The sequence below is a fragment of the Lampris incognitus genome, chromosome 7 (genome assembly GCF_029633865.1).
Source record: "Lampris incognitus isolate fLamInc1 chromosome 7, fLamInc1.hap2, whole genome shotgun sequence".
Taxonomy (NCBI): domain Eukaryota; kingdom Metazoa; phylum Chordata; class Actinopteri; order Lampriformes; family Lampridae; genus Lampris; species Lampris incognitus.
This window is the reverse complement of record NC_079217.1, coordinates 67,857,026-67,929,114: the sequence shown is the minus strand read 5'-3', so window position 1 is coordinate 67,929,114 and position 72,089 is coordinate 67,857,026. Positions and strand designations below refer to the sequence as shown.

The following is a 72,089-nucleotide window of genomic DNA, read 5'->3' as shown; positions in this document are numbered from 1 at the left end:
CTGTAGAGGGTCTGTGGAGGGTCTGTAGAGGGTCTGTAGAGGGTCTGTGGAGGATCAGTGAAGGATTAGATGTAGTTTTTCTTTTGCATGCAAATAAACAACATTCATATCCTCCACCGCAACAGCATCACTTTCTTCATGACAATCACAGCAACGCATAAGTAAGGATAACAGAACAGGGCAGCTGTGTGGATCTAGTCCTGATGTAGACTACAGGATCTAGTCTTCATGTAGACTACAGGATCTACTCCTTATGTAGACTACAGGATCTAGTCTTCATGTAGACTACAGGATCTACTCCTTATGTAGACTACAGGATCTAGTCTTGATGTAGAGTAAAGGATCTAGTCCTGACGTAGACTACAGGATCTGGTTTGAAGAGTTCAAGATGAATGTTACCAACATCTCACACACGTCACGGCTCTTCAGAAGGTCACAGCAGCTACCTGAGCGTAACACAGGCCCAGCGTGTGTGTGTGTGTGTGTGTGTGTGTGTGTGTGTGTGTGTGTGTGTGTGTGTGTGTGTGTGTGTGTGTGTGTGTGTGTGTGTGTGTGTTGAGTATTGGTGAAGATATTCACCACTTCACATCCTGTGTTAGGGGACAATAATGTTCAAATTAATTTTCAGTGATTTGATTCTTTATTCCAGCTTTGCAGTTAAATCACAGCTCTTGTCCACCTGCAGAGTTGTGTGGGTTGTCCACCTGCAGAGTTGTGTGGGTTGTCCACCTGCAGAGTTCTGTGGGTTGTGTAACTGTAGAGTTCTGTGGGTTGTCTACCTGCAGAGTTGTGTGGGTTGTGTAACTGCAGAGTTGTGTGGTTTGTCTAACTGCAGAGTTGTGTGGGTTGTGTAACTGCAGAGTTGTGTGGGTTGTCTAACTGCAGAGTTCTGCGGGTTGTCTACCTGGAGAGTTGTGTGGGTTGTCTACCTGTAGAGTTGTGTGGGTTGTCTACCTGGAGAGTTGTGTGGGTTGTCTAACTGTAGAGTTGTGTGGGTTGTCTAACTGTAGAGTTCTGCAGGTTGTCTAACTGTAGAGTTGTGTGGGTTGTCTAACTGTAGAGTTCTGCAGGTTGTCTAACTGTAGAGTTGTGTGGGTTGTCTACCTGCAGAGTTCTGTGGGTTGTGTAACTGCAGAGTTGTGTGGGTTGTCTACCTGCAGAGTTGTGTGGGTTGTCTACCTGCAGAGTTGTGTGGGTTGTGTAACTGCAGAGTTGTGTGGGTTGTGTAACTGTAGAGTTCTGTGGGTTGTCTACCTGGAGAGTTGTGTGGGTTGTGTAACTGCAGAGTTGTGTGGGTTGTGTAACTGCAGAGTTGTGTGGGTTGTGTAACTGCAGAGTTGTGTGGGTTGTGTAACTGCAGAGTTGTGTGGGTTTTAACTATTTTGTTGTACTATTTTGTTCTCTGTGCAGGAGCAGCAGGATGTGTTGGAGACTCAGGAGAGGAGGGAGCAGAGGGCCTCAGCTATGACGGAACACCAGGTGATGCAGCACCACTCCGTGTGTGTGTGTGTGTGTGTGTGTGTGTGTGTGTGTGTGTGTGTGTGTGTGTGTGTGTGTGTGTGTGTGTGTGTGTGTGTGTATCCCACTTCCATTCTTAAAGCCATGTGCACTCTGGGTAATTTTGAAACAAAAACAGTCACTATAAAACATCTTAGTGACTGTTGTGTCAGACAACAAAAAGATGAGATGTGCTGTTTTAACTGAATTTGATGTAATTAGTAAACACAACATGACACGACGTGGGTCTGTTCACAGTTACCACACACCTTTCCACCTCGTCTGTTCTGTTAGACCTATCCCTCTACTACTCTGACGTGATCTATCATATAGTCTCTCTTAATTACCTAGCTTTAACTTTGATCTAGTGGTATCTATCGTGTTTTCTTTTAGATGATCTATCATATCATATGTCATATCATGTAACTTAAATCATATCATATGTCATATAACTTAAATCATATCATATGTCATATCATATATCATATCATATAACTTAAATCATATCATATGTCATATAACTTAAATCATATCATATATCTTAAATCATATATGTCATATCATATATCTTAAATCATATCATATGCCACATCGTATTTCTTATATCATATATGTCATATCATATGTCTTAAATCATGTCATATGTCATATCATATATCTTATATCATATATGTCATATCATATGTCTTAAATCATGTCATATGTCATATCATATATCTTAAATCATATCATATATAATATCTCTTTAATCATATCATATCTTAAATCATATCATGTCATATCGTCATTTCAGCTTCCTTTAGCTCAGTTTTCTTTTAGTTTTGTTTCTCTTTAAAATCTGATGTCTACTGAATGTGATGGAGCTGTCAGATGTTTACTGACTGGATTTCCATTTCAGTCAATATGAACGTCAACTGAAGCTGACTACTCCAGACAGACAGACACACACACACACACACACAGACCTTCATTTGTCTGTCTGTCTGTCTCCACCAGGCTCTCCGGGTGGTCCTGGGGCTCCAGGACTGAAGGGGCCTGCAGGGGACTCTGACGTTGGGCCATCGGGGACCATTGGTTTTACAGGACCAGCGGGTCCTAGAGGACCTAAAGGAGTCCCTGGCCCCCCTGGCCCTACAGGATTCCCAGGTAGCTGTTGCTTGTGACTGGAGGTTGTGGTTGTGAGGAACAGGGTGGAGCAGGACTGGAACAACTTTATTTTCTCACCATCTCATCTTTCTTCCTGCTTCACACGTTTATATTCTCACCATCTCATCTTTATTCTCACCATCTCATCTCTCTTCCTGCTTCACACGTTTATATTCTCACCATCTCATCTCTCTTCCTGCTTCACACGTTTATATTCTCACCATCTCATCTTTCTTCCTGCTTCACACGTTTATATTCTCACCATCTCATCTTCCTTCCTGCTTCACACGTTTATATTCTCACCATCTCATCTTTATTCTCACCATCTCATCTCTCTTCCTGCTTCACACGTTTATATTCTCACCATCTCATCTTTATTCTCACCATCTCATCTGTCTTCCTGCTTCACACGTTTATATTCTCACCATCTCATCTCTCTTCCTGCTTCACACGTTTATATTCTCACCATCTCATCTTCCTTCCTGCTTCACACGTTTATATTCTCACCATCTCATCTTTATTCTCATCATCTCAACTCTCTTCCTGCTTCACACGTTTATATTCTCACCATCTCATCTCTCTTCCTGCTTCACACGTTTATATTCTCACCATCTCATCTCTCTTCCTGCTTCACACGTTTATATTTTCACCATCTCATCTTTATTATTACCATCTCATCTCTCTTCCTGCTTCACACGTTTATATTCTCACCATCTCATCTTCCTTCCTGCTTCACACGTTTATATTCTCACCATCTCATCTTTATTCTCATCATCTCATCTTCCTTCCTGCTTCACACGTTTATATTCTCACCATCTCATCTTCCTTCCTGCTTCACACGTTTTTATTCTCACCATCTCATCTTTATTCTCATCATCTCAACTCTCTTCCTGCTTCACACGTTTATATTCTCACCATCTCATCTTCCTTCCTGCTTCACACGTTTATATTCTCACCATCTCATCTCTCTTCCTGCTTCACACGTTTATATTCTCACCATCTCATCTTTATTCTCATCATCTCATCTCTCTTCCTGCTTCACACGTTTATATTCTCACCATCTCATCTCTCTTCCTGCTTCACACGTTTATATTCTCACCATCTCATCTCTCTTCCTGCTTCACACGTTTATATTCTCACCATCTCATCTTTATTATTACCATCTCATCTCTCTTCCTGCTTCACACGTTTATATTCTCACCATCTCATCTTTATTCTCATCATCTCATCTTCCTTCCTGCTTCACACGTTTATATTCTCACCATCTCATCTTCCTTCCTGCTTCACACGTTTATATTCTCACCATCTCATCTTCCTTCCTGCTTCACACGTTTTTATTCTCACCATCTCATCTTTATTCTCATCATCTCAACTCTCTTCCTGCTTCACACGTTTATATTCTCACCATCTCATCTTCCTTCCTGCTTCACACGTTTATATTCTCACCATCTCATCTCTCTTCCTGCTTCACACGTTTATATTCTCACCATCTCATCTTTATTCTCACCATCTCATCTCTCTTCCTGCTTCACACGTTTATATTCTCACCATCTCATCTCTCTTCCTGCTTCACACGTTTATATTCTCACCATCTCATCTTTCTTCCTGCTTCACACGTTTATATTCTCACCATCTCATCTCTCTTCCTGCTTCACACGTTTATATTCTCACCATCTCATCTTTATTCTCACCATCTCATCTCTCTTCCTGCTTCACACGTTTATATTCTCACCATCTCATCTTTATTCTCACCATCTCATCTGTCTTCCTGCTTCACACGTTTATATTCTCACCATCTCATCTCTCTTCCTGCTTCACACGTTTATATTCTCACCATCTCATCTTCCTTCCTGCTTCACACGTTTATATTCTCACCATCTCATCTTTATTCTCATCATCTCAACTCTCTTCCTGCTTCACACGTTTATATTCTCACCATCTCATCTCTCTTCCTGCTTCACACGTTTATATTCTCACCATCTCATCTTTATTATTACCATCTCATCTCTCTTCCTGCTTCACACGTTTATATTCTCACCATCTCATCTTCCTTCCTGCTTCACACGTTTATATTCTCACCATCTCATCTTCCTTCCTGCTTCACACGTTTATATTCTCACCATCTCATCTTTCTTCCTGCTTCACACGTTTATATTCTCACCATCTCATCTTTATTCTCATCATCTCAACTCTCTTCCTGCTTCACACGTTTATATTCTCACCATCTCATCTTCCTTCCTGCTTCACACGTTTATATTCTCACCATCTCATCTCTCTTCCTGCTTCACACGTTTATATTCTCACCATCTCATCTTTATTCTCACCATCTCATCTCTCTTCCTGCTTCACACGTTTATATTCTCACCATCTCATCTTCCTTCCTGCTTCACACGTTTTTATTCTCACCATCTCATCTCTCTTCTTGCTCCACACTTTTATATTCTCACCATCTCATCTTTCTTCCTGCTTCACACGTTTATATTCTCACCATCTCATCTTTATTATTACCATCTCATCTGTCTTCCTGCTTCACAAGTTTATATTCTCACCATCTCATCTTTATTCTCACCATCTCATCTCTCTTCCTGCTTCACACGTTTATATTCTCACCATCTCATCTTTATTCTCACCATCTCATCTTCCTTCCTGCTTCACACGTTTATATTCTCACCATCTCATCTTTCTTCCTGCTTCACACGTTTATATTCTCACCATCTCATCTTCCTTCCTGCTTCACACGTTTATATTCTCACCATCTCATCTTTCTTCCTGCTTCACACGTTTATATTCTCACCATCTCATCTTTATTCTTACCATCTCATCTGTCTTCCTGCTTCACAAGTTTTTATTCTCACCATCTCATCTCTCTTCCTGCTTCACACGTTTATATTCTCACCATCTCATCTGTCTTCCTGCTTCACACGTTTATATTCTCACCATCTCATCTGTCTTCCTGCTTCACAAGTTTTTATTCTCACCATCTCATCTCTCTTCCTGCTTCACACGTTTATATTCTCACCATCTCATCTGTCTTCCTGCTTCACACGTTTATATTCTCACCATCTCATCTTCCTTCCTGCTTCACACGTTTTTATTCTCACCATCTCATCTTTATTCTCATCATCTCAACTCTCTTCCTGCTTCACACGTTTATATTCTCACCATCTCATCTTCCTTCCTGCTTCACACGTTTATATTCTCACCATCTCATCTCTCTTCCTGCTTCACACGTTTATATTCTCACCATCTCATCTTTATTCTCATCATCTCATCTCTCTTCCTGCTTCACACGTTTATATTCTCACCATCTCATCTCTCTTCCTGCTTCACACGTTTATATTCTCACCATCTCATCTCTCTTCCTGCTTCACACGTTTATATTCTCACCATCTCATCTTTATTATTACCATCTCATCTCTCTTCCTGCTTCACACGTTTATATTCTCACCATCTCATCTTTATTCTCATCATCTCATCTTCCTTCCTGCTTCACACGTTTATATTCTCACCATCTCATCTTCCTTCCTGCTTCACACGTTTATATTCTCACCATCTCATCTTCCTTCCTGCTTCACACGTTTTTATTCTCACCATCTCATCTTTATTCTCATCATCTCAACTCTCTTCCTGCTTCACACGTTTATATTCTCACCATCTCATCTTCCTTCCTGCTTCACACGTTTATATTCTCACCATCTCATCTCTCTTCCTGCTTCACACGTTTATATTCTCACCATCTCATCTTTATTCTCACCATCTCATCTCTCTTCCTGCTTCACACGTTTATATTCTCACCATCTCATCTCTCTTCCTGCTTCACACGTTTATATTCTCACCATCTCATCTTTCTTCCTGCTTCACACGTTTATATTCTCACCATCTCATCTCTCTTCCTGCTTCACACGTTTATATTCTCACCATCTCATCTTTATTCTCACCATCTCATCTCTCTTCCTGCTTCACACGTTTATATTCTCACCATCTCATCTTTATTCTCACCATCTCATCTGTCTTCCTGCTTCACACGTTTATATTCTCACCATCTCATCTCTCTTCCTGCTTCACACGTTTATATTCTCACCATCTCATCTTCCTTCCTGCTTCACACGTTTATATTCTCACCATCTCATCTTTATTCTCATCATCTCAACTCTCTTCCTGCTTCACACGTTTATATTCTCACCATCTCATCTCTCTTCCTGCTTCACACGTTTATATTCTCACCATCTCATCTTTATTATTACCATCTCATCTCTCTTCCTGCTTCACACGTTTATATTCTCACCATCTCATCTTCCTTCCTGCTTCACACGTTTATATTCTCACCATCTCATCTTCCTTCCTGCTTCACACGTTTATATTCTCACCATCTCATCTTTCTTCCTGCTTCACACGTTTATATTCTCACCATCTCATCTTTATTCTCATCATCTCAACTCTCTTCCTGCTTCACACGTTTATATTCTCACCATCTCATCTTCCTTCCTGCTTCACACGTTTATATTCTCACCATCTCATCTCTCTTCCTGCTTCACACGTTTATATTCTCACCATCTCATCTTTATTCTCACCATCTCATCTCTCTTCCTGCTTCACACGTTTATATTCTCACCATCTCATCTTCCTTCCTGCTTCACACGTTTTTATTCTCACCATCTCATCTCTCTTCTTGCTCCACACTTTTATATTCTCACCATCTCATCTTTCTTCCTGCTTCACACGTTTATATTCTCACCATCTCATCTTTATTATTACCATCTCATCTGTCTTCCTGCTTCACAAGTTTATATTCTCACCATCTCATCTTTATTCTCACCATCTCATCTCTCTTCCTGCTTCACACGTTTATATTCTCACCATCTCATCTTTATTCTCACCATCTCATCTTCCTTCCTGCTTCACACGTTTATATTCTCACCATCTCATCTTTCTTCCTGCTTCACACGTTTATATTCTCACCATCTCATCTTCCTTCCTGCTTCACACGTTTATATTCTCACCATCTCATCTTTCTTCCTGCTTCACACGTTTATATTCTCACCATCTCATCTTTATTCTTACCATCTCATCTGTCTTCCTGCTTCACAAGTTTTTATTCTCACCATCTCATCTCTCTTCCTGCTTCACACGTTTATATTCTCACCATCTCATCTGTCTTCCTGCTTCACACGTTTATATTCTCACCATCTCATCTGTCTTCCTGCTTCACACGTTTATATTCTCACCATCTCATCTGTCTTCTTGCTCCACACTTTTATATTCTCACCATCTCATCTTTCTTCCTGCTTCACACGTTTATATTCTCACCATCTCATCTTTCATCCTGCTTCACACGTTTTTATTCTCACCATCTCATCTTCCTTCCTGCGTCACACGTTTTTATTCTCACCATCTCATCTCTCTTCTTGCTCCACACTTTTATATTCTCACCATCTCATCTTTCTTCCTGCTTCACACATTTATATTCTCACCATCTCATCCTGCTTCACACTTTTATATTCTCACCATCTCATCTTCCTTCCTGCTTCACAAGTTTATATTCTCACCATCTCATCTTTATTCTCACCATCTCATCTCTCTTCCTGCTTCACACGTTTATATTCTCACCATCTCATCTTCCTTCCTGCTTCACACGTTTATATTCTCACCATCTCATCTTCCTTCCTGCTTCACACGTTTATATTCTCACCATCTCATCTCTCTTCCTTCTTCACACGTTTATATTCTCACCATCTCATCTCTCTTCTTGCTCCACACTTTTATATTTTCACCATCTCATCTCTCTTCCTGCTTCACACGTTTATATTCTCACCATCTCATCTCTCTTCTTGCTCCACACTTTTATATTTTCACCATCTCATCTTTCTTCCTGCTTCACACGTTTATATTCTCACCATCTCATCTTTATTCTCACCATCTCATCTGTCTTCCTGCTTCACACGTTTATATTCTCACCATCTCATCTCTCTTCCTGCTTCACACGTTTATATTCTCACCATCTCATCTCTCTTCCTGCTTCACACGTTTATATTCTCACCATCTCATCTTTCTTCCTGCTTCACACGTTTATATTCTCACCATCTCATCTTTATTCTCACCATCTCATCTCTCTTCCTGCTTCACGTGTTTATGTTCTCACCTTCTCATCTCTCTTCCTGCTTCACGTGTTTATGTTCTCTCCATCTCATCTTTCTTCTTGCTCCACACTTTTATATTTTCACCATCTCATCTTTCTTCCTGCTTCACACGTTTATATTCTCACCTTCTCATCTTTCTTCCTGCTTCACACGTTTATGTTCTCACCATCTCATCTGTCTTCCTGCTTCACGTGTTTATGTTCTCTCCATCTCATCTTTCTTCCTGCTTCACACGTTTATATTCTCACCTTCTCATCTCTCTTCCTGCTTCACGTGTTTATGTTCTCTCCATCTCATCTTTCTTCCTGCTTCACTCGTTTATACTCTCACCATCTCATCTTTATTCTCACCATCTCATCTCTCTTCCTGCTTCACGTGTTTATGTTCTCTCCATCTCATCTTTATTCCTGCTTCACACATTTATATTCTCACCTTCTCATCTTTCTTCCTGCTTCACACGTTTACATGTACATGTTTAAAACATTTGTTTTATACACGTGTTTATTTTAATCAATGCAATCACTTGTTTTTGCACTTCAGATCATTTTACATACATGTATACATGCAATGTAAAAGCTTTCCAGCCACTGATATATCAGTACAACACAGTATTTTCTTTCATTGTCTCAGTAAAAATACAAGCTAGAGGAGCATTAACTGCAATCGTGATGGACAGGTTGACGGACGAGATCAGGCAGGAGTCTCTGTGGACTTTGATGTTTGTGGATGACACTGTGATCTGTAGTGGGAGTAGGGTGCAGGTTGAGGAGAGCCTGGAGAGGTGGAGGTATGCACTGGAGAGAAGAGGAATGAAAGTCAGTAAGAGTAAGACAGAAGACATATGCGTGAATGAGAGGGAGGACAGTGGGGGAAAAAAACCAACATCCACATGTCTGAATGACTACCGACCCATAGCACTCACCCCCACTGCCATGAAGTGCTTTGAGAGACTGGTTCTGGCTCACATCAGAAACATTATCCCCCCCACATTCGACCCACATCAGTTCACCTACCATCCCAAAAGGTCTACTGAGGATGCCATAGCCACTGCCCTGCACGTTGCTCTGACCCACCTTGAACTTAACAACACATACATCCGGATGCTGTTTATAGATTACAGCTCTGCCTTCAACACCATCATCCCCGTCAAACTAACCACCAAACTCCTCTCCCTTGGCCTCAACCCCTCCCTCTGTAACTGGACCCTGGACTTCCTGACCAACAGACCTCAGTCTGTTAGGTTAGGTGACCACACCTCCTCCACCCTGACCCTCAGCACAGGTGCCCCTCAAGGCTGTGTTCTGAGCCCCCTCCTTTTCTCCCTCTTTACCCACGCCTGCCTGCCAACTCACCCTTCAAATGTTATAGTTAAGTTTGCAGATGACACCACAGTCATTGGCCGTATCACCAGCAATGATGAGATGGCCTACAGAGACGAGATTCAGCACCTCACATCATGGTGTACTACCAACAGTCTTGTCCTTAATGTGCAGAAGACAAAGGAGCTGATTGTGGACTTCAGGAGGTCTAGAAGCTGCAGCCACTCCCCCATACACATCAATGGGGTGGAAGTGGAGCATGATTCCAACTTTAAATTCCTTGGAGTCCACATCAGCGAGGACCTTTCCTGGACATTAAACACCCAGGCCCTTGTGAAAAAGGCCCAACAACGCCAGCATTTCCTGAGGAGGCTGAGGAGCGCCTGTCTACCCCCCAAAATTCTCCCCAACTTCTACCACTGCACCATAGAGAGCATCCTGACCATCTGCATCTCAGTGTGGTATGGCAACTGCACCTCAGTAGACCAGAAAGCTCTGCAGCGGGTCGTCAAGGCGGCCCAGCATATCACCAGTACCCAGCTCCCAGCCATAAAAGACATTTATCACAAACGCTGCCTTCGAAGGGGTCTGAGCATCAGCAGAGATCCCACCCACCCCAACCATGGACTGATCTCCCCCCTGCGCTCTGGGAGGCGCTACAGGAGCCTCAGAGCCCACACTACCAGGCTCAAAAACAGCTTCTTTCCACAAGCTGTTGCCCACCTGATCCTGGCTACCCACTGAATGTCTGTAGATATTGTTAAATATTTTGTACTCCAGCTCTCTTTTAACTCATTGTTAGCTTTTGGTCTTCATGTGTGTATATCTTATATTGTGTTTGCTGTGTTTGTCTGTGTCTGTCTTGCACTGTTTGGTGAAGCCACAGCCCTCATTTCATTTTTTTTAACTTCGTTTTATTTCAATTTCACAACTTATACAACCAAATTCACAATTTTTCCTGCTGTTTTTTCCATTTTTTCATCTGTACCCACATGGTTTACAGATAATTCAACAAAAGGGAACCAAAAAAAAAAGGGAAAGTAAAAAATAAATTAATTAAAAAAACAAAAAAACAAAACCCCGCTTTATTTCAGCTTGAAGTGTTAGTTGTAATAGCGGTATAAATTAAAGACATGAATAAATATCTGAAAAAAGGGAAAGGAGGGGTCAGGGAGGGGAGCTGTGTACGCATGTGTGTAGTGGTATGGCTGTGTGTATATGCATAGACAGATAAGGTGACCTCATTTCATACGTGCCTGCACATTGTTTTTAATGACATTAAATTGAATTGAATTGAATGGTGAGGATGCAAGGAGTAATGGTGATGAAGGCATATGAGTTTATATACTTGGGGTCAACTGTCCAAAGTAACGGGGAGTGCAGAAGAGAGGTGAAGAAGAGAGTGCAGGCAGGGTGGAGTGGGTGGAGAAGAGTGTCAGGAGTGATTTGTGACAGAAGGGTACCAGCAAGAGTTAAAGGGAAGGTTTACAAGATGGTGGTGAGACCAGCTATGTTGTATGGTTTGGAGACAGTGGCACTGATGAAAAGACAGGAGGTGGAGCTGGAGGTGGCAGAGGTGAAGATGATAAGACTTTCATTGGGAGTGATGAAGAAGGACAGGATTAGGAACGAGTATATTAGAGGGACCACTCAGGTTGGACGGTTTGGAGACAAAGCAAGAGAGACAAGATGGAGATGGTGTGGACATGTGTGGAGGAGAGATGCTGGGTATACTGGGAGAAGGATGCTGAATATGGAGCTGCCAGGGAAGAGGAGAAGAGGAAGGCCAAAGAGGAGGTTTATGGAGGTGGTGAGGGAAGACATGCAGGTGGCTCGTGTGACAGAGGAAGATGCAGAGGACAGGAAGAGATGGAAACGGATGATCCGCTATGGCGCCCCCTAAGGGCACCAGCTGAGAGTAGTAGGAGGAGGAGCACGAAACTAAATAATTCTCCTGTTAGATCTGGATGCTTCCTAGAGAACGTTTTGGGTTCTCTGAACTAAAGTCTACAGAGCTGGACAATAGAATCACATCGTTGTTTCTACTTCCCAGCAGTCATGCAGTTGTCATGTGTTGTTATGGACTGGAGCTGTGACAGCTCGTGTAGACGCCGTTGGCGTTCCCTCCGTTTAATGAGCAGACTTACCCTTTAGATGCTTCATATTCCCCGACTGAGCAGATTATTTGAAATTTAACACCAACCAGTGGATATGAGATAATGTAATGAGTCACTCATTAGATTATCTCATTTGACCATTTAAACAATGCTCATAACTTTCCTCCACAACTCATTAATAATGCTAATTAATTAATTCTTTTGGTCAGTCACGTGATAATGAAATGATTATAAAACTGTAAAGTGTGTCATGTATCAACATTCAGTTACATAAAAATCTAATGAAAAAAGATTTACATGAGTAACAAATTTGATTAATTGCAAAATTAATGAAACTTGATTCATTAAAATTGATTGATTAAAATTTTGTTGAATTAGCCATTTTTATATGTCTATAAAAGTGCTAAATTCAGTTACAAAATAAGGAAGTTCGTTGAATGAAATGTTGAACTAAAAATACTCATTAAGAAAATTGTAAGCTAAACGGACAATATGATGCTTCTTCTTCAGGAATCCAGGGGCTCTCTGGGACCCCCGGAACCAAGGGACTGAAAGGAGTGGCGGGGGCTTCAGGTGGAGCCGGCCCCCCCGGACCCAAAGCAGAGCAGTGTGGTGCGGGAGATATCGGCCCCCAAGGGCCCAGAGGTCCTGCAGGACTCAGAGGACCCCCAGGTAAACACTGGCTCCTGAATGGGTTCGGTTGAGTTTTATTCTATTCTGTTCTGTCAGTACCTCAGTGTGCTGTAGTCCAGTGGAAGTGGCTTGTTTCCTCCTCAGTTGTCCTTCTCTTCTTTCCTGGTTTGTTCTCAGGCTTTGCCGGAGAGAAAGGTGCCATTGGAGAGGCGGGCCAGCCAGGCAACGGCCCTGTCGGCCCCCAGGGCAAACCAGGCAACCCGGGTTTCCCTGGGTACCCCGGACTCTCGGGCGTCATTGGCCCTTCTGGAGATCCTGGGCAGGCGGGGTACCCCGGCTTAAAAGGTGGAGGATGTCTTGGTCTGATGAGTTATTCATTTAGTTTGTTAATTAGCTGTATTGGAAACTGTCTTCCACATCAGAGACACAGCTGTGTGCTGTACCTGAACCCAGAGGCCAGTCCGTTAACCCTTTATACTTTATGGATTTATTCATCAACCTTTTATCTCTACCACTACTGAGCTACCATGCAGTACCAAAACCATTATCACCAACATTGTTGTGGCAATCATCTAGTATCTGTCTATTTATGATGAACCATACATCATCTAATTTCTCAGACTGGCCCCCCTGTCTGTTTGAAGGTGTGTTAATCAATACAATTTTCTGGTGTGTTTAAACTGTTTTACATGTCTGAACAAATTTTAAATGCAGGTCTGCCAGGGTCTAGAGGTAGAGACGGGGCCCCTGGGAACCCAGGCCATAGCGGATCACTTGGACCCCCTGGAAGGAAAGGGGAACGAGGGTTGGATGGGCAGCCAGGAGCTCCTGGGTGTGAAGGACAGAAAGGAGAGAAAGGTAAAACTGTGTAACAATACTACAGTGCTACTACAACCAGTGAGGAGCGGTCAGGAGAGGTCGTGGTAGACTGAAAAACATATAGACAGTACAGTGTTTAAGGATGTTTAGCCTGACTGTTGCCTCTTCCTGCAGGTAGCATTGGGGCGCTGGGCCCTCAGGGAGACTCCATAGGTATCCCCATCAAGGGCGAGGGAGGCCCCAAGGGACCTCCTGGTGTTGACGGCTGCACAGGACCTCGAGGTGATACAGCCACAGCCAGTCCAGGCTGAACCCTTACACACTGCTGTTCTGATCTGTTATTCCCACCTATATGCTTATTTAGGTGTCATTAATTACAGATGATTAGGCACACCGTTATTACACAATGCCTAACGTGGCTTGCTTTATTCCCCCGTATTGCAAGACCGCCCGAACAATATTCCTCGCGCTTCTCCCCACGTCAACAGGTGACGTCACATCCATACGGGTGCCCTTACATGCCAAACCGGTACATGACATCCCTCCTTTTCTGGGAAATAAACTTCAGGTTATTTTCAATTCAAAAATATGAACCCTTATAATGACAGTATCAAAACATTCCTAACCAAAACACATACCACATATTCTGTATGCTTCAGCTTAATTAGAACCATGTATTAATTCTCCATTAACACATATTCACTCATGAACAGTCCGTAAACATATAAGACCTTTTAACATGTTAATTTCACATTTGCAGCATCAAACAACAATCGTCACTGAACTTGACCCAACAGTTTTTCTTTTTTACATTTCTCCAGTCTATGTCATGTCATATGTCATAATCTGCCAGCCTCGATGGCAAGCGTCTCTCTCTTGGAGGCCTGTCTGCCCCCGGCCGGGGTGTCATTGCTGGTGTTGCTCCGCTCTGCGTTTGGAGCACCCAGTGTCTCTCTGTTTGATGTGCAGTCCTGGGCATCCTGTGATGCTTCTGCTCCCTACGGCAGGTGTCTCCTGAGTACTGGTGTATCGCTTCACGAATGTTGTGTTCCGTGTGTATCTGGCTCCGGTTGGAGATTCGACGACAGCTCGGTTTCCTGACTTGCTCACCACCTTGTGTGGCGTTGTGTTGAATAGTGTTGTCAGTTTATCAGTCTTTTCTTGTCTCACCAGGACCGTGTCACCGACATTGACATCCGAGTACCTGGCGTGACGCCGTTCGTCTGCACAGATCTTTGATTGTCCTTTCTGTTCTGCGTCTCTGTCTCTTACCTCCAGATCAGCGTGGGCTGCTGTGATGCTTGGCAGCTTCCCCCTCATCTTTCTTTGAAGAGCAGCTCCGCGGGACTCTTCCCTGTGGTCGCGTGATCGATGCTCCGGTATACTGTCACATACTTTCTGAGTTCTCGCTTCCAATTGAGTCCATCTGAAACAGCGATGCGAATCCTCTTCATCAGCGAGGCGTCTGGACGTTCTACCTCGCCGTTCGCCTGCGCCCATCGTGGCGTTGTTTTCACATGCTTGATTCCGTTGGTGTCACAGTACTCACTGAACTCCTCTGATTTGAACTGAGGACCCTGGTCCGACCTCAGTGTGACGGGAAGTCCATGTCGACTGAAGATTGTCTCTAGACTGTCTATCACTGTTGACGTGGTTGTGGACTTTAACACGTCATACTCATAGTAGCGGCTGTAGTAATCAACTACAACTAGAATCGAGTCACCTGTCGGCAGGGGTCCGAGTAAGTCAATGGCAATATCTTGCCAGGGCCCCTCTGGTAACTCTGTTGGTCTTAACGGTTCCGGTGCGTCTGGCCGAGCAACAACTTGACATGACCTACGATGTCTCTCGGCTGCTCTGTCCATTGTTGGCCACCAGACTTTGCTCCTGAGGTGCTGTTTAGTTCCGACAATTCCTAAGTGTCCTTCGTGTGCTAGTGAGAGAGCGCGTGCCCGCAGTACTTGTGACAGCACAATACGCGTTCCACGTAGAACCAACTGTCCTATTACACATAATTCACTAGCCACCGCGGCATATGCTGCGCACTTCTCAAAGTGTCCACTCTCAATAGCTTTAGGCACCTCGATCAGCTCCTCGTCGTGGGCTGATGCCTCCTCCACCTCGTGGGTTGTCAGTGCTCTGGGTGTGGCACTCACTGCAACGAATCTCACGTACTCGTCGGATCCGTGTGCATGTTTCTGTTTCAGTGCGCTGTTCCCCAGCAGACGTGATAGTGGGTCTGCTATGTTCTTTTTGCCCGAGATATGTACTACTTTAAAATCATAAGGCTGTAACCTTAGGACCCATCGCTCTATACGAGCGCATGGTTTCGAGCGTGGGCTGTAGATAGATTCAAGAGGTTTGTGGTCTGTAACCAAGTCAAATCGTCTACCATAGATGTATGGGTGTAACCTTTCACACGCCCATACCAGACCTAAGGCCTCTTTCTCTGTCTGAGAATACCTGCGTTCACAGTCGGTTAGACCACGACTGACATAACAAATGGGAACATTTTCTCCATTCTGGGTCTGTACTAACACTGCTCCTAATCCCACTGGAGTAGCATCTGCAATGATTTTGGTCGGTGCATCTTTGTTAAAGTAGGCTAGTGTCCCCGCTTTGGCTAAGCCCTCTTTCAGCGCCTCAAATGCTTGTTTCTGTTCTGGACCGAATTCAAACGGAGTGTCCTTTCTTGTCAGGCGTCGCAGCGGCTCTGACACTGTTGCAAACTGTGGAATGAATCTGCTGCTGTAACTTACGAGCCCGAGGAAGCTTCTCACCTCCGATGCGTTTTCCGGCTCTCTCGCCTCGCTCACGGCTCTCACTCTCTCCTCTGTAGGACCGATTCCTTTTTCAGACAGCAGGATTCCAATGAAAATCAGTCGATCCATGTTGAACTGACACTTGGCAGGGTTTAGCGTCAGTCCGCACTCCTCCAGTCTCCTCATGACTGTGTGTAGTCACTCGTTGTGTGTCTCCTCATCTTTAGCGTGGACTATGACATCATCTGAGATGTTCTCCACACCTTCTATACCAGCCAGTGCAGCGGCGATTTCATGCTGGTACTGTTCGCTGGCGGAAGACACGCCGAAGATGAGTCTCTTGTATCTGTAGACTCCGTTGTGGATGGCGAATGTGGTGATTCCGCGTGATTCTGGGGTCATTTCAAGTTGGTGGTAGCCCCACTTTAAGTCCAGTTTACTAAACACCACCGATCCATTCATCCCTTGTAGTAGCTCATCCACAGTGGGTATTGGATACCTCTCTCTGATGATGGCAAGGTTTGCCTGTCGCATGTCTAAACACAGTCTTATTTCTGAGTTTGCCTTGGGCACGATGACCACTGGATTTACCCATAGTGTTGGTCCATCGACCGGTTCTATTATGTCTAGCTCTAGGAGCTCTTTTATCTTGGCCTCCACAGGCGCCTGTAGGTTGAAGGGTATACGCCTGAGTGGCTGTGCTACTGGTGTAACCTCTGGGTCTATGTGTAGCTTTATCTGTTTTGTTTTCAGCTCCCCTACCCTCTGAAATACAGTCGGGTACTGCTGCTGAAGTGATTGGATCATGTCTCTGACGGCTGATATGTTGGCACCTATTTTCAGTACACCTAGTTTCATGGCCAACTCTTTTCCTAGTAGTGGTTCTCCATCACCTCTGATTACTATGAATTCTGCTTGTTCACAGCGGTCTCCTATTTTTACTTTGCATGTGAACGCCCCTTTAATGGGTAGAGGTTGGTTAGATGAATAGGAAAATAGTTTCCTTCCCGGCTTTGGGACATATGAGTGGCACCTAATTTTCTCTGACTTGAAACCCTCCCAGGTCTTTTCGTCTATCACATTGCAAGTAGCCCCGGAGTCGACAAGCATCTTCAAGCTAACTCCTCCCACATTTATGTTGAGCCTATCTAACTTGTTTGTATCACTCAATACAAAGGCATAATCATGTTCTTCTATCTCTATTTTTTGCACTTTTTCCTTTCCTGTTGCACCTTTTGTTTTGCATTGCTTTGCGAAATGGTCTCTACCATTGCATTTGCGACACGTTTGGCCGCGCGCGGGACAATTGGGGTCTTTCCCAAAGTGGTCTGAATGTCCACATCTAAAACACGTTTTGTCCATTTTGTCCATTGTTCCTCTATCCGCACCCGGTCTCCCTTGTCCTCTCTCCTGATATTTCCCTCCTTTCTGTGAGACACGACTCACAGTCGCCTCTGCTTTCCCCTCCCTCACAGACATCTCCACCATTTGTTCTTCAATTTGTTCACACTGTGCCGCCAGCTCAAGAGCGCGAGCAAGCACCAAACCATGCGCCTCCTCGAGGACTCTACAGCGAATATAGCTTGACGTGCATTTGCTTACAATTGCATCTCTAATCTGATCGTCTGTGTCGCCACCAAAACCGCAGTCTTTTGCCGCGCGTCTCAAGCGTGTAGCGAATTGTTGTACTGTCTCCCCCTGATTCTGGGAGATTTTCTGAAATGTCTGGCGGGTGAATGTAGCATTTACCTGAGGCACGAAATAGCTGTTCAAAGCTGCAACAGCGGCATCATAATCAGTCACCTCTCCGGTGCCGTCCAAAGTTGAAACGATGTCCTGTGTGTCTGGACCTGCGTGATGCAGAAGACGTGCTGCTCTCCGGCGCTGCTTCACTGCATCCTCGGTGTTATCATCGATGATCAGACCTTTCCCATCAGCAAACAGTTCAAATGACATTAGCCATCTTGTCCACCGCGGCCCCAAAGTTGCCGGGTGGGAGTAGCAATCAAACGCCGGTACGCATGCTGTCTTTCCCATGCTGCCGCGCTAGCTAGCTACAGCTGTTAGCTACACTTCAGATCTAACTAAACGTTACGAACCTTAGCTCATCACTTAGCTTAGGCTCGGTACATTACTCGTCACCATTGTTCTGATCTGTTATTCCCACCTATATGCTTATTTAGGTGTCATTAATTATAAATGATTAGGCACACCGTTATTACACAATGCCTAACGTGGCTTGCTTTATTCCACCGTATTGCAAGACTGCCCGAACAATATTCCTCGTGCTTCTCCCCACATCAACAGGTGACGTCACATACATACGGGTGCCCTTACATGCCAAACCAGTACATGACAACTGCTGATTAGAGACGCTGGAGAAGCTAGCATACTGATAGCTCCTGACCCTGAGACTTAAACATTGCTGGTTAGAGATGTTGGAGAAGCTAGCATACTGAAAGGTCCTGACCCCGACACTTGAACACTGCTGATTAGAGACGCTGGAGAAGCTAGCATACTGAAAGGTCCTGACCCCGACACTTGAACACTGCTGGTTAGAGACGCTGGAGAAGCTAGCATACTGAAAGGTCCTGACCCCGAGACTTACACACTGCTGGTTAGAGACGCTGGAGAAGCTAGCATACGAAAGATCCTGACCCTGAGACTTAAACACTGCTGGTTAGAGACGCTGGAGAAGCTAGCATACTGAAAGGTCCTGACCCCGAGACTTACACACTGCTGGTTAGAGATGCTGGAAAATCTAGCATACTGAAAGGTCCTGACCCCGACACTTAAACACTGCTGGTTAGAGACGCTGGAGAAGCTAGCATACTGAAAGGTCCTGACCCTGAGACTTAAACACTGCTGGTTAGAGACGCTGGAGAAGCTAGCATACTGAAAGGTCCTGACCCCGAGACTTACACACTGCTGGTTAGAGATGCTGGAGAAGCTAGCATGCTGAAAGGTCCTGAACCCGAGACTTACACACTGCTGGTTAGAGATGCTGGAGAAGCTAGCATACTGAAAGGTCTTGACCCCGAGACTTACACACTGCTGGTTAGAGACGCTGGTAAAGCTAGTATACTGAAAGGTCCTGACCCTGAGACTACTGGGCCAGAGATCAAATGCTTCTGAAGACAGGATACATAGCTGTTTCCACTTAGTTAATATGTGATGAGACTTTAATAAAACATTTCATTATTTAGCAGTATTGGTTTTAGGATTATCAGTGTGGATAATAAAATCACCAGTTATGACAAAATAGTCAGAACCAGTGGAGATGATAGACAACAGTTCAGTAAAATCAATAGAATCTGCAGAGAATTTTGGAGGTTTGTAAATACAAACACCAATTCCAATGAAGTTGGGACGTTGTGTAAAAAATAAATAAAAACAGAATACAATGATTTGCAAATCCTTTTCGACCTATATTCAATTGAATACACTACAAAGACAAGATATTTAATGTTCAAACTGATAAACTTTATTGTTTTTTTGCAAATATTCACCCATTTTGAATTTGATGCCTGCAACATGTTCCAAAGCAGCTGGGACAGGGGCATGTTCACCACTGTGTTACACCACCTTTCCTTTTAACAACACTCAATAAGCGTTTGGGAACTGACGACACTACTTGTTGAAGCTTGGTAGGTGGAATTCTTTCCCATTCTTGCTTGATGTACGACTTCAGTTGCTCAACAGTCCGGGGTCTCCGTTGTCGTATTTTGCGCTTCATAGTGCACCACATAGTATTTTCAATGGGAGACAGGTCTGGACTGCAGGCAGGCCAGTCTAGTACCCGCACTCTTTTACTACGAAGCCCCGCTGGTGTAACACGTGCAGAATGTGGCTTGGCATTCTCTTGCTGAAATAAGCAGGGACGTCCCTGAAAAAGACGTCGCTTGGATGGCAGCACATATTGCTCCAAAACCTGTATGTACCTTTCAGCATTAATGGTGCCTTCACAGATGTGCAAGTTACCCATGATGCCATGGGCACTAACACACCCCCATACCATCACAGATGCTGGCTTTTGGACTTTGTGCTGATAACAATCTGGATGGTCCTTTTCCTCTTTAGCCTGGAGGACACGACGTCCATGATTTCCAGAAACAATGTGAAATGTGGACTCGTCAGACCACAGCACACTTGTCCACTTTGCGTCAGTCCATCTCAGAGGAGCTCGGGCCCAGAGAAGCCGGCGGCGTTTCTGGGTGGTGTTGATATATGGCTTTGGCTTTGCATGGTGGAGTTTTAACTTGCACTTGTAGATGTAGCGACCAACTGTGTTAACTGACGATGGTTTTCCCAAGTGTTCCTGAGCCCACGTGGTAATATCCTATACACAATGATGTCGGTTTTTAATGCAGTGCCGCCTGAGGGATCGAGGTCACGAGCATTCAGTGTTGGTTTTCGGCCTTGCCGCTTACGTGCAGAGATTTCTCTGGATTCTCTGAATCTTGTGATGATATTATGGACTGTAGATGAGGAAATCTCTAAATTCCTTACAATTGTATGTTGAGAAACTTTGTTCTTAAACTGTTGGACTATTTGCTCACGCAGTTGTTCACGAAGTGGTGACCCTCGCCCCATCCTTGCTTGTGAACGACTGAGCCTTTCGGAGATGCTCCTTTTATACCCAATCATGACACTCGCCTGTTTCCAATTAACCTGTTCACCTGTGGAATGTTCCAAACAGGTGTTTTTGAGCATTCCTCAACTTTCCCAGTCTTTTGTTGCCCCTGTCCCAGCTTCTTTGGAACATGTTGTAGGCATCAAATTCAAAATGAGTGAATATTTGCAAAAAACAATAAAGTTTATCAGTTTGAACATTAAATATCTTGTCTTTGTAGTGTATTCAATTGAATATAGGTCGAAAAGGATTTGCAAGTCATTGTATTCTGTTTTTATTCACCTTTTATACAACATCCCAACTTCATTGAAATTGGGGTTTGTAGTTAATAGCAACATTTGGGGTTTACCTTTCAGAACAGAATCGAGGGATTCAGAAGAAATAGTCACGGTGCTATGTCCTTGCATTGAAACAAGCCTTTAAATGAAGCAGTTAAACCAACACATTTCTGTCAGGGTGAGAAACATTCATAAGATACAAGTTAGGAGGGGCAGATTCACTGTTGCTTCATTTGCAACGGTTGGGTGTGACTCCATTGTGCCAGCTTCAGTCTTAGAACTGTGCTTTTTATAAGGATGGAGACACCTGCAGTCAGCTGAGACTGATGAAGTAAATTAGATCACGTCAAGTCCATTTTATTTGCATAGACAAATATCAAAAGTTACACATGTGCCTCAGGGGGATTTACAGCAACACAACATCCTATCCTTAGACCCTCACATCAGATAAGGAATCCAAAGGAGTTGAATCAAGTGCAACTGGACTTGGTATATATCCGTGAAGACGTTTCGCCTCTCATCCAAGAGGCTTCCTCAGCTCGTGCCTTTCTGACTAGACCAAGCTAGTCTGACTGGCTGGTGATGAGACTCAGATATTTATCCTCTTTGGAGTTGTTATCAGAGCTAATGATGTCCATGGCTCTTTGTGTTCCGATGTTTAGCAACGCCCGTCGTTATCAGAGGTATTGATATGCGTGGCTCTTTGTGATCCGATGTTTAGCAGCGACGGTCTTTGGGGGTGTTAGTTTCGACTTCATTAGTGCTTCATTCAGTGGTCATGAGTCGTTGGAGCCGTTAGTGACTGACTTGTTCTTGGAGGCTAGGCTTCTTGAGTCTCCAGGAAACCGACACACACAGACCAATATCTACTTTGCGACTCACGCCACCCCCTGGACCACAAACTGAGCATCATCAGAACTCTGCAACACAGAGCTGACAATGTGCTCAGCAGCACTCAGGCCCAACGAGAAGAATACAAACACCTGAAGGGAGCCTTAAAAACCTGCGGCTACCCCAGTTGGACCTTTGTGAAAAGTGCATCACGTTCCAAAAAGACCAACCGGGTGAGCGACGAGGAGAAAAGGAACAGAAGGAATAACACAGTCATCCCATATGTTTCTGGGGTCTCTGAGAAACTCAGGAGAATTTTCAACAAATACCGCATCCGAATTGAATTGAATTGAATGAAGATTATCATATTTACTTGCAATATTACATTTACTCATCATGTTTTATTTGGTAGTCATAATACTGACTCGTCATATAGTTTACTATTCATACTAAGCCATTTCCCTGTCCTATTCTGATATCAACTCATCACATTATATTTTCTATTCGTGTCATGATTCCAGACAGCATACATAGTACACGTAGGACCTTTAAAAGTACATTAACCACCTACTGTGTCCACAGGCAACAAGGGCATTCAAGGAGACAGAGGCAGACCAGGCTATCCAGGCCCTAATGGGCCTCAAGGTGTGGAAAGTGGCCCCAGGGGTCCTCCAGGGGCCTTTGGGAAGCCTGGACATCCAGGACCACCTGGCCCTACAGGACCAAGTGGTATAGTGGGCTTCCCTGGAGAGACCGGAGATCGGGTAAACCATCCCTGGACCAGACCTACCAAACTAAACTAACTTGAACTATGCTGAATTCAAGGAAAAGCATTGAATTAAACTTGCTGTGCAAGATAATGACTGACAACTCAGTAACAGCTACTGGCAGCAGTCCTAATACACCATACATAATGCCAGCCCATAGTAGTATGTATAGAAAAGCCTAGTAGTACTATGTAAACCCATGGTAGCATGTATAGAAAAGCATAATGCTACTATGTGAACCCATAGTAGTATGTATAGAAAATCATAGTAGTACTATGTAAACCCATGGTAGCATGTATAGAAAAGCATAATGCTACTATGTGAACCCATAGTAGTATGTATAGAAAAGCATGATGCTACTATGTGAACCCATAGTAGTATGTATAGAAAAGCATAGTAGTACTATGTAAACCCATGGTAGCATGTATAGAAAAGCATAATGCTACTATGTGAACCCATAGTAATATGTATAGAAAAGCATAGTAGTACTATGTGAACCCATAGTAGTAGGTATAGAAAAGCATAGTAGTACTATGTGAACCCATAGTAGTATGTATAGAAAACTATAGTAGTAGTATGTGAACCCATAGTAGTATGTATAGAAAAACCTAGTAGTACTATGTGGACCCATAGTAGTATGTATAGAAAAGCATAGTAGTACTATGTGAACCCATAGTATGTATGGAAGAGCATAGTAGTACTATGTGATGTATAGAAAAGCATAGTAGTATGACGTGAACCCATAGTAGTATGTATAGAAAAGCATAGTAGTACTATGTTGACCCATAGTATGTATAGAAAAGCATAGTAGTACTATGTGAACCTATAGTAGTATGTATAGAAAAGCATAGTAGTATGATGTGAACCCATAGTATGAATAGAAAAGCATAGTAGTACTATGTGGACTGATAGTAGTATGTATAGAAAAGCATAATAGTAATATGTGAACCCATAGTATGTATGGAAAAGCATAGTAGTACTATGTGAACCCATAGTATGTGTAGAAAAGCATAGTAGTATTATGTGAACCCATAGTAGTATGTATAGAAAAGCATAGTAGTACTATGTGAACCCATAGTATGCATAGAAAAGCGTAGTAGTACTATGTGGACCCATAGTAGTAGCAGAGTCCATCTTGAAAAGTTTCCAGACATTAGAATAGTAATCCAAGCAACTGGACTGTGGAAGTATTTTGCAAATATCCAATGAAATATAACTAAACTAGACTACACCTTAATCAAGGGGCCTACTACAAGGCTAGTATTAAAACAAAAGCAAGCTGTACTGGACTTGACCAGACCAGACCAGGCCAGACAGAATATACAAGTAAATAATCATTCTTTACATACAAGTATGTAAAGTATGTAAGGAATGTAAAGGAATATACAAAAGAATATTCAAGTAAAGAATGTAAAGCAGTAAAGAATGAAATAGTACGGGGAATGACAAGCAAAATAAGTAAACGTGTTTAAGATTTCAACTATAATAATGTAATCCTGAAGTACAAGGCTGTAAAATGTAAACCACCGTACTGGACTAGACTACTGCACTGGACTTGTCTAAATTACACAAAAGGTGTTTTATTTGTCATTAGTCAGGTTGTCATTACCATTAGCTTGCTGCTCATCTTAATGGGTTTGTAAGGCTGATGATAAGTGATGTCATCATGATGTCATAGTTGGTCTGACTGTTTCCTGTGGCTGCAGGGTGACCCAGGATGCACCGGGGCATCTGGAATACCTGGTTTCACCGGATCCCCTGGACCCAAAGGTAGGAAGTTCATTCAGCATGACACAACATATCATCCTTTCACAACACAGCACCTCACCATAACACTACACAACACAACACGCCTTACTGACGCATGACACAACAACTGACGGAAGTGATTAACTGGGCTGTACTTTAGCAGCTACTGGCTGCTAACTGGGCTGAGTTGTTCAGACATGTACTCAGAGAAACCATACCAGTCTTACCAGTACTTTGTACCATGACGCACTTGTTTCCCACCAGCGTCTGTACTCCGTGGTGTCCGTCACTTCCAGTAGGGTTTCACCTGGCACGGGGATCCCCGTTGGAATCCCTGTGTTACCCCCGGCTGGGTCGGGCACCCAAATACCCCCAAACATCAGTTTTCTCCTCAAAGTTAAAACAAACACAGCCGCATGATGTTGACTGAGCACCTGTACCCCACCTAATGACCATACCCCACCTATACCCCACCTAATGACCATACCCCAACTATACCCCACCTAATGACCATACCCCACCTATACCCCATCTAAATACCATACCACACCTATACCCCACCTAATGACCATACCCACCTATACCCCACCTAATAAGCATACCCCACCTATACCCCACCTAATGACCATACCCAATCTATACTCCACCTAATGACCATACCCCACCTATACTCCATCTAATGATCATACACCACCTAATGACCATACCCCAGCTAATGACCATACCCATCTATACCCCACCTAATGACCATACCCCACCTATACCCCACCTAATGACCATACCCATCTATACCCCCACCAAATGATGATACCCCACTTAATGACCATACCCCACCTAATGACCATACCCCATCCATACCCCACCTAACGATCATACCCCACCTATACCCACCTAATGACCATACCCCACCTAATGACCATACCCATCTATACCCCCACCAAATGATGATACCCCACTTAATGACCATACCCCACCTAATGACCATACCCCATCCATACCCCACCTAATGATCATACCCCACCTATACCCACCTAATGACCATACCCCACCTATACTCCATCTAATGATCATACACCACCTAATGACCATACCCCACCTAATGACCATACCCATCTATACCCCACCTAATGACCATACCCCACCTATACCCCACCTAATGACCATACCCATCTATACCCCACCAAATGATGATACCCCACCTAATGACCATACCCCATCCATACCCCACCCAATGATCATACCCCACCTATACCCACCTAATGACCATACCCAACCTAATGACCATACCCATCTATACCCCACCAAATGATGATACCCCACCTAATGACCATACCCCATCCATACCCCACCTAATGATCATACCCCACCTATACACACCTAATGACCATACCCCACCTAATGACCATACCCCACCCATACCCCACCTAATGACCATACCCACCTATACCCCACCTAATGAGCACACCCACCTATACCCCACCTAATGACCATACCTCACCTATACTCCACCTAATGACCATACCCCACCTAATGACCATACCCATCTATACCCCACCTAATGACCATACCCCACCTATACCCCACCTAATGACCATACCCATCTATACCCCCACCAAATGATGATACCCCACTTAATGACCATACCCCACCTAATGACCATACCCCATCCATACCCCACCTAATGATCATACCCCACCTATACCCACCTAATGACCATACCCCACCTAATGACCATACCCCATCCATACCCCACTTAACGATCATACCCCACCTATACCCACCTAATGACCATATACATACTTTTGCCTCTTTCGGCAAAGGCTAGGAGAAGGTAACTGAATTCAAATCCCGGGGCACAGTCTACCCAGCTGTCAGTACCCGGAAAGGGTAAACCATGGCGGCTCCTCTCAGTCAACTCGGCAGCGGTTCCGGAACCCGGTGGCTCTGTTATTCAACTCAGCAGCAGTTCTGGCAAAAAGCAAAAGGATTCTTCTGCGGCTGTCTCAGCTACGCTGTGCCACCGAACAACGGAACATCTTGCCAAGGGACACTATACAGCACCAAATAGGGTCGTCATCTAGGGACACTATAGAGCACCAAATAGTGTCGTCATCTAGGGACACTATAGAGCACCAAATAGTGTCGTCATCTCGGGACACTAGAGCACCAAATAGTATGGTCATCTAGGGACACTATAGAGCACCAAATAGTGTGGTCGTCTTGGGACACTATAGAGCACCAAATAGTGTCATCATCTAGGGACACTATAGAGCACCAAATAATTTCGTCATCTAGGGACACTATAGAGCACCAAATAGTGTCGTCATCTAGGGACACTATAGATCACCAAATAGTGTCGTCATCTCAGGACACTATAGAGCACCAAATAGTGTCGTCATCTAGGGACACTATAGAGCACCAAATATTGACGTCATTTAGGGACACTAGAGCACCAAATAGTGTCGTCATCTAGGGACACTAGAGCACCAAATAGTGACGTCATTTAGGGACACTATAGAGCACCAAATAGTGACGTCATTTAGGGACACTATAGAGCACCCAACACTCACTAACTCCATGTTCAGCTGTATTTAGTCAAACTTCACCATAAATACTACAAATTTTCACCATAAATACTACAAATCTTCACCAAAAACAATACAAATCTTCACCAAAAATACTACAAATCTTCACCAAAAATACTACAAATCTTCACCATAAACACTACAAATCTTCATCATAAATGCTACAAATCTTCATCATAAATACTACAAGTCTTTAACAAAAATACTACAAATCTTCATCATAAATACTACAAATCTTCACCATATACACTACAAATCTTCATCATAAATACTACAAATCTTCATCATAAATACTACAAATCTTCACCATATACACTACAAATCTTCATCATAAATACTACAATTCTTCACTATAAATACTACAAATCTTTATTATAAATACTACAAATCTTCGCCATAATTACTACAAATCTTTATTATAAATACTACAAATCTTCACCATAAATACTACAAATCTTCATCATAAATACTACAAATCTTCGTCATAAATGCTACAAATCTTCACCATAAATACTACAAATCTTTACCATAAACACTACAAATCTTCACCATAAATACTACAAATCTTCATCATAAATACTACAGATCTTCATCATAAATACTACAAATCTTCACCATAAATACTACAAATCTTCATCATAAATACTACAAATCTTCACCATATACACTACAAATCTTTATCATAAATACTACAAATCTTCACCATAAATACTACAAATCTTCATCATAAATACTACAAATCTTCACCATATACACTACAAATCTTCATCATAAATACTACAATTCTTCACTATAAATGCTACAAATCTTCACCATAAATACTACAAATCTTCACCATAAACACTACAAATCTTCACCATAAATACTACAAATCTTCATCATAAATACTACAGATCTTCATCATAAATACTACAAATCTTCACCATATATACTACAAATCTTCATCATAAATGCTACAAATCTTCACCATATACACTACAAATCTTCATCATAAATACTACAATTCTTCACTATAAATGCTACAAATCTTCGTCATAAATACTACAATTCTTCACTATAAATACTACAAATCTTCATCATAAAAACTACAAATCTTCATCATAAAAACTACAAATCTTCGCCATAAATACTACAAATCTTCACCATAAATACTACAAATCTTCACCATAAACACTACAAATCTTCTTCATAAATGCTACAAATCTTCATCATAAATACTACAAGTCTTCAACAAAAATACTACAAATCTTCGTCATAAATGCTACAAGTCTTCACCATAAATACTACAAATCTTCATCATAAATACTACAAATCTTCCCCATAAATACTCCAAATCTTCACCATAAACACTACAAATCTTCATCATAAATACTACAAATCTTCACCATAAATACTACAAATCTTCATCATAAATACTACAAATCTTCACCATATACACTACAAATCTTCATCATAAATACTACAGATCTTCATCATAAATACTACAAATCTTCACCATAAATACTACAAATCTTCATCATAAATACTACAAATCTTCACCATATACACTACAAATCTTCATCATATACACTACAAATCTTCATCATAAATGCTACAAATCTTCACCATATACACTACAAATCTTCATCATAAATACTACAATTCTTCACTATAAATGCTACAAATCTTCGTCATAAATACTACAATTCTTCACTATAAATACTACAAATCTTCATCATAAAAACTACAAATCTTCGCCATAAATACTACAAATCTTCATCATAAATACTACAAATCTTCACCATAAACACTACAAATCTTCATCATAAATACTACAAATCTTCATCATAAAAACTACAAATCTTCGCCATAAATACTACAAATCTTCACCATAAATACTACAAATCTTCACCATAAACACTACAAATCTTCTTCATAAATGCTACAAATCTTCATCATAAATACTACAAGTCTTCAACAAAAATACTACAAATCTTCGTCATAAATGCTACAAGTCTTCACCATAAATACTACAAATCTTCATCATAAATACTACAAATCTTCCCCATAATTACTCCAAATCTTCACCATAAACACTACAAATCTTCATCATAAATACTACAAATCTTCACCATAAATACTACAAATCTTCATCATAAATACTACAAATCTTCACCATATACACTACAAATCTTCATCATAAATACTACAGATCTTCATCATAAATACTACAAATCTTCACCATAAATACTACAAATCTTCATCATAAATACTACAAATCTTCACCATATACACTACAAATCTTCATCATAAATACTACAAATCTTCGCCATAAATACTACAAATCTTCACCATAAATACTCCAAATCTTCACCATAAACACTACAAATCTTCATCATAAAAACTACAAATCTTCGCCATAAATGCTACAAATCTTCACCATAAATACTACAAATCTTCACCATAAACACTACAAATCTTCATTATAAATACTACAAATCTTCACCATAAATAATAGAAATCTTCAGCATAAATACTACAAATCTTCATCATAAATACTACAAATCTTCACCATAAATACTACAAATCTTCATCATAAATAATAGAAATCTCCAGCATAAATACTACAAATCTTTGTCCTAAGTACTACAAATCTTCACGTCTTTGGTGTGGTGGCAGTTGTGCTGGGATGCCTGCAGTGTATTTTGATCTGTTGTTGTTGTTGTTGTTCATGTGTTTGTGGGTCAGGTGAGAGAGGAGACTCCATCGGGATCCCTGGTCCACCTGGAAACAAGGGCGGTGCTGGAGACGTTGGACTGTGTGGTGCGTTTACACCTGCTGCTGAACATGATGGACACACCTGCAGAAACACTGCTCTCCTCTGCATAGAGGAGTGCCGTCAATCAATTCAGGTTTTAATTGAGTGGGGGTCCTCCGGGTAGCGTAGCGGTCTATTCCGTTGCCTACCAACACGGGGCTCGCCGGTTTGAATCCCCGTATTCCTTTTTGGTCGGGCGTCCCTACAGACACAATTGGCTGTGTCTGCAGGTGGGAAGCCGGATGTGGGTGTGTGTCCTGGCCGCTGCACTAGCGCCTCCTCTTGTCGGTCGGGGCGCCTGTTCGGGGGGGAGGGGGAACTGAGGGGAATTGCGGGATCCTCCCACGTGCTACGTCCCCTGGTGAAACTCCTCACTGTCAGTTGAAAAGGAGCAGCTGGTGACTCCACATGTATCGGAGGAGACATGTGGTAGTCTACAGCCCTCCTCGGATCAGCAGAAGGGGTGGAGCAGAGACCGGGACAGCCTGGAAGAGTGGGGTATTGGCCGGGTACAATTGGGGGGGAAAGGGGGGGTGGGGGATCAAAACAAAAATTAATGGAGTTAATCACAATAATAAGCTTTGATTAGTCACGATTCTAGTTTACTTGTATTTGGGGGGCTGAAACCAATACCTGTGTGGTGTGGGACCAGCTCACAGACTGGTCCTGGCTGCACTCTGACTATATACCTGGTACTGAACCTGATCCATGTTGAGCTGCAAGGTGCTGTTCCTACCGTATACACCGCTGACTATATACCTGGTACTGATCCTGATCCATGTGGAGCTGCAGGGTGCTGTTCCTATGGTATACACTGCTGACTTTATACCTGGTACTGATCCTGATCCATGTGGAGCTGCAGGGTGCTGTTCCTACCGTACACACCACTGACTACATACCTGGTACTGATCCTGGTCCATGTGGAGCTGCAGGGTGCTGTCCCCATGGTACAAACCACTGACTATATACCTGGTACTGATCCTGATCCATGTGGAGCTGCAGGGTGCTGTGCCTATGGTACACACTGCTGACTATATACCTGGTACTGATCCTGATCCATGTGGAGCTGCAGGGTGCTGTTCCTACCGTACACACCACTGACTACATACCTGGTACTGATCCTGGTCCATGTGGAGCTGCAGGGTGCTGTCCCCATGGTACAAACCACTGACTATATACCTGGTACTGATCCTGATCCATGTGGAGCTGCAGGGTGCTGTGCCTATGGTACACACTGCTGACTATATACCTGGTACTGATCCTGATCCATGTGGAGCTGCAGGGTGCTGCTCCTATGGTATACACCGCAGACTTTATACCTGGTACTGATCCTGATCCATGTGGGGCTGCAGGGTGCTGTCCCTACCGTACACACCACTGACTATATACCTGGTACTGATCCTGATCCATGTGGGGCTGCAGGGTGCTGTCCCCATGGTACACACCGCTGACTTTATACCTGGTACTGATCCTGATCCATGTGGGGCTGCAGGGTGCTGTCCCTACCGTACACACCACTGACTATATACCTGGTACTGATCCTGGTCCATGTGGAGCTGCAGGGTGCTGTCCCCATGGTATACACCGCTGACTATATACCTGGTACTGATCCTGATCCATGTGGAGCTGCAGGGTGCTGTTCCTATGGTACACACCGCTGACTTTATACCTGGTACTGATCCTGATCCATGTGGAGCTGCTGGGTGCTGTTCCTATGGCACACACCGCTGACTTTATACCTGGTACTGATCCTGATCCATGTGGAGCTGCAGGGTGCTGTCCCCATGGTATACACCACTGACTATAAACCTGGTACTGATCCTGATCCATGTGGAGCTGCAGGGTGCTGTTCCTATGGTACACACCGCTGACTTTATACCTGGTACTGATCCTGATCCATGTGGAGCTGCAGGGTGCTGTCCCCATGGTATACACCGCTGACTATATACCTGGTACTGATCCTGATCCATGTGGAGCTTCAGGGTGCTGTCCCTACCGTGCACACCACTGACTGTATATAAAGTGAACAAAGTGACTCCATTCACTCTCTTAATGCTGTTTTCAAGCCAAAGTGGGTTTGTGCAGTAGACAGATGACAATGGAAACCAGAGTCTGTACAGTTGCGACAGGAGGTGGAGCAGGAGGTGGAGCAGTACGTGCATGAGTCCTTCTCATTGACGGCATGTGTTCAGTTCTGCCTGCACAACTGTCAGTCAACTCATCGCCAGGCCAAACCACACCCACAGAAGACTGCGACAAAACACAGTTGAATGATGGACTGAAACACAGACGGACACTAGTAGATATGAGGTATCGTAGATATGCAGTATAGTAGATGTGAAGTATAGTAGATTTGAAATATCGTAGATGTGAAGTATAATAGATATGCAGTATAGTAGATTTGAAGTATTGTAAATGTGAAGTAGAGTAGATATGCAGTATAGTAGATTAGAAGTATCGTAGATATGCAGTATAGTAGACTTGAAGTATCGTAGCTGTGAAGTATAGTAGATTTGAAGTATAGTAGATATGAAGTATAGAGGTGTTGAAGTATAGTAGATATGCAGTATAGTATATTTGAAGTATCGTAGATATGAAGTATAGTACATTTGAAGTATAATAGATATGCAGTATAGTAGATTTGAGGTATCGTATAGTATGTGAAGTACAATAGATATGCAGTATAGTAGATTAGAATTATCGTATATGTGCAGTATAGTAGATGTGACTACAGGCGTTCCACAGGGTTCGGTTCTGGATCCTCTCCTTTTCTCCCTGTACACGACATCCCTGGGTTCTGTTATTCGCTCGCATGACTTCTCTTACCATTGTTATACTGATGACACCCAGCTGATCTTGTCCTTTCCTCCCTCTGACACACAAGTAGAGACACACATTGCTGCGTGCTTGACTGACATCTCGGAGTGGATGGCGACACACCACCTGAAGCTCAGTCTGGACAAGACAGAGCTGATGTTCCTCCTGGGGAAAGGTTGCCCACACCGAGACCTGGCCATCACCATTGACAACACTGTGGTGACGCCACCTTGGACTGTGAGGAATCTGGGTGTGATCCTGGACGACCAACTGTCCTTTGCTGAAAACACTGTATCGGTTGCTTGCTCCTGCAGATTTCTCCTCTATAACATCAGGAGGATTTGCCCATTCCTCACCAACGAGATGGCACAGGTGTTCATCCAGGCTCTGGTCATCTCCCGGCTGGACTACGGCAACTCCCTCCTTGCTGGCGCCCCAGCGTCGGCCATCAGACCTCTGGAGCTTGTGCAGACAGCTGCAGCTCGTTTGGTGTTCAACTGCCCTAAGTTCTCCCACACAACTCCTCTTTTCATGCCCCTACACTGGCTCCCAGTAGCTGCTCGCATCCAGTTTAAGACTCTGGTGCTAGCCTACAGGGCAGTGAAAGGAACAGCTCCTTCCTATCTCCAGGCCATGGTCAAGCCCTACACCCCCGCCCCACCACTTCGCTCTGCTGCTTCGGGACCCCTGGTTGCCCCATTGCTCAGAGGCCCTTGCTGCCGATCGACCCGGTCACGGCTCTTTTCTGTCCTGGCCCCACAGTGGTGGAATGAACTCCCCACTGATGTCAGGACAGCGGAGTCGCTGCCCATCTTTCGGCGCAGGTTGAAAACTCACCTCTTTAAGAACTACTACCCTGTTACTTGTTCTAAATGACTGTAATTTTTAAAAAAAAATTTTTTTAGATATGAATTATAGTAGATTTGAAGTATAGTATATTTGAGGTACCATAGATGTGAAGTATAGTAGATAGGCAGTATAGTAGATTTGAAGTTTCGTAGATGTGAAGTTTAGCAGATTTGAGGCATAGTAGATATGCAGTATAATAGATTTGAAGTATAGTAGATATGCAGTATAGTAGATTTGAAGTATCGTAGATATGCAGTATAGGAGATTTGAAGGAAACTAGGTGAAATGACTGTACACTTCTGTGGAAAGAATGTCTGTTTCAGTTTTCTTTTTGTTGGGCTCCTGCGCTGTTCATTTGTATGGTTGTGGACGGGGTTAAAAGTTGTACTGGAAACAGCCACTAGAGGGCAGCAGAGATGCTCTGGCGTCACTTTTTGTAACCACTCATGTTGGTCCACTTACACATTCTATGAGACCGGCTGATAAACCAATCAAAGGCTACTGACATAGAGCTTAGATACTGTTTCTCTCTTTTCACCTGTCTGTCAGTCTGTTTCCCCTCTGTCTCTCTGTGGACACTGCCTGTCACTCTCTCTTTGTCTGTCTCTGCTCTTCTATCTGTGTATGTCACTCTGTCTTTCTGTCTCTTTCTCTCTCAGGTCCACTGGGAGGGCAGGGTGAACCAGGTGACCCGGGTTGCCAGGGGTTACCGGGTCCTAAAGGATTTGCTGGGTCTCCTGGACAGAGAGGACTACCGGGTCCAATGGGTATGTGATGCTTTTCTTTCGTTCGTTCTTTCTTTTCTGTCTGTCTGTCTATTTATCTATCTGTATCTGTTTTTGTAGGTGTTATTGGACCCCCAGGTCCCACAGGAGGGCCGGGTCCTGCTGGTTCTCCAGGCGATATAGGGCAACATGGACCCAAAGGAGATCCGGGAGCTCAGGGTCTACGAGGTCAGAGCCAAAACCAAACAACGTCACTCGTACACATTCATCAATAAAATAACACCAGAACCTTTCACAGTCCCACTGTGTAGAGTTAGAATGAATGACTACAAGCACATGTTCCACGTCATACATGTGTGATACAATCCACTCGCGCAACCACCCAGTTCAACTCACAATATGTAAGTTTATCTGCTCAAACAAACAACTAGATAAAAATAACAAATCAACAGGAGCCTTAACAAATGTGTTGCTTTACTTAAAAAAATTGTATTACCAATTTATTTCTGTTTTAAAAGATTTAACTGCCCTACAAAAACTGTTGTGTTGTGGTCTGGATTCAAACACAACAGTGTCTCTCATGTGGGAATCGATCCTTAGCAGACACTTCCATTTCTTAGTTTAAATGCACACCAATTTAGTCGTCAGCTAAGGCATCCATTCCCACAAGTGTTTCTACTGTGTAGGTACTGGTCATATATGTAGTCTGTTTCTATTGTGTAGGTACTGGTCATGTAGGTAATGTGTTTCTATTGTGTAGGTACTGGTCATATATATAGTGTGTTTCTATTGTGTAGGTACTGGTCATATAGGTAATGTGTTTCTATTGTGTAGGTACTGGTCATATATTTAGTGTGTTTCTATTGTGTAGGTACTGATCATATATGTAGTGTGTTTCTATTGTGTAGGTACTGGTCATATATGTAGTGTGTTTCTACTGGGTAGGTACTGGTCATATATGTAGTGTGTTTCTATTGTGTAGGTACTGATCATATATGTAGTGTGTTTCTATTGTGTAGGTACTGGTCATATATGTAGTGTGTTTCTATTGTGTAGGTACTGATCATATATGTAGTGTGTTTCTATTGTGTAGGTACTGGTCATATATGTAGTGTGTTTCTACTGGGTAGGTACTGGTCAATATATGTAGTGTGTTTCTATTTGCATTGTGGTTTAGTATGAGGGAATGATATGAGTATTCATTTTTATCCTGAAAAACTGTTTCACCTTCAGCCACTCATTTGCAGTTGCAGTAATGAGATTGTACTTGAGAACTGTACCTTGACCTAACTCTAGCTCTGTGTGTGTGCTCCAGATAAGAAGTATACAGAAAACACGTGTTCTGAAGACAATCTGTTGATGATACCCAATTTCCCCTTGGGGATGAAGAAAGTATTCCGATTCTGATTCTGATTGATTGTTTCTTAAAAAGCATTTTGTCCTCTCTTGTCAAAAAGACTTGTTGTATCATCAGTCTTGTTCTACCATCAGACTTGTACCACCAGACTTTTTGTACCATCAGACTCATTCTACCATCAGACTTTTTGTACCGTCAGACTCGTTGTACCATCAGACTTGTACCATCAGACTTGTTCTACCATCAGACTTGTTGTACCATCAAACTTGTTGTACCATCAGATTTGTTCTACCATCAGGCTTGTTGTACCACCAGACTTGTTGTACCACCAGACGTGTTGTACCATCAGATTTGTTCTACCATCAGACTTGTTCTACCATCAGACTTGTTGTACCACCAGACTCATTGTACCACCAGACTCGTTGTACCATCAGGCTTGTTGCACCATCAGACTCGTTGTACCACCAGACTTGTTGTACCATCAGACTTGTTCTACCATCAGACTTGTACCATCAGACTTTTTGTACCATCAGACTTGTACCATCAGACTTGTTATACCACCAGACTTGTCTTACCGTCGGACTTGTACCACCAAACTTGTTGTACCATCAGACTTGTACCATCAGATTTGTTCTACCATCAAACTTGTTCTACCATCAGACTTGTTGTACCACCAAACTCGTTGTACCACCAGACTCGTTGTACCATCAGACTCATTGTACCATCAGACTTGTTCTACCATCAGAGGTCAGCCTCTCTGTTGTCCTTTCTGACCGTTCTCCTCACAGTTGACAGGTGATTTTATACTTCGCTTTACATCCTGGCTTTACTAAAGGAGAAAGGATTTATGGGTAATAGATTCAAAGGGTTCAAACCGTGGCACAGTTAGCACAAGAAGCACTAATGATCCAGAACTGAGTGAAGTTTTACTCATCATTCATTCATTCAACCTGTATTATATGTGAAGTTATGTTGTTCATCCGTCACAGCGACGAGGACCATCTAGTCATCCTGTAGGGGCCAAATTCTGTGGGAGCAAAGATGGCTGGTTAGTCCAATCTGCGCCCTGAATGTTCTTTGGCAGTGTGGGCATAAGATAGTGGGAGTAGCTGGAGGGTTGCTGGCACGGTCTTTCCTGGCCTGCCTGCGGCTCTCTGCTACAGCAATCCTGGCAGCCTCATATGTGTTTGCACCATTTCGGACAGCTGCACGCCACTCTCCTCTGTGAAGTTATAGTCCTCATATATAATATAGCCGAGCACATCAAACTGTCAAACTTCCTGTCAAACTTCCTGTCAAACTTGTGCTGTTAGTAGTCATCACATTACACGGTATTTGTGGTGGTACTGGTAGTATATTAGTAGTAGTATTAACCTCAGTATTCTGTGCTGTCATCAGGACCCCCAGGGCCGCTGGGTCTTCATGGTCTGGATGGACTGAAAGGAGTGAAGGGAGAGATGGGAGCAAGAGGTACACGCACAATACATACACAGTAACGCACACTCCAACACATACACTGTACTACACACAGACACACAAACATAATCACACACACATTTTCACATTATTCTATTTGCTCCTGTTTTTGCTAAAAAGTTCCCTTATCCACAATGGAGTCTATCTTTATCTGTCGTCGTCTTTTCTGTCTTTCTTTCTGTCTATCTTGCCTTTCTGCCTGGACCAGGTCTTGGTGTTCCGGGTCCTCCGGGCCTTCCAGGGCTACCGGGTGTGAAGGGACGCAGAGGCCTTCAGGGTCCCAGAGGGTCAAGCCAGGTGGGTCCTCCAGGACCGAAGGGCCAGGCTGGACTCCCAGGTAACCAGCCAAAAAATACCCCCCCACACACACACATATATATATATATGTGTGTGTGTGTGTGTGTGTGTGTGTGTGGACACTGTGGAGGCCTTCTCTGACAAGAAGGTGTGTGCAGAACTGCTCTCAGCTTCAGAGCGCCTCCATCCAGAGCAGCTGGATGAAGGAGTGACTGAAAGTCAAGGAGCATCACAGGAAAGGACGGGGCAAGTATGATAGGCAGAATAAATGGACAGAGCAAGTATGATAGGCAGAATAAATGGACAGGACAAGTATGATAGGCAGAATAAATGGACAGGGCAAGTATGATAGGCAGAATAAATGGACAGGGCAAGTATGATAGGCAGAATAAATGGACAGGGCAAGTATGATAGGCAGAATAAATGGACAGGGCAAGTACGATAGGTAGAATAAATGGACAGGGCAAAGATGATAGGCAGAATAAATGGGAAGCAATATCAATATGAATGAATGAATGATGATGTATTTATCATTAAAACGAAAACCATCAAAGAAGTCCCCACCAACTGCCATGCATGTTATTCATGAGAACTACTACACCCAAGTGCAGCACACAGCTTCATCTCCATCTGTTTAACTACACTTTTGTTTTTCATACATTTACTGTCATATGAAGGGACACAGCAGACAGTTTTTCTCCAAACCAGTATTGAGTCCAGTATATTATTATGTACTGCCATCTACAGGCCCATCTCCAACTTACCATTCCTCAGCAAAATCCTTGAGAAAACAGTTTATTCTCAAGTTAATAACTATTTAATATCTAACAACCTTCTAGGCATTTGCCAGTCGGGTTTTCAATCTCACCATAGCACAGAAACAGCACTTATCAAAGTTGTGAACGATCTGCATATGAACAAAGATTCTAATAAATTGTCTTTTCTTGTGCTCCTGGATCTCAGTGCTGCTTTCGTCACTGTTGATCATGATGTTTTGCTAGAGAGATTAGAAAAATGGGTCGGCCTTTCTGGCCCGGTTCTCAACTGGTTTAGAACATACCTTCAGGACAGGCAGTTCTTTGTGCCTATTTGAGACTTTTCCTCAGACAAAGTGGGTATAATGTGTGGGGTACCCCAAGGTTCGATTCTCAGACCACCACTATTCAATCTTTATATGCTCCCACTTGCATGTTATACAGAAACACAAAATAAATTACCATAATTATGCAGATGATTCACAACTGTACATATCCCTATCTCCTGATGACCTAGCTCCCATACGTTCCCTAACTCAGTGTATTGACGATATCAATCTATGGATGTCAGAGAACTTTTTACAACTGAACAAAGACAAGACAGAAATACTTATTTTTGGTGAAAAGACTCAGAGACAGAGAATTGCAGCTCATCTCAGCTCTCTGTCTCTGGAGTGCAAAGGTGAAGCTAGAAATCTGGGTGTAATCATGGACAGTGATCTAAACTTTAAGAGCCACATCAATCATCTCACAAGATCAGCCTTCTACCATCTTAAAAACATTTCAAATCTAAGGGGCTTTCTATCAATATCGGACTGTGAGAAATTAATCCATGCTGTTATAACAAGCAGACTAGACTACTGGACTATTCACCGGCCTCCCAAAATCAGTTGTGCGCCAACTACAGTTAATTCAAAATGCGGCAGCACATGTTCTCACCCGAACTAAAAAGTATGAGCACATTACACCTGTTCCTAGACCTCTGCATTGGCTCCCCGCTAAAACTAGAATTGATTTTAAAATTCTGTTAATTGTATACAAAGCGCTAAATGGCCTCGCACCATCATGCCATATTAAAGACATGTTAGTTCCCTATAAACCAGCAAGACCTCTCAGGTCCAACGGCAGTGGTCTTTTAACCATCCCTCGTGCAGGTCTACAGCAGGGGAGGCTGCATTTTCTGTTTACGCCCCAAGTAGATGGAACGCCCTGCCTGAGGACCTGAGAGAGGCCCCCACACTGGACACATTTAAAAGCAGGTTAAAAACCTGACTTTTCAAAACAGCCTACGGCTATGTTGTTGGTCTGTGTGTGTGTGTGTGTGTGTGTGTGTGTTTTATATATTTTGCTATTTTTTTATATTCTGCTCTGTTGTTACCTTTAATTAATCAGTGTTTATGGCACTTTTACTTATTTATTTCACTAACTCAGTTTTAAACTTTTTTGTACTTTTCTATAATTTGCCTGTACTTTTATTTATTTATTTTTTGTAGGGGGGGGGGTTATTGATTTCACTGTTTTATTGTGTGAAGAACTTTGTGTTTTATTTGTTTGTATGAAAAGTGCTATACAAATAAAATCTGATTGATTGATTGATACTGTCTGGTACACTTGTACCCTGGCTGCTCAGGTCTGTACCACAGATCAGAGCTATATAGTGTGTATAATACTCTGGTTGTGAGCCCCGCAATAAAGTTGATGGATGACATCAAGCTGTATACCAAGAATGAGTGAGACATGGACTCACTGATCCACCTCATCAGGATCTACAGCGATGACATCAGGATGTCATCCGGACTGGACAAGTGCGGTGGAATGGTGGCAAGAAGAGGAAGGGTGGTGAGCGCTGAAGGGGCTGAACGAGCAGGTGGCAGGATAACAGACATACAGGACAGTTACAAGTACCCGGGTATCCACAGGCAGATGGAAACCATGAGGAGGCAGCAAGGAGGCCAGCTACAGCCAGATACCTCCAGAGGGTGAGGCAGGTCCTGAGGAGGCAGGCCCTGAGGAGGCAAAAGGGAGGTCAGCTACAGCCAGATACCTCCAGAGGGTGAGGCAGGTCCTGAGGAGGCAGGTCCTGAGGAGGCAGGCCCTGAGGAGGCAGGTCCTGAGGAGGCAGCTCAACGGGAAGAGTGAGATCAACCATCAACACATATGCCCTACCAGTCACCAGATTCCCTGCTGGGATAATAAGCTGGCCAAAGGAGGCGATAAAGTCCACAGATATCAGGACCCTTTCATCCTGGACAGTGGCCCTGACACGCGCTAACCCTCAGCCCCCATCTTTTCACTTATCATGCGGTCTCAGGCTGCTGGACTTTGGGTGGAACCCTCCGTTCATTGTGAGGCGTTTCCGGGTCCTGATATCTGTGGACTTTATCGCCTCCTTTGGCCAGCTTATCCCAGCTGGGAATCTGATGACTGGTAGGGCATATGTGTTGATGGTTGATCTCACTCTTCCCGTTGAGCTGCCTCCTCAGCACCTGCCTCCTCAGGACCTGCCTCACCCTCTGGAGGTATCTGGCTGTAGCTGACCTCCCTGCTGCCTCCTCAGGACCTGCCTCACCCTCTGGAGGTATCTGGCTGTAGCTGACCTCCCTGCTGCCTCCTCATGGTTTCCATCTGCCTGTGGATACCCGGGTAGCTGTCCTGTATGTCTGCTATCCTGCCACCTGCTCGTTCAGCCCCTTCAGCGCTCACCACCCTTCCTCTTCTTGCCACCATTCCACCGCACTAGTCCAGTATAAATATATATATGTATATATATATATAATACACACACACATATATATATATACACGTGTGTATATATATATATATGTGTGTATATTCAGTTTTAAGATATGTTTTCCTGTATTGTGTCATATACACTTTTCATTTCTCACTGTGTGTATAGTATAAACACAACTTCCTCTGTGTGTTACCGTGTGTATAGTATAAACACAACTTCCTCTGTGTGTTACCGTGTGTATAGTATAAACACAACTTCCTCTGTGTGTTACCGTGTGTATAGTATAAACACAACTTCCTCTGTGTGTTACCCTGTGTGTATAGTATAAACACAACTTCCTCTGTGTGTTACCGTGTGTATAGTATAAACACAACTTCCTCTGTGTGTTACCGTGTGTGTATAGTATAAACACAACTTCCTCTGTGTGTTACCGTGTGTGTATAGTATAAACACAACTTCCTCTGTGTGTTACCCTGTGTGTATAGTATAAACACAACTTCCTCTGTGTGTTACCGTGTGTATAGTATAAACACAACTTCCTCTGTGTGTTACCGTGTGTATAGTATAAACACAACTTCCTCTGTGTGTTACCGTGTGTGTATAAACTGGTGACAATGTTCTCCCAACCACCCAAGGTCAGCGTGTGCTGAGTACTCAGTTGTCTCAATTAACGACACGTGTGTGTGTGTGTGTGTGTGTGTGTGTGTGTGTGTGTGTGTAGGACCCCCAGGTATTTGTGGAGATCCAGGTACATTTGGTCAGGACTGTGACAGACAGATTCCAGGTCTCCCAGGAGAGGCCGGTTTCTCCGGACTTGATGGACCTCCAGGTAAGAACCAGCCCAGAACCTTCACCAGTTTGTGTGTGTGTGTGTGTGTGTGCGTGTGTGTTTTTTGTGGGTTTGAATTGTAGGTTTGTCATCATAAAAGGACTGTCCGGTGAGATGACTTGTACTTTTGTTGAAGGGCCTGCGGGTGATATTGGCCCACCGGGACTGGCCCTGCCGATCACCGGGGATGAGGGCACTGAGGGCACCTTGGGCTTCCCTGGCCTGAAGGGAGAGAAGGGCACTTCTGGGTTGTCAGGGCTGCCCGGCATCGCTGGACTACCAGGGGTCAAAGGTAAGAGACAGTACAGAGATACATACCAGTGTCCATAGAGACAGTATAGATCTGAGACAGCCTGGTTCATCACATGACCTTGTACTTGCATATTGAAGTAATATACCTGAGGTACTATATATGTGAGTCAAGCTGCATACTGCAGTAATACTGCAGTAATACTGCAGTAATACTGCAGTAATAGTAAGTGGTTTAGATGAATAACAACAACACTGCTGTAGAGGATCAGTAGAGGGGCATAGAGGAAGTAGAGAGTTTGGATGGAGGTAGGGGTATAGAGTAGTGTAGAGGGCAGCTGGAGCAGTACGCATGGGCTATAGATGGGTGTAGAATGGGATAGATTGGTATAAAGAGTTTGCAGGGGGAATAAAGGGGTAGAAAATGGACATATAGTGTTGGTACAGAGGGGTACGGAGGGGTATATATGGGACTAGATGAGTATAGACGAGTATAGATGGTTATAGAGAGGTGACGAGGGGTACAGAGGGGTATATATGGGACTAGATGAGTATAGACGAGTATAGATGGTTATAGAGAGGTGACGAGGGGTATGGAGGGGTATATATGGGACTAGATGAGTATAGACGAGTATAGATGGTTATAGAGAGGTGACGAGGGGTACAGAGGGGTATATATGGGACTAGATGAGTATAGACGAGTACAGATGGTTATAGAGAGGTGACGAGGGGTACAGAGGGGTATGGAGGGGTATATATGGGACTAGATGAGTATAGACGAGTACAGATGGTTATAGAGAGGTGACGAGGGGTACAGAGGGGTATATATGGGACTAGATGAGTATAGATGAGTATAGATGGTTATAGAGAGGTGACGAGGGGTACAGAGGGGTATATATGGGACTAGATGAGTATAGACGAGTATAGATGGTTATAGAGAGGTGACGAGGGGTATGGAGGGGTGTATATGGGACTAGATGAGTATAGACGAGTATAGATGGTTATAGAGAGGTGACGAGGGGTACGGAGGGGTATATATGGGACTAGATGAGTATAGACGAGTATAGATGGTTATAGAGAGGTGACGAGGGGTACAGAGGGGTATATATGGGACTAGATGAGTATAGACGAGTATAGATGGTTATAGAGAGGTGACGAGGGGTACAGAGGGGTATATATGGGACTAGATGAGTATAGACGAGTATAGATGGTTATAGAGAGGTGACGAGGGGTACAGAGGGGTATATATGGGACTAGATGAGTATAGACGAGTATAGATGAGTATAGATGGTTATAGAGAGGTGACGAGGGGTACAGAGGGGTATATATGGGACTAGATGAGTATAGATGAGTACAGATGGTTATAGAGAGGTGACGAGGGGTACAGAGGGGTATATATGGAACTAGATGAGTATAGACAAGTATAGATGAGTATAGATGGTTATAGAGAGGTGACGAGGGGTACGGAGGAGTATATATGGGTATAGAGATGTGACGAGGGGTACGGAGGAGTATATATGGGTATAGATGGTTATAGAGAGGTGACGCGGGGTACAGAGGTGTATGGAGGGGTATATATGAGTATAGACGAGTATAGATGGTTATAGAGAGGTGACGAGGGGTACGGAGGGGTACAGAGGGGTACAGAGGGGTATATATGGGACTAGATGAGTATAGACGAGTATAGATGGTAATAGAGAGGTGACGAGGGGTACAGAGGGGTATATATGGAACTAGATGAGTATAGACGAGTACAGATGGTTATAGAGAGGTGACGAGGGGTACAGAGGGGTATGGAGGGGTATATATGGGACTACATGAGCATAGATGGTTATAGAGATGTGACGAGGGGTATGGAGGGGTATATATGGGACTAGATGAGTATAGACGAGTATAGATGAGTATAGATGGTTATAGAGAGGTGACGAGGGGTACGGAGGGGTATGTATGGGACTAGATGAGTATAGACGAGTATAGATGGTTATAGAGAGGTGACGAGGGGTATGGAGGGGTGTATATGGGACTAGATGAGTATAGACAGGTATAGATGAGTATAGATGGTTATAGAGAGGTGACGAGGGGTACAGAGGGATACAGAGGGGTATGGAGGAGTATATATGGGTATAGATGGTTATAGAGAGGTGACGCGGGGTACAGGGGTGTATGGAGGGGTATATATGAGTATATATGGGTATAGATGGTTATAGAGAGGTGACGCGGGGTATGGAGGGGTCTAGATGAGTGTAGAGAGATATAGAGAAATGAAAAGACTTGACATGTCCTGCCATTATATCAGCCCTAATATGTGTGTGTATGTGTGTGTGTGTGTGTGTGTGTGTGTGTGTGTGTGTGTGTGTGTGTGTGTGTGTGTGTGTGTGTGTGTGTGTGTGTGTGTGTGTGTGTGTGTGTGTGTGTGTGTGCATGTGGATGCAATAGGTGAGCAAGGGGCCCAAGGCTTGATGGGTGTACCAGGGCCTCGAGGCTCTACCGGAAACTGTGCCTTGCTAGGGCCTCCTGGGGAGAAGGGCCCCCCTGGACCACCAGGTCAGTGAAACCCTGATCCACATGTCAGCGGGCAGAGGTCTGACCTCTGATCCTAGGTCAGCTGTACCCTCTTCTTCTTCTCTTTCCATTCAGATACTGGAGTTATTGTCGTTATCATTATTATTAATAACTTCGTTGGGTTTCCATGAGAATGAATGGAGGAGTGTGACACCTGCTGGTGAAGTACGGTACACTTTGAAGCCATTCTCTCCCTCTAAGGAATCTAGAGTTGTTTCTAGAATTTAGAATTTCCCTGTGAGCGAGGCGACAGACACACTCTCTTCCTCACTAGCCTCCTCTCCTAACAAGCTCTGCCCTCTAGCATCCAGACCTGCTTGTAATGCCCCCCCCCCCAGTCCATGGCTGACTGAGGTCATCAGACTACAAAGGAGGGGGAAGGGGGGGGGCTCAGAGAAAAGGGCGTAAAACCAGAGAGAGTCCACTGACCTCAGTGACTCTCGGTGTCTCCTAGCATCATTCTCCTCTAGCTTCAAACATCCAAGACCACTTGGTATCAGAGCAAGACCTGTGGCAGTCATGCCGGAAGCAGTCCCCAGCTGTCAGTCCAGGCTCGTGCTGTCTCGTAGAGGATTGACTTGACTCGGTGGACTGTTGTGCTCCTTATTTGTTGAGCACTTTCTCTACCGTTGTGTGTTTCTTTAAACAAAGTTCTATGCAAGACAATCACAATCAGAACCAGAACCCCTGTTTACTGGCCATGTGGGTTAGAATAACAACACTACAACACAACTCTCTCAGTGTACTTCACACAGAATAACAACACTACAACACAACTCTCTCAGTGTACTGAACATAGCATAACAACACTACAACACAACTCTCTCAGTGTACTTCACACAGAATAACAACACTACAACACAACTCTCTCAGTGTACTTTACACAGAATAACAACACTACAACACAACTCTCAGTGTACTTAACACAGAATAACAACACTACAACACAACTCTCTCAGTGTACTGAACATAGCATAACAACACTACAACACAACTCTCTCAGTGTACTTAACTCAGAATAACAACACAACTCTCTCAGTGTACTGAACATAGCATAACAACACTACAACACAACTCTCTCAGTGTACTTCACACAGAATAACAACACTACAACACAACTCTCTCAGTGTACTTTACACAGAATAACAACACTACAACACAACTCTCAGTGTACTTAACACAGAATAACAACACTACAACACAACTCTCTCAGTGTACTTTACACAGAATAACAACACTACAACACAACTCTCTCAGTGTACTGAACATAGCATAACAACACTACAACACAACTCTCTCAGTGTACTTTACACAGAATAACAACACTACAACACAACTCTCTCAGTGTACTTCACACAGAATAACAACACTACAACACAACTCTCTCAGTGTACTGAACATAGCATAACAACACTACAACACAACTCTCTCAGTGTACTTTACACAGAATAACAACACTACAACACAACTCTCTCAGTGTACTTAACTCAGAATAACAACACAACTCTCTCAGTGTACTGAACATAGCATAACAACACTACAACACAACTCTCTCAGTGTACTTCACACAGAATAACAACACTACAACACAACTCTCTCAGTGTACTTTACACAGAATGACAACACTACAACACAACTCTCAGTGTACTTAACACAGAATAACAACACTACAACACAACTCTCTCAGTGTACTTTACACAGAATAACAACACTACAACACAACTCTCTCAGTGTACTGAACATAGCATAACAACACTACAACACAACTCTCTCAGTGTACTTTACACAGAATAACAACACTACAACACAACTCTCTCAGTGTACTTCACACAGAATAACAACACTACAACACAACTCTCTCAGTGTACTGAACATAGCATAACAACACTACAACACAACTCTCTCAGTGTACTTTACACAGAATAACAACACTACAACACAACTCTCTCAGTGTACTTAACTCAGAATAACAACACAACTCTCTCAGTGTACTGAACATAGCATAACAACACTACAACACAACTCTCTCAGTGTACTTCACACAGAATAACAACACTACAACACAACTCTCTCAGTGTACTTTACACAGAATAACAACACTACAACACAACTCTCTCAGTGTACTGAACATAGCATAACAACACTACAACACAACTCTCTCAGTGTACTTTACACAGAATAACAACACTACAACACAACTCTCTCAGTGTACTGAACATAGCATAACATCACTACAACACAACTCTCTCAGTGTACTTAACACAGAATAACAACACTACAACACAACTCTCTCAGTGTACTGAACATAGCATAACATCACTACAACACAACTCTCGCAGTGTACTTAACACAGAATAACAACACTACAACACAACTCTCTCAGTGTACTGAACATAGCATAACAACACTACAACACAACTCTCTCAGTGTACTGAACATAAAATAACAACACTACAACACAACTCTCTCTGTGTACTTGACACAGAATAACAGCACAACTCTCTCAGTGTACTGAACATAGAATAACAACACTACAACACAACTCTCTCAGTGTACTGAACATAGAATAACAACACTACAACACAACTCTCTCAGTGTACTGAACATAGAATAACAACACTACAACACAACTCTCTCAGTGTACTGAACATAGCATAACAACACTACAACACAACTCTCTCAGTGTACTGAACATAGAATAACAACACTGCAAAACAACTCTCTCAGTGTACTTAACACAGAATAACAACACTACAACACAACTCTCTCAGTGTACTTTACACAGAATAACAACACTGCAAAACAACTCTCTCAGTGTACTTAACACAGAATAACAACACTACAACACAACTCTCTCAGTGTACTTAACACAGAAAAACAACACTACAACACAACTCTCTCAGTGTACTTTACACAGAATAACAACACTACAACACAATAATCTTCACATATATACACAAGTATTGACTTATGCAGGTGAAGTAAGAGGTGATGAGGTGCAGTGGTGCAGAGAATATATCAGAGATGCTGAAATACATGTTAGCAGCTTACTGACATATACATGTCTGAGGTAGATGTACATGACAGAGTGTACCAGTATGCGTTCAATGTGCAGTACAGTATGTACAACATGTACAGTACAGTATATACCGCATGTACAGTACATTATGTGCAGCATGCGCAGTACAGTGTCTACAACATGTACAGTACAGTATATACCGCATGTACAGTACAGTATGTACAGTACACTATATACAACATGTACAGTACAGTATATACAGCATGTAGAGTGCAGTATATACAACATGTAGAGTACAGTATGTACAGCATGTACAGTACAGTATATACAACTTGTACAGTACAGTATGTACAGCATGTACAGTACAGTATATACAACATGTAGAGTACAATATGTACAGCATGTACAGTACAGTATATACAACATGTAGAGTGCAGTATATACAACATGTAGAGTACAGTATGTACAGCATGTACAGTATACATGTACAGTACAGTATATACAACATGTGGAGTACAGTATGTACAGCATGTACAGTACAGTATATACAACATGTACAGTACAGTATATACAACATGTAGAGTACAGTATGTACAGCATGTACAGTACAGTATGTACAGCATGTAGAGTGCAGTATATACAACATGTAGAGTACAGTATGTACAGCATGTACAGTATACATGTACAGTAGAGTATGTACAGCATGTACAGTACAGTATATACAACATGTACAGTACAGTATATACAACATGTGGAGTACAGTATGTACAGCATGTACAGTACAGTATATACAACATGTAGAGTACAGTATGTACAGCATGTACAGTACAGTATATACAACATGTAGAGTACAGTATGTACAGCATGTACAGTACAGTATGTGCAGCATGTAGAGTGCAGTATATACAACATGTAGAGTACAGTATGTACAGCATGTACAGTATACATGTACAGTACAGTATGTACAGCATGTACAGTAGAGTATATACAACATGTACAGTACAGTATATACAACATGTGGAGTACAGTATGTACAGCATGTACAGTACAGTATGTACAGCATGTAGAGTGCAGTATATACAACATGTAGAGTACAGTATGTACAGCATGTACAGTATACATGTACAGTAGAGTATATACAACAGGGTTGGATTTATTTGACAGTGTTAATTGTTTATTTGAATGACAGCCTTTTGAAAGAAACTGTTTTTATGTCTGATTGATTCGGGCTACAGGGCTCTGTAGCGCCTACCAGAGGGAAGGAGTTTGAACAGGTTGTGACCAGGGTGTATTTTTTGATTTTTTTGATTTTATTACTTTATTGATCCCCGTGGGGAAATTCTTCCTCTGCATTTCCCCCATCCTAGCTATGTAGCTTGGAGCAGTGGGCAGCCGTTGTGCAGCACCTGGCGACCAACTCCAGGTGGTCTCGCCACGCCTCGGTCAGAGACACAGACAGGAGTACCGACCCTAGCATGCATGTCTTTATGATGGTGGGGGACACTGGAGCACCCGGAGAAAACCCACGCAGACACGGGGAGAACATGCAAACTCCACAGAGAAAGGACCTGGGATGACCCCCCAAGGTTGGACAACCCCGGGGTTCGAACCTAGGACCTTCTTGCTGTGAGGCAACAACACTAACCGCTGCGCCACCATGCTGCCCCAATGTAATGGGTCTACAGTGATGTTGCTTGCCCGTTCCCTGACTCTAGAAGTGTTTCAGTCCTGAGTGGAGGGCAGGTTGGCACCAGTGATTTTCTCTGCAGACTTAACTGTCCATTGTAGTCTGTCCCCATCCTGTTTGGTGGCTGATCCAAACCAGACAGTGATGGATGTGCAGAGGACAGACTGGGTTATTGCAGTGTAGACCTGAATCAGCAGTTCCTGAGGCAGATGGAACTTCTTGAGCTTACGGAGAAAGCACATCCTCTGCTGGGCCTTTTTGATGATTGTGTCTATGTTGGATTCCCACCTTAGGTCTTGGGAGATTGTGGAACCAAGAAATAGAAATGTAGGTTTTCACCATAGACACCATGCTGCTGAGCATGGTGAGTGGGGTAGTTTTTTTTTGGGGGGGGGGGGTCCTCCTGAAGTCCACTGTCATCTCCATTGTTTTGAGTATGTTCAGCTCCAGGTTGTTGTGGCCGCACCAGAGAGCCAGCTGTTCAACCTCCTGTCTATATGCAGACTTGTCACCATCCCGGGTAAGGCCAATGATGGTTGTGTCATCTGCAAACTTCCAAGAGTTTAACAGACGGGTCACCTGAGGTGCAGTCATTTGTGTAGAGGAAGAAGAGTAGAGGGGAGAGTCCACATCCCTGGGGGATGCCAGTGCTGATTGTCCCGGTGCTGGATGTGATTTTTCCCAGCCTCACCAGCTGCCTCCTGTCTGTCAGGAAGTTTTTAATCCACTGGCAGATGGGGGCGGGTACAGTGAGCCGGGTGAGTTTGGAGTGGAGGATATCTGGGACGATGGTGTTGAACACTGAGCTGAAGTCCACAAACAGGACCCTTGTGTGTGTCCCTGGCGAGTCGAGGTGTTGGAAGATGTAGTGCAATCCCATGTTGACTGCATCGTCCACTGACCTGTTTGCTTGGTAGGCAAACTGCAGGGGGTCGAGCAGGGGGCCTGTGATTTCCTTCAGGTGGGCCAACAGCGGTCTCTCGATGGATTTCATGACCACAGACATTTGGGCAATAAGCCTGTAGTATGACTCCACTTCTCAAAAAGCAAACTCGCTAAGATGTTCCCAGGAACGGACTCAATTTGGTCCGGTTGCCATCAAGACGAAGCCACCCTTTATCACAGGTTTTAGACTTGCCCAGCCCTGGTTCAATTCTGGGCTCCTAGCTTTGAGACCCTTTCATATATATCTGTGATGAAAAAATACCACCAGACCCAGAAATTGCTATATTTAGGGTAGCGCCTGTGGAAGTCTCATGATGCACTGGCTTTTTCCTCACTACTAGCACGATGGCTAATGCTGTTACAGTGGACATGGAATAAGCCACGGTTGCATTCTCAATGGCTAGAAAGTGTTACGACAGATTTAAAGCTGGAAAACATTAAACACTCTGCAAGAGTCTCAACTAAGAGGTCTTCTAAAGTTTGGCGGCCATTTCTCTTTTACTTTGAACATGAATTTGTATCTAAACATAAGATGTAGGTCCCTCTGACACCCCTCCCCCTGTATCCCTACAAACACACATATGGATATACTAGATATAAAAGTATTTTACTTTATTATTGTATTTTATTTCTATTTACACTACCGTTCAAAAGTTTGGGATCACATTGAAATGTCCATATTTTTGAAGGAAAAGCACTGTACTGTTCAATGAAGATAACTTTAAACTAGTCTTAACTTTAAAGAAATACACTCTATACATTGCTAATGTGGTAAATGACTATTCTAGCTGCAAATGTCTGGTTTTTGGTGCAATATCTACATAGGTGTATAGAGGCCCATTTCAAGCAACTATCACTCCAGTGTTCTAATGGTACAATGTGTTTGCTCATTGGCTCAGAAGGCTAATTGATGATTAGAAAACCCTTGTGCAATCATGTTCACACATCTGAAAACAGTTTAGCTCGTTACAGAAGCTACAAAACTGACCTTCCTTTGAGCAGATTGAGTTTCTGGAGCATCACATTTGTGGGGTCAATTAAACGCTCAAAATGGCCAGAAAAAGAGAACTTTCATCTGAAACTCGACAGTCTATTCTTGTTCTTAGAAATGAAGGCTATTCCATGCGAGAAATTGCTAAGAAATTGAAGATTTCCTACACCGGTGTGTACTACTCCCTTCAGAGGACAGCACAAACAGGCTCTAACCAGAGTAGAAAAAGAAGTGGGAGGCCGCGTTGCACAACTGAGCAAGAAGATAAGTACATTAGAGTCTCTAGTTTGAGAAACAGACGCCTCACTGGTCCCCAACTGGCATCTTCATTAAATAGTACCCGCAAAACACCAGTGTCAACATCTACAGTGAAGAGGCGGCTGCGGGATTCTGGGCTTCAGGGCAGAGTGGCAAAGAAAAAGCCATATCTGAGACTGACCAATAAAAGAAAAAGAGTAAGATGGGCAAAAGAACACAGACATTGGACAGAGGAAGACTGGAAAAAAGTGTTGTGGACGGATGAATCCAAGTTTGAGGTGTTTGGATCACAAAGAAGAACGTTTGTGAGACGCAGAACAAATGAAAAGATGCTGGAAGAATGCCTGACGCCATCTGTTAAGCATGGTGGAGGTAATGTGATGGTCTGGGGTTGCTTTGGTGCTGGTAAGGTGGGAGATTTGTACAGGGTAAAAGGGATTCTGAATAAGGAAGGCTATCACTCCATTTTGCAACGCCATGCCATACCCAGTGGACAGCGCTTGATTGGAGCCAATTTCATCCTACAACAGGACAATGACCCTAAACACACCTCCAAATTGTGCAAGAACTATTTAGAGCAGAAGCAGGCAGCTGGTATTCTATCGGTAATGGAGTGGCCAGCGCAGTCACCAGATCTGAACCCCATTGAGCTGTTGTGGGAGCAGCTTGACCGTATGGTACGCAAGAAGTGCCCATCCAACCAATCCAACTTGTGGGAGCTGCTTCTGGAAGCGTGGGGTGCAATTTCTCCAGATTACCTCAACAAATTAACAGCTGGAATGCCAAAGGTCTGCAATGCTGTAATTGCTGCAAATGGAGGATTCTTTGACGAAAGCAAAGTTTGATGTAAAAAAAATCTTATTTCAAATACAAATCATTATTTCTAACCTTGTCAATGTCTTGACTCTATTTTCTATTCATTTCACAACATATGGTGGTGAATAAGTGTGACTTTTCATGGAAAACACAAAATTGTTTGGGTGATCCCAAACTTTTGAACGGTAGTGTACATTTTATTTATTTCATTTACTTATATATTTGATGTTCTGTGTATTACTATGTTGTTTCATATGTGTCTCGACTCCATATATTTTTGAAAATTCAATAAGATTTAAAAATACATAAGAAAACCCATAGATAGGAGGTCAAAGGTCAGAGCCACAGCGGCCTTTACAACAGGCAGAACTGCAGATGAATTGTTGGGGTTCAGGTTATCTTCTCTTTGTGTTGTGATGATCAGGTCCAAAAGGAGGGCCAGGCAGAGTCATCCCTCCTCCTCCCTACCCGTCACCTCCCCGGGGCCCCTCAGGTCACCCCGGCCTCCCCGGACAGCCTGGCTCTGCTGGGCCCCCAGGAGCCCCCAGCCCCGTGGGGCCGAAAGGTAACATGACACTACACATATGTGTGTGTGTGTGTGTGTGTCTGTGTGCAACCCCCCCCCCCCCCCCCATTTGTTTGGGCTTGAGACCAGCACCAAGAATTGATTCGCTTGTGCCTCCTCCGTGGCTGGGTTATAATGTAATACGATATAGTAAGAAGACATGACGTGTGTGGAGAGGTGGAGGAGAGCCTGGAGAGGTGGAGGTATGCACTGGAGAGAAGAGGGATGAAAGTCAGGAGGAGCAAGACGGAATACCTATGTGTGAATGAGAGGGAGGACGGCGGAATGGTGAGGGTGCAAGGAGTGGAGGTGACCAAGGCGTAAAGTTTTAAATACTTGGGGTCAGCTGTCCAAAGTAACGGGGAGTGCAGAAGAGAGGTGAAGAAGAGGGTGCAGGCAGGGTGGAGTGGGTGGAGAAGAGGGTCAGGAGTGATGTGTGACAGAAGGGTACCAGCAGGAGTTAAAGGGAAGGTTTACAAGATGGTAGTGAGACCAGCTATGTTGTATGGTTTGGAGATGGGACAGCTCAAGCAAGAGAGGCAAGATGGAGATGGTGTGGACATGTGTGGAGGAGAGATGCTGGGTATACTGGGAGAAGGATGCTGAATATGGAGCTGCCAGGGAAGAGGAGAAGAGGAAGGCCAAAGAGGAGGTTTATGGATGTGGTGAGGGAGGACATGCAGGTGGCCGGTGTGAAAAACGTTGATGCAAAGCACAGGAAGAGATGGAAATGGATGATCCACTGTGGCGCCCCCCAGTGGGAGCAGTTGAAAGTAGTATTAGTAGTAGTAGTAGTAATATAGTAAGACAATATTAGATATTAATATTCCAGCAGAGTAGCAGGGGTGTGGAGGGGCATATGCCATGTCTAGTTGGGTATTCATCATCCTTGTTAGTTTCATGCAAATCCATATGAATGACAGAGTTAAAATCCTGGTTTGGTTTCCTCTCAAGGTCTCAGCGGGCCCCCTGGACCCCAAGGATTACAGGGTCCAGTTGGTCCAGCAGGGCCGGATGGAACCCTGGGAGACAGTGGATCACAAGGGGAAACAGGAGTCCAGGGACCACAGGGTGAGTTTCATTTTTAGATTAGAACTTTATTCTATTCTGTTCTATTCTGTTCTAGTCTGTTCTGTACTAATCTGTTCTGTTCTGTACTAATCTGTTCTGTTGTATTCTTTGCTGTACTAATCTGTTCTGTTGTATTCTATTCTGTACTAATCTGTTCTGTTGTATTCTATTCTGTACTAATCTGTTCTGTTGTATTCTTTGCTGTACTAATCTGTTCTGTTGTATTCTATTCTGTACTAATCTGTTCTGTTGTATTCTATTCTGTACTAATCTGTTCTGTTGTATTCTATTCTGTACTAATCTGTTCTGTTGTATTCTATTCTGTACTAATCTGTTCTGTTGTATTCTTTGCTGTACTAATCTGTACTGTTGTATTCTTTGCTGTACTAATCTGTTCTGTTGTATTCTTTGCTGTACTAATCTGTACTGTTGTATTCTATTCTGTACTAATCTGTTCTGTTGTATTCTACTGAGTTTTCTGTTCTAATCAGTTCTGTTTTCTGCTATTATCTGTTCTATTCTGTTCTGTTTTTGTTTCTAATCTAATCTAATCTAATCTAATCTAATCTAATCTGTTTTGTTCCGCTGTGTTCTGTTTAGGCTTGGGCGGTTGGACAAATATACCAGCAGTCGGCAATATGATACAATACAATACAAATAATCCTGCTAGGGGCAATTTGTTTGTTTAAACACAAAACAGTAACATGCAAACAAACACACCAAAAATAAAAAGGAATAGTTGGGAGCAGTGGGAGCCGGCGTCTGTTGCTCAGTACATATTTCCTCAGTCTGCATTGAAGGCCTCCCCTCCTCCCTCTCTTCCTCTGGTGGTTTTTGGACAATGTTCCACTTATTGCAGCATGTGAGCTACTACTTCGTAACAGTTTGGAATGTATAAAAGATTGTCACTTCCTGGCATGGGTTGAAGGGCCAGCAGTAACTCACAGCTGTCGGTGAACATGTTGACAGCTTTGCCACTGCCATGATGGTGTCAACAGGCAAACCAGCTTAAAAGAGCCCCAAATGCAGCAAAGTCCCCCAAGTAGACTCCCCGCATAGTTAAAAACCCTTCCACATAAGCTCCAAGGTAATAGAATTTAAAATTTAAATGAATACCCCTGCCTGTGCCCCTGAGCAAGGCAGTGGAAAGAAGAACTGGAGTTGGTCCCTGGGTGCTGCAGCTTCCCACTGCTGCTATACAACAGGATGGTTACATGCAGAGAACACATAGAGTGACAAAATAAAGTGGCTTCTATTCATTTCATTTCAGCTTACATATTAAAAGTTGAGAAGGCGCACGTTGCACATTAACAGCCGACAAACATTCAGCAAACAAGCTGCTCCCGGGTTGCACCGGTAGCCTGAGCGTCCCTAACCTTTCTCTGGCAGAGTCCAATCCATGGTTGTTGTTGGTTTGGGCAAATTTGAGTGGTTTGAGTCCTTTTTTTCTGCTAATTTAATGGCCTCCCTGCTGGAGAATTCAGCGTGGTAGCAGTCAACCTGTAAAGCACAACTCAAAGTGTGCAGGAGCAGGAACTGGCTGGTGGAGTTGGGCCGTATGCAGGTTCTTGTTGCACTGATCTCCAACGAGTCTTTCACAAAACAGGCAGCAACCAAATGACAAGTAAGCCGTCTTTACTGGCTGCTGTCCCATCGACTGGTGCTGAAAAGCAAGCTCGATCTTCTTTATATATAAAGTGAGAGTGTATATTTGTATGTTCGCTTAAAACTCCAGAAATATTCATTGTAGAACAAACACAAAGGTATCTTTAGAATAAGCAGTTTCCAAGGATTGCACAGCTCAAAAAATATTTCAAAAACCACGTAAAAAGTTTAAAAAAATTGATTTATATGCGAAATTGAGTTTATTTTGTGTCTGTGAATGTTCTCATTCATCCAGGTCATGGTTATCCAAAGGAGTTGAATCAAGTGCAACTGGACTTGGTATATATCCGTGAAGACGTTTCGCCTCTCATCCAAGACTTCCTCAGTTCGTGCCTTTCTTACTAGACGAAGCTAGTCTGACTGGCTGGTGATGAGACTCAGAATTTATCCTCTTGGAGTCGAACATCACTATCAACGTCACTATCCTTACAGCAGATAAGGGGAGATGCACGGTTATCCTCAACACAACAGACTACCACGCCAAGATCACGTCATTACTCAGCGACAGCGACACCTATGAACCTCTGAGACGCGATCCTACTAGTGGTTACAAGAGGAGAATAATAGAGTACCTACAGAAACTACAGAAAGGAGGAACCATTGACCGGATACAATACCACCGTCTCTACCCACAAGATAACATTCCATGCATATATGGACTCCCTAAGATCCATAAAGATGGAACCCCCCTCAGGCCCATCGTCAGCAGCATAAACTCGGTCACGTACAACATTGCCAAACATATAGGCAACATCTTGACCCCTTTAGTGGGCGAAACACCTCACCATATCCAAAACCCCATTGACTTTGTGAACAAGGTCCAAGGCGTAAAACTGGAAACGGATGAAACCATGGTATCCTACGACGTGACCTCGTTATTCACCTGCATCCCAACCATGGAGGCTTTGGAAACTGTGAGGCAACGTTTGCTACAGGACGACACCCTCCATGATAGGACCAACCTTAGCCCAGACCAGATTTGCCAACTACTGGACCTTTGCCTGAACACTACATATTTCCAATTCAGGGGCCAGTTTTACAGACAGAAACACGGCTGTGCAATGGGCTCACCAGTATCGCCCACTGTGGCCAACTTATATATGGAAGAGGTGGAACACGGGGCCCTGGACTCCTTCAGAGGAACACCTCCGAGCCACTGGTTCAGATATGTGAACGACACATGGGTCAAAATCCAAACACAAGAGGTGCAAGCGTTTACCAAACACATCAACTCAGTGGACAAGAACATTAAGTTCACGAGGGTAGACGTCAAGAACAACAGTTTGCCCTTCTTGGACTGTGACGTCCACATTGGGGAAGACAGGAGCCTCCACATTGGGGATTACAGGAAACCTACACACAGACCAATATCTACTTTTCGACTCACACCACCCTCTGGAACACAAACTGAGCATCATCAGAACTCTGCAACACAGAGCTGACAATGTGCTCAGCAGCACTCAGGCCCAACAGGAAGAACACAAACACCTGAGGGGAGCTTTAAAAACCTGCAGCTACCCCAGTTGGACCTTTGTGAAAACTGCAACACGTTCCAAAAAGACCAACCAGGTGAGCAACGAGGAGAAGAGGAACAGAAGGAATAACACAGTCATCCCGTATGTTTCTGGGGTCTCCGAGAAACTCAGGAGAATTTTTAACAAACACCGCATCCCGGTATACTTCAAACCCAGCAACACACTCCGACAAAGACTGGTTCATCCCAAAGACCGTGTACCACACACCCGGAAAAGCAGTCTGGTGTATGCTGTACAATGCAATGAGGATTGCACTGACCTATACATAGGAGAAACCAAACAACCACTACACAAATGGATGGCCCAACACAGAAGGCCAAACTCCTCAGGACAAGACTCAGCAGTCTATCTACACCTAAAGGAGAAGACACACTCCTTCCAGGACAGCAAGGTACACATTTTGGACAGGGAAGATAGATGGTTTGAAAGAGGGGTGAAGGAAGCCATCTATGTGAAACTGGAAAAACCATCCCTCAACAGAGGAGGAGGTCTGCGACACCACCTATCTCCCACTTACAATGCCGTCCTTTCATCGCTACCCAGGAGACTCAAGAAGCCTAGCCTCCAAGAACAACAGTCGCTCACTAACGGCTCCAACCACTCTCATGACCACTGAACAATGAAGTCCAAACTAACACCCCCAACCACCGTCGCTGCTAAACAAATGCAAATCAATAGCTCCGATGGCGACGGGCGCGGCCGAACATCGGTACACAAAAGAGCCACTCATATCTATGGCTCTGTTAGCGACGGGCGTTGGTAAACATCGGATCACAAAGAGCCATGGACATCTATAGCTCTGACAACGACTCCAAGAGGAGTTTATTTTGCGTCGATTTCCAGCGGCGGCAGCAGATTTGCGGTGATTAATACACGCATTGGCAAAGAAGCCTTATGAATGGATTGAAAATTATGACATTTGATCATTTTAGTTAATAACATTCATTTATTCGACATTCATTTATCACATGTATCATATCATAAATTATCCTATATTTCATCATCGATTAAATTGTAAAGATCAGCTCGTGTTGGTTGTTTTGGTGAGAACATTTTCCCCAGGCAAAGCCGGGTTCCTCTGTTAGTATATATATATAATCTCCCTCTCACCCTTTTTTTTGGGGGGGTTCCCCCCTTTTTCTCCCCAATTGTACCCAACCAATTACCCTATTTTCCATGCCGTCCCGGTTGCTGCTCTAATCCCTCGTTCGAGTCAGGGAGGGCTGCAGACTACCACATGCTTCCCCCGATACATGTGGAGTCGCTAGCTGCTTCTTTTCACCTGACAGTGAGGAGTTTCGCCAGGGGGACGTAGCGCATGGGACGATCACGCCATTCCCCCCAGTTCCCCCTACCCCCGAACAGGCGCCCCAACCGACCAAAGGAGGTGCTAGTGCAGTCAACAAGACACGTACCCACATCCGTCTTCCCACCCACAGACACGGCCAATTGTGTCTGTAGAGACGCCTGACCAAGCCGGAGGTAATAAGGGGATTGTCTTCCTCAAGCTCAGGTCCCCTACCAGAGGACTGGGAGTTTGAAGGTTCTGTGCAGCATCTTAGCTGTTCCTAGGATAACACTCCTCTGGACAGAACTCAGATGTTGTCCCTAGAATCTGCTGGAGCCACTCCCAGTCTGTGGCTCACAGCCCCCAATGCTCCTATTACCACTGGGACTACTGTGGATTTGACCTTCCACATCCGATCTAGTTCTTCTCTCAGCCCTTGGTATTTCTCTAGCTTCTCATGCTCTTTCTTCCTGATGTTGCCGTCGCTCAGGATTGCTACATCGATCACTACTGCTGTCTTCTGTGCGTTGTTGAACAACACAATCTCTGTTTTGTTAGTCAGCATCTACTTGTCAGTCTCACGGGATCTTAGCTCTGCCACTCTCAACCACCTTTGGCGGTGTCTCCCATTTTGACTTGGGGACATCCAGTCTGTGTTCAGTACATACTATATTCCTGTACACTATCCCAACCACTTGATAATGCCTTTCAGTGTACGCTTTCCCAGCTAGCATTTTACACCCTGATACTAAGTGCCGGACTGTCTCAGGGGCATTTTTGCACTGCCTGCATCTTGGGTCTTGTCTGGTGTGGTAGACCCCTGCTTCAACTGATCTGGTGCTGAGTGCCTGTTCTTGTGCTGCTATGATCAGAGCTGTGCTGTGCTTCACTCCAGCCGTTTCTAGCCAATGGTAGGATTTCTTGATATCAGATACGTCTTCCATCTGTCAATGGTATATCCCTTGGAGGGACTTGATCTTCAGTGATACCTCCTCTTCTTCCTCCTCCGCACTCTCAGTCTTCTGCTGCCTGAGATAATCACTCAGCAGTTCATCCTGGGGGGCCCTCTTTGTGATGTACTCATGGATGTTCCTTGTTTCATCCTGGGTAGTGGCCACAACTCTTGGCCCCCATGTTTTTGCTTATCATACAGTCTCATTTATATAAATAAATATAAATATACATATATAGCTATAGAGCTATATAGCTATATTTATATATATTTAGCTATATATAGTAATAATATATATACATATTTATATTATAAAATATATAATTACATATAATTATATAGCATTTATATTATATATATATAGCGGGGTTTATTTTTCCAGTAACCGTCAGTGGTGTTGATAAAAGTGCTCAACAAATGAGGAGCGGAATATCAATATAGCTGATGAGTGTGCGACGCACGAAACAAGCTTGTACTGCTATGTATTAAAAAAAAAATTTCCTACATCTTTATTCATATAGTTTGACCAGCCAGTCTACATGTGTTTTGTGGACTTGAAGAACGCTTACGACCATGTACCCCGGGGCACTCTGTGGGGGGTACTGCAGGAGTATGGGGTACCGGGCTAGTTGCTACAAGCCATCCAGTCCTTGTATAACCAAAGTGAGAGCTGTGTCCTCATTCTCGGCACAAAGTCAAACACGTTCTCGATGGGTGTTGGACTCTGCCAAGGTTGTCCCTTGTCTCCGATTGTGTTTGTGATATTCATGGACAGGATCTCAAGGCGCAACCAAGGTGAGGAGTGTGTCCGTTTTGGGAACCTCAGAATTGCATCTCTGCTCTTCACAGATGATGTGGTTTTATTGGCTTCATCAGAACGCGACCTCCAGCGTGCACTGGGGCAGTTTGCAGCTGAGTGTGAAATGGCCGGGATGAGAGTCAGCACCTCCAAGTCTGAGGCCATGGTTCTCTACCGGAAAATGGTGGATTGCTCCCTCCGGGTTTGGGACAAGTTGTTGCCTCAAGTGAAGGAGTTCAAGTATCTCAGGGTCTTGTTCTCAAGTGAGGGTAGGATGGAGCGGGAAATTGACAGGCGGATCGGTGCAGCATCAGCTGTAATCCGGATGTTGTACCGGATCGTTGTGGTGCTGAGCCAGAAGGCAAAGCTCTCAATTTACCAGTCAGTCTTGGTTTCAACCCTCACCAATGGTCATGAGCTTTGTGTAGTGACCTAAAGGGTGAGATCGCAGATACAAGCGGCTGAAGAGAAGTCACAACAAAATGAGTTTCCTCCGTAGGGTGTCTGGGCTCAGCCTTAGAGAAAGGGTGAGGAGCTTGGACATCCGGAGGGAGCTGGGAGTAGAGCCGCTGCTCCTTCGAGTTAAAAGGAGCCAGTTGAGGTGGTTCGGGCATCTGATCAGGATGCCTCCTGGGCGCCTTCCTTTGGAGGTTTTCCGGGCACATCCAACCGGGAGGAGACCCCGGGGTAGACCCAGAACTCGCTGGAGGGACTACATGTCCAATCTGGCCTGAGAACGTCTTGGGATGCCCCAGGAGGAGCTGGAGGGTGTTGCCGGGGAGAGGGACGTCTGGAGTGCCCTACTCAGCTTGCTGCCGCCCCGATCCAACCCCGGAGAAGCGGCTGATTTCTACAGGAACATGCTTTGGTTCCATGTTGGTAAAAGTCTGTGTGGTGAGTGAGAGGGGCAGAATGCGTTGGCCGAAATAGTGTCTGGCCCTATAACACCTACAAAAAGTATCGATGTATATGTATTACTGTGTGGCGAAACATTGGACTCATGTCCACTACTTGTGAAAGAATCTGGTCGTAGACGTCGTCTCTCAACTCACACGCCATTCTCGCCTCTCAAGTTGCTAATCTGACTGTAAATAATAATGGGCACGTGGAAGAGGAAGTCTTAATAGGAAACAGAAGCGAGTAGCCAGCAGCTACACCGGAAGCCCTGACATATTGGCCGTTGTGCCCAGAGCTAAATCGTTGGTTTCCAGGATTTCATGCAAATTGGTAATGTGAGTGTTTTGCCAGGAGTACTAGTTTGCAAAGGTGGCAGATTACTTCATTTAGGTGTCCTTCAGCCTGCCGGCTGGTTCCAGTTTAAATTACTTCATTTAGGTGTCCTTCAGCCTGCCGGCTGGTTCCAGTTTCAATTACTTCATTTAGGTGTCCTTCAGCCTGCCGGCTGGTTCCAGTTTAAATTACCTCATTTAGGTGTCCTTCAGCTTGCCGGCTGGTTCTAGTTTAAATTACTTCATTTAGGTGTCCTTCAGCTTGCTGTCTGGTTCCAATTTAAATTACTTCATTTAGGTGTCCTTCAGCTTGCCGGCTGGTTCCAGTTTAAATTACTTCATTTAGGTGTCCTTCAGCTTGCCGTCTGGTTCCAGTTTAAATTACTTCATTTAGGTGTCCTTCAGCTTGCCGGCTGGTTCCATTTTAAATTACTTCATTTAGGTGTCCTTCAGCCTGCCGGCTGGTTCCAGTTTGAATTACTTCATTTAGGTGTCCTTCAGCTTGCCGGCTGGTTCCAATTTAAATTACTTCATTTAGCTGTCCTTCAGCCTGCCGGCTGGTTCCAGTTTGAATTACTTCATTTAGGTGTCCTTCAGCTTGCCGGCTGGTTCCAGTTTAAAGCCTCAATAATCCGAATAGGTTTTTTTTAAATTCTTTTTCCTAATGAGCTCTTCAATGAGTGCGTTTGCTGAAAATAGCTGGCGCACGCGGTTGGGGGGGGGGGGCATATTGGCAATTGCTTGGCAGATGGTGGCCGGAAGTAGAATTATGACATATCACCCAACCCTAGTTCTGTTCCTGAGAGCAGCAAACTGTTGAATGTCTAAGTCATGTGGACTTGGGGGCATCGTACGGATTCGTTAGCCCTGGTGTCGTTGTGTCGATGTGTTGCTCACCCGAAGCTTTGAGAGGTGCTGTAAATACAGTTTACTGTGCATACTGACTGTGGACTGCGTCGCTCGCGCTGAACTGCACAGCGTGCCGTTGAGTAGCTGCGTTTCATTGTATTCTGAAAGGTCCTTTGCTTGATTCCATGAAGCTGTTCTTTCAACTCTGTGCCTTTCTTCGTTCACCCCAGGTGACCCCGGTCCACCCGGCGACCCCGGAAGCCCCGGACCGACCACATCCTACAACTCTGGCTTCCTGTTGGTGATGCACAGCCAATCAGAGACTGTTCCCTCCTGTCCTGAGGACATGAGCACCCTGTGGAGCGGATACAGCCTCCTCTACCTGGAGGGCCAGGAGAGAGCACACACACAAGACCTGGGTACACAACACACACGCATACACAGTGTTGAGTGTGTGCTTTTGTGTGTGCTTTTGTGTGTGTGTGTGTGTGGCGGGGGGGAGGGGTTCTAAATTACTTTTGAAAGTTTCCTGTGATGTACATAAAGTGAAATGGCTGCATCTGGGCGGCATTTTTCTCGTCCAAGGACACACGGTGCTTGACAAGAAGCGACTGCATCAAGTTTATGAATGAGCCGCAGTTCCCTGGAGTCCTGGTCCTGAAGCTGTTTCACTTGCTGAATCTTTATAGATTTGGGTTTTGTTTTGCCACTGACTGCTGGGACCGCTGGTCCTACTTTTTTTCGGTCTTCATGGTGATGGTGGTGGCGTGGCTCAGGTCTTTGTGCTTGTACTTGTAGTATTGATATCGTGCAAGTACAACAGTAACAGAAGTACTAATGGAACTGATGATACTAGTAATGATGATGAGAGTCCATGACACTGATCATGACGGTGTGTGTCTTCAGGCCAGGCCGGCTCGTGCATCAGGCTGTTCTCCACCATGCCCTTCTCCTACTGCAACATGGGTACCTGTCACTACGCCAGCCGCAATGACAAGTCCTACTGGCTGTCCACCACTGCTGCAGTTCCCACCATGCCCCTGGGCGGCACCGCCATCAGAGAACACATCAGCCGCTGTGTGGTGTGTGAAAGCCCCGCCCCCGCTGTTGCCATGCACAGCCAAGACTCCGCCCACCCACCCTGCCCCCCCTCCTGGAGAAATCTGTGGGTGGGCTACTCTTTCCTCATGGTGGGTCCTACATTAATACTGTACTACTACAATAGTACTACAGCCATACTGTAGGTTTACTACAGTAGTACCATTAGTATTAAAACTGCAGCGCTCCTTATGTATTACCTTAGTATTAGTTATATCAGTACAACAGTACTACTCCAGTAATACTGTAGTATATGTATTACATTGTACGACTATATGTACATAAACCTAATAGTAATGATAATAATAATAAAGTAATAATAGTAATGATAATAATGATTGTTTGTCCTCTGTCAGCACACAGGGGCAGGGGACGAGGGGGGAGGTCAGTCTCTGACATCATCGGGAAGCTGTCTGAGGGACTTCCGGGCCCAGCCGTTTGTGGAGTGCCAGGGGCCCCGGGGAACCTGCCACTATTTTGCCAACATCTACAGCTTCTGGTTGACCAGGGTGGAGTCTTCCTCCTCATCTTCCTCCTCCTCAGCCACACTGAAGGAGGAGTGGCGGCAGCGGCAGAACGTGGGGCGGTGCAGCGTCTGCATGAAGGAGTGACTCCTGGCCAAGCCGAGTGGATAGAAAGGGCTTTTAACCCATCGCCATTTCACCAAGTGTGGTTGGACAGGACCTCCACCTCTTCTCTATGCTCTCAACCAATGACACCTGTCATGCTAGTTCCATGATGGAAGATCACGGTCAACCCTAAACCTCACCTAGAACTTTCCCCAAATCTAACCCCCCTCCTCATCTTAATCTCACCCTGAATCTGAATCTTTCTCTAAACCTGAATGCAGTCATGACATTAACCAGAGACATTCCCTCGCCCTCCTTTGTAGCGTTATGTTGACGACACTATCGACTCTGCTGGGAAACGTTCTGAGCTGCTGTGAGCCTGCAACAGATCTCATTGGTTGAAAGGACGGAGTGGGCGGGGTTGCTTTCTGATCTAGGTTGAACTGGTTCCTGGTTGGGTCATCAACATCCAGGTGTGACATCACACCTGTGTGGGGGCGGAGTTTCCTGGATGTTGTCCTAAAATTACGGCCCTTCTATCCATTTCTGCTCTATTGGCCCTAGAGGCAACCAACCCTGCCCACATTCTGACAGGAACTGCACTGAAAATGCACACTGATTGGTCAGCTGAGAGGCAGTGAACATACGCCATTGGTCAGTTGGTATTTTAAGGCGGGACTTGAAACATCTGCTCTCCTCAGATGCTGTGAATATATTTGGCATTAACTTCTAAACTTGTCTTAATTCCTCCTTTATCCAGAAAATGTACTTAGTCGAACCCTTTTCCCTTCAACATAACTATATTTGTAGATGTTAGTTTAGTGGTTTTTATTTCTGAAACTTGGCTCAATGGTTTCATACCGAGGGTGGCCCTGCTGGGACACGTCAGATGTACTTAACCAGTCTTCAAGTCAGCTTCTCGTCTTTGTTCAACGGAATTTAATCTTCACAATCGATCAAAAGACACCACAGTGAGGTCTAGAGGAGAAAACAGCAGGAAAGTCTGAAAATTCCTCTGTCACCTGATGGAAATCTGGTTTACGGTTTTAAAAACAACATGGTCACGAGGCTCAAAAGAAGCATTTTATCTTGGTTTCTTTCTACAACACTGATATCTGCTCTGTTTTTATTAGACGAGAGTGATGAACAATCCTGAATTAACAAATGCCCGTTAGTGCCTGGACGCAGTGTCATCAGGACAGAGAAACAGACGGCTGTTTCCTTCCCGTGTGTCGACTCTTTTCCTTTTACCGCTCAGAGGAAAACCCCTTGCTCCGTGTTTGGAATTAAAGAAGAGCCACTTTTATTTTTCCCCCATCCAGTAACTGCCAATTAAATCATGTATTAACCCCGGCTACTTATGTAGCGTCGGCGTTGCTACAGAACATGAAGTCAAACTGAGTTCGGGCTGAATGGAGAAGTCTGGATGTTGATGTGGACTGAAAGCTCTTTAATCCATCAAACATCCATCAAAACTACGAGCCGACATGGGGTCAAACGTATAAACCAAAACCAGAGGCCAACCTGGGGTCAAACGTATAAACCAAAACCAAAACTACAAGCCGACCTGGGGCCAAATGTATAAACCAAAACCAGAGGCCGACCTGGGGTCAAACGTATAAACCAAAACCAGAGGCCGACCTGGGGTCAAATGTATAAACCAAAACCAGAGGCCGACCTGGGGCCAAATGTATAAACCAAAACCAGAGGCCGACCTGGGGCCAAATGTATAAACCAAAACCAGAGGCCGACCTGGGGCCAAACGTATAAACCAAAACTACAAGCCGACCTGGGGTCAAACGTATAAACCAAAACCAGAGGCCGACCTGGGGTCAAACGTATAAACCATGCGTGCACACCAAAACTGGGCTTACGTCACTTCCCACACGGCTTTCCGGGGCGGTGAAAACGTGCACACTGTATACACCTTCTGTTTAGTCCGGTGAGTGCACGCTGCAAGTTGGCAAAAGATAATAAACGATAATAAAAGATAATAAAGGTGTGAATTTGGGTGACATTTTATTTAGGGCTGTCTTCTTTCACTACATTGTGTTAGGGTGTAATCTTTCGTTTAAAAAACCTTCACATAGTGATGCGTGACTGCTTGACGACCTTTTTTTCGACGAGCCTTGATTTCGTTCTTATCTTGAGTAAATGTTTTTCACTAAGCAGTATAACAATTATAATGATTATCTTTATATAAATAAACAAGTAGTGCATGACCTTTATATCAATAAAGATTATTCTGTATTATTGGGGAGTAAGAATAACCTACACCTTCAGGTGTGACTTGTTTTTAATCTCCTCCAGGGTCCGTGGCTCAGAACCAACAGCACGTTACCAACAACGTCCACACAACATGTTGCTGGTAACGCCAGAGCGTCCACACAACATGTTGTTGGTAACGCCAGAGCTTCCACACAACATGTTGTGTGGTAACGCCAGAGCGTCCACACAACATGTTGTGTGGTAACGCCAGAGCGCCCACACAACATGTTGTGTGGTAACGCCAGAGCGTCCACACAACATGTTGTGTGGTAACGCCAGAGCTTCCACACAACATGTTGTTGGTAACGCCAGAGCGTCCACACAACATGTTGTGTGGTAACGCCAGAGCGTCCACACAACATGTTGTGTGGTAACGCCAGAGCGCCCACACAACATGTTGTGTGGTAACGCCAAGCTTCCACACAACATGTTGTGTGGTAACGCCAAGCTTCCACACAACATGTTGTGTGGTAACGCCAAGCTTCCACACAACATGTTGTGTGGTAACGCCAAGCTTCCACACAACATGTTGTTGGTAACGCCAGAGCGTCCACACAACATGTTGTGTGGTAACGCCAGAGCGTCCACACAACATGTTGTTGTTAACGCCAGAGCGCCCGCACAACATGTTGTTGGTAACGCCAGAGCGTCCGCACAACATGCTGTTGGTAACGCCAGAGCGTCCGCACAACATGTTGGTAACGCCAGAGCACCCGCACAACATGTTGTTGGTAACGCCAGAGCGTCCACACAACATGTTGGTAACGCCAGAGCATCCACACAACATGTTGTTGGTAACGCCAGAGCGTCCACACAACATGTTGTGTGGTAACGCCAGAGCGTCCACACAACATGTTGTGTGGTAACGCCAGAGCGTCCACACAACATGTTGTGTGGTAACGCCAGAGCGCCCACACAACATGTTGTGTGGTAACGCCAAGCTTCCACACAACATGTTGTGTGGTAACGCCAAGCTTCCACACAACATGTTGTGTGGTAACGCCAAGCTTCCACACAACATGTTGTTGGTAACGCCAGAGCGTCCACACAACATGTTGTGTGGTAACGCCAGAGCGTCCACACAACATGTTGTTGGTAACGCCAGAGCGTCCACACAACATGTTGTTGGTAACGCCAGAGCGTCCACACAACATGTTGTTGGTAACGCCAGAGCGTCCACACAACATGTTGTTGGTAACGCCAGAGCGTCCACACAACATGTTGTGTGGTAACGCCAGAGCGTCCACACAACATGTTGTGTGGTAACGCCAGAGCGTCCACACAACATGTTGTGTGGTAACGCCAGAGCGCCCACACAACATGTTGTGTGGTAACGCCAAGCTTCCACACAACATGTTGTGTGGTAACGCCAAGCTTCCACACAACATGTTGTGTGGTAACGCCAAGCTTCCACACAACATGTTGTTGGTAACGCCAGAGCGTCCACACAACATGTTGTGTGGTAACGCCAGAGCGTCCACACAACATGTTGTTGGTAACGCCAGAGCGTCCACACAACATGTTGTTGGTAACGCCAGAGCGTCCACACAACATGTTGTTGGTAACGCCAGAGCGTCCACACAACATGTTGTTGGTAACGCCAGAGCGTCCACACAACATGTTGTGTGGTAACGCCAGAGCGTCCACACAACATGTTGGTGGTAACGCCAGAGCGTCCACACAACATGTTGTTGGTAACGCCAGAGCGCCCGCACAACATGTTGTTGGTAACGCCAGAGCGTCCACACAACATGTTGTGTGGTAACGCCAGAGCGTCCGCACAACATGTTGGTGGTAACGCCAGAGCGTCCACACAACATGTTGTTGGTAACGCCAGAGCGCCCGCACAACATGTTGTTGGTAACGCCAGAGCGTCCGCACAACATGCTGTTGGTAACGCCAGAGCGTCCGCACAACATGTTGGTAACGCCAGAGCACCCGCACAACATGTTGTTGGTAACGCCAGAGCGTCCACACAACATGTTGTTGGTAACGCCAGAGCGTCCACACAACATGTTGTTGGTAACGCCAGAGCATCCACACAACATGTTGTTGGTAACGCCAGAGCGTCCGCACAACATGTTGTTGGTAACGCCAGAGCATCCACACAACATGTTGTTGGTAACGCCAGAGCGTCCACACAACATGTTTTTGGTAACGCCAGAGCGTCCACACAACATGTTGGTAACGCCAGAGCTTCCACACAACATGTTGGTAACGCCAGAGCTTCCACACAACATGTTGTTGGTAACGCCAGAGCTTCCACACAACATGTTGTTGGTAACGCCAGAGCTTCCACACAACATGTTGTTGGTAACGCCAGAGCGTCCACACAACATGTTGGTAACGCCAGAGCTTCCACACAACATGCTGTTGGTAACGCCAGAGCGCCCACACAACATGTTGTTGGTAACGCCAGAGCGTCCACACAACATGTTGTTGGTAACGCCAGAGCTTCCACACAACATGCTGTTGGTAACGCCAGAGCGCCCGCACAACATGTTGTTGGTAATGCCAGAGCGTCCACACAACATGCGTTTCTCCTGTCAGTTTGGCCAACCGTTATTCCAGTTCACATTCGGTAAAATTATTCTTCTTCTTCTTCTTCTTCTTCTTCTTCTTCTTCTTCTTCTTCTTCTTCTTCTTCTTCTTCTTCAGTTGCTTCTGTTTTTGCCCTTTATTTTCCGTAGTTTACACCCATTTGAACAGCTACCTTGGAGTATCGAACAACACAAGATGAAGTTGACTTGTTTTCTGGAGGGAAGAAAAGTCAATATTTGGAGGATGCGGGCATCGATCCCGCTACGTCTCGCATGCTAAGCAAGTGCTTTTTTTTGATACATATATTTCTTTATTAAAACAAACGGCAATAAAATCTCTGACAGAGTTTGTTAAATAAGGCTCATTGCAACAGTTTCCTTTCTGGAGCCTAAATTCAACATAGCTGACCGAAGGAATCCAGTCCGTGTCTTCACAACCGCTGCTGCAAACCGCTTCCGCCGTTTTCCCTCAAAACGGAACTAGACGCTGGCCATCTATACGCAAACCAGGCGATGGGGGGGGGGGTCTAAAGCCATTTATAGTAAATTGTGGGTGTGGTCAGAAGGTTCGTGCACGTTCGCGCCATGTCAGGCCGGTTGAGGTGTGAGGAGAAACGCGTGGGAACAAACGTGGTGGGCTCTATACCGCTGCGTGTGCGTGTTTCCTGTTTGTGTGTTCGCAGATTTGTTCACTGACATACGCGCAGATTTACACATTCTGGCCCCTGGTCGAGTCTTAACGTCTCACCGGAGTTTATAGAGCACACGGGACGGGCATCAACCGACAGCCAAACTCACACTCGCATACAGACATCCCTGCCAATTCCCCCGGAGAGCACACCTGACGTGGAGAGTTGCTCTTAAAGCAGCGTAGCTTGCTCATTAACGCTCCACTGACCGTCAGTCGGTGTCAGCGTTCTTACTGTAACGTGTCAGTCTGCAGGCCTCACGAGCACAAACTACAGACTCACCTTCAACAGTCTGTGGCATGAACGTCAACACAACATGAACTCGAAAACTCTCAAATGTTTTTCCCTCCAGCTTCACATTGTCATTATTGTGTCGGTATTTAAAGTTATCAAGCCGAACTTACCAGCCCGCCTACCACGAGACCCTTCACACTACGTTAACCCTCTCACCTGACGTCTCTCCGCCACGTCAATCCTCTCACCTGACGTCTCTCCACGTCAACCCTCTCACCTGACGTCTCTCCGCCACGTCAACCTCTCACCTGACGTCTCTCCGCCACGTCAATCCTCTCACCTCACGTCTCTCACGTCAACCCTCTCACCTGACATCTCTCCACCTCGTTAACCCTCTCACGTCACGTCTCTCCACCATGTCAACCCTCTCACCTCACGTCTCTCCACCTCGTTAACCCTCTCACCTGACATCTCTCCACCTCGTTAACCCTCTCACCTGACATCTCTCCACCTCGTTAACCCTCTCGCGTCACGTCTCTCCACCATGTCAACCCTCTCACCTGACGTCTCTCCGCCACGTCAACCCTCTCACCTGACATCTCTCCACCATGTCAACCCTCTCACCTCACGTCTCTCACGTCAGCCCTCTCACCTGACATCTCTCCACCATGTCAACCCTCTCACCTGACGTCTCTCCGCCACGTCAATCCTCTCACCTGACGTCTCTCCACGTCAATCCTCTCACCTCACGTCTCTCCACCATGTCAACCCTCTCACCTGACGTCTCTCCTCCACGTCAACCCTCTCACCTGACGTCTCTCCGCCAGGTCAATCCTCTCACCTCACGTCTCTCCACGTCAACCCTCTCACCTGACATCTCTCCACCTCGTTAACCCTCTCACGTCACGTCTCTCCACCATGTCAACCCTCTCACCTGACGTCTCTCCGCCACGTCAACCCTCTCACCTGACATCTCTCCACCATGTCAACCCTCTCACCTCACGTCTCTCACGTCAACCCTCTCACCTGACATCTCTCCACCATGTCAACCCTCTCACCTGACGTCTCTCTGCCACGTCAACCCTCTCACCTGACATCTCTCCACAGTGTCAACCCTCTCACGTCACGTCTCTCCACCATGTCAAACCTCTCACCTCGCGTCTCTCCACCATGTCAACCCTCTCACCTGACGTCTCTCCGCCACGTCAACCCTCTCACCTGACGTCTCTCCGCCACGTCAACCCTCTCACCTCGCGTCTCTCCGCCACGTCAACCCTCTCACCTGACGTCTCTCCGCCACATCAACCCTCTCACCTCACGTCTCTCCACCTCGTTAACCCTCTCACCTGACGTCTCTCCGCCACATCAACCCTCTCACCTGACGTCTCTCCACCATGTCAACCCTCTCACCTCACGTCTCTCCACCTCGTTAACCCTCTCACCTTACGTCTCTCCACCTCGTTAACCCTCTCACCTGACGTCTCTCCACCTCGTTAACCCTCTCACCTGACGTCTCTCCACCTCGTTAACCCTCTCACCTGACGTCTCTCCGCCATCTCTGCTCTGCATCGTGTCAGTCTGGAATTCTCAGATCGTTCCTTTAAACAGGAACACAGTGAAACTCCACAATCTTCCTTCTGTCTGCTGTGCTGCAGCCCACACTGAGACCAGCGAGGTGTGTGTGTGTGTGTGTTTGTGTGTGTGTCTGTGTGTGTGTGTGTGTGTCTGTGTGTGTCTGTGTGTGTGTGTGTGTGTGTGTGTCTGTGTGTGTGTGTGTGTGTGTGTGTGTGTGTGTGTGTGTGTGTGTGTGTGTGTGTGTGTGGACACGGCAGCACACGCAGCAGCATGGAAGTGGTTGGACTGGGAATACACTGGTTTTACCCCCTATAACCACACTGGTTGTCATGGTGACAAATTCTCTTTTTGCAATCGCTCTGTACTCCGTCTCGTGTGTGAACCTCGTCGCTCCAGATGGAAGCTGTTGTTCAGCCGCTTGCCCGTCTGCTCTCGCTCGCCCTCTGCTGGATGTAAATATGATGCCAGGACTGCCTTCTGTTGTTACTGTACATGGACAGAGTATTTATTTAGTCAGGATTTACTGTGGTGCTATTTTTACTTGTTCTGATGTCTCTGAGAATCGTATATACTATGTTACCCCCACCACCACCGCCCAACACACGCGATGGCGTCATCCGTTCATGACGTCATCACATCGCCATGTCCTGCACACACCAACACATCCCATCAGCAACCATGCAGTCAGCCAGGTTGTACCGTGGACACAGGAAGTACACACACACAC

At 44.6% G+C, this 72,089-nt stretch overlaps 1 protein-coding gene across 1 annotated transcript; it reads left to right on the top strand.

Moving 5' to 3' along the window:
- The first annotated feature begins 42,023 nt into the window (after window positions 1–42,023).
- Window positions 42,024–64,098, top strand: LOC130115332 (collagen alpha-2(IV) chain-like). Its single transcript, XM_056282941.1, has 6 exons — window positions 42,024–42,201; window positions 52,861–53,001; window positions 53,956–54,072; window positions 62,620–62,808; window positions 63,296–63,579; window positions 63,844–64,098. Exons 1-6 carry the CDS (start codon window positions 42,024–42,026, stop codon window positions 64,096–64,098), a joined length of 1,164 nt encoding a protein of 387 aa, XP_056138916.1.
- Window positions 64,099–72,089: the final 7,991 nt, after the last annotated feature.

What these genes read in the sequence shown, in the direction of transcription:
- LOC130115332 (XM_056282941.1), top strand. Translation starts at nt 42,024, where the DNA reads ATGACTTGTACTTTTGTTGAAGGGCCTGCGGGTGATATTGGCCCACCG. An exon ending in AGGAGTCCAGGGACCACAGG is followed by an intron (nt 54,073 to 62,619) that starts GTGAGTTTCATT and finishes CGTTCACCCCAG; the next exon opens with GTGACCCCGGTCCACCCGGC. An exon ending in TGGGCTACTCTTTCCTCATG is followed by an intron (nt 63,580 to 63,843) that starts GTGGGTCCTACA and finishes GTCCTCTGTCAG; the next exon opens with CACACAGGGGCAGGGGACGA.